A 57,429-nucleotide genomic window follows, 5' to 3' on the forward strand; every position below is an offset into this window, starting at 1 on the left:
CAAAGCAGCGGGAGATAAACTACTGCTGCGTTTTGTTTGATAAAGTTGTAATCTTTATTTTTTTCGTTGTAAGAGGATCTTATAAAAAGATCAACTTTTCTTTCAGTTTGAACTTGTAATCGATAAATGGTGTAACAGGTTTTGAAAACAATGGAAAAGGCAACTTTTGACACAAACACTACGATGTTGAATACGTAGGCTTTGTCGTTATTTCTTCTTGTGTTATGTTTTCACTTGAAACACTGAAGGAAAAGTCAGAAGTACCAGAGGTGTAGTATTAACTTGGTATGAATTTTTATTTTGAGTGCAATTCAGAAATTTTCTTCATTATCACTAGGATAATTTCAGAAAACTTTTAATCCGCTGGGGATTTATAATGAAAACTTGCTATTCTTATTAAAAAAGGATTAATAAGTTCATTGGGGGTTTGACTGTTAGAGGTGTGATGTTAAACTAATAGTATTTTATAGGCCTATCGCTCTATTAAAGAAAGTCGATAAGTTGATTTGGTCGTCAGAGGTGTGATATTAACTTGACGGGTATATAGACTTATCGTTCTATTGAAGAGAGTCGATAAGTTAATTGTCAGAGGTGTTTTCTTAACGTGATAAGATTGTGGACCTATTGCTTTATTAAAGAGAGTCGATATGTTGATCGGGTCATCAGAGGTGTTTTGTTAACGTGATAAGATTGTGGACCTATCGATCTATTGAAGAGAGATGATAACTTAATTGTCAGAGGTTTGGTGTTAACATGATGGGAGTTTATTACGATCGGAGCAACTTTGTGGACTTATCATCCTATTGAAGAGGTTTGATAAGTTGTGCGATATTAACATGACAGGAATTTATTAGGATCGGAGCAACTTTGTGGACTTATCATCCTATTGAAGATGATTGACAAGTTAATTTGTCAGAGGTGTAATATTAACGTGACAGGAATTTTGTACTTATGATTTCAACAAGATTTTGAAGACTTATCGTCTATCTAGGGAAGATTGCGATTTGAGCAATTTTGAGGACCTATCATCCTATTGATAAGGATTGATAAGTTGATTATTAGAGGTAAATTGTTAACGTGACAAATTAGGAGTGATGCAAGACGAATTCGTACTCCATGGGGATGTTAATCATCAGAAGTATAATGTTAACTCGACGACTTTTTGTGAATTTTGTAGTTGACAGAGGTATTCTATTGAACATGACAACTCAGAAACTTTATTACTCATAACCCAGTGGACTACAAATAAGCCAACCCCTAGTCTTGAACAAGTGCAAGGGGAAAAAAGGGTAAACAGAGTACATCGCCTAGTGGGCCACTATCTGTCAAGTCGTTCAGTGACATTAGAGTATAACGACTATGTTTAGAATAGAGGCACTATATACGGCAGGCCGCTATCTGAAGAGTTTGGCTATCAGAGGTAACTGTTAACGTGATAATTTTGATGGACCCGGCATCCTATTAAAGAGGATTGGTAGGGAAAAATTTAGAGAAAATTGACTATCAGAGGTAATCATTAATGTTATAGTTTTGGTGGAACCTCTATCCTATTAAAGAGGATTGATTTTAGTGGTCGTAGTATCTTCCCCTTCTGATTGTGAAGATTGGGCTTGGCCCAATTGCTCAAGTTGATCTTGCTCATTTTGTTCTTCAGCTTTGACCCTGGCAATAATTTTTTGAGCCTGTTCGTCTTGATAGATTAGTTATCTCCAAGAATGGTATTCTGCAACTCCCATTCAGGCCAGGAGTTTGGTTTGCAAGTTATGTCGACAGGTCTCCACTAAGGTAGACTATGTCATACCTGACGAACATCGGAGAGCCATGTTTTGGAACCTCTTGACGAAGAGGGCTTTGATGGGCTCCCTCTTCTTCTGCTTAATGGTGAGAAGGGTATGAATGGAGACTTTTGTGTCCTCTTTAAAAAATATTAACAAGAAGAGTCTCTCTATATCCGCCCACTTTTGGATACATCTGGCATGTAGTTTTCTGAACCATTTAAAGGCAACTCCTTTAAGGGTGCTAATGAATAATCGAGCCAGTATAGCATCGTTTGATATCACATTCCCAGTCTGTAACTTGAAATGATAGATGTGATGGTTCGGTGATCCTATACCGTCAAAGTTTGCAGTGTCAGGACCTCAAACTTTAGAGGATAAGGGGCTGCATCCTAATTAACAGGATAAGGCTATAGGCGTATAAAACTGCCTGAAGGTCCCATAACACAGCTCGGCACGGTGATTCGACAAACCAACGAACCATCGAGCGATATATCCAAGCATGTTTGTTAAACCACAACACTAAAGCCAAGTGAGACGCGACGAAGCGGATTAACGAGGCGACGAGGCTAACGAACCGCACGTAAACAATGGAATACATCCAATCGCGTGTCCAATCAAGCTAACGGGTCGATGAATCAACGAGTCATCCAACCATAGAGTCCACCACATCAAACAAGATCGGGAGCGGACTCGAACGAATCAAGATCAAATCAAGATCGAATCCGGACTCAAACTCGAACACCGAAGCGGATTTACTGCCAAATCAGGATCCGGACTGTCAAATCAGAGTCCAGATCAACAATGAAGTTCGGATAAACCGCGAAACCAGAAAACGGGTGCAAAACCAAACACCTGGAGGGCTAGGCCGAAACCGAGCCACCTCTAGGTGGCTCGGTGGCCGAGCCATCACTTGGTGGCTCGGCCAAAACCGAGCCACCACTTGGGGGCTCGGCCAAAGCCGAGCCACCTTTTGGGTGGCTCGATGGCCGAGCCACCTAGGTGGCCGAGCCACCTGGCCGAGCTACCCAGATCTGGGCCCAGATCTGAGCCCCGATCTGGATTGAGATGCCTATAAATAGAGAAGGAGGGCTTATTTTTGAGAGGCTGGCCGAGCCACCTTTTGGGTGGCTCGATGGCCGAGCCACCTAGGTGGCCGAGCCACCTGGCCGAGCTACCCAGATCTGGGCCCAGATCTGAGCCCAGATCTGGATTGAGATGCCTATAAATAGAGAAGGAGGGCTTATTTTTGAGAGGTTGGACTTTTGAGAGGTTGAAGGCTAAAGAGAGGAGAACTTTTGAGGGGGAACTCTGCTGGGTTAAAGGCTCAAGACTAAAAAAAGGTTGGAGCTTTGAAGACTCGGACTTTTCAGATCTGGTTCTTGGCGATCATCCACGCCAAATAAGGCAGGAGTTCGAGAGAGATCAGATCTAAGATCTACACGGTCATCCTCCGGATCAAAACTTGGTTTTTGATCCCGAGAAGAGTATCGATTTCGCTTGGTCGATTTCGATTAATTAGGGCTATTATTTCCTTGGTGAAATAATCCCCTCAGCTGTTATTTCCTTTGTGAAATAACACCCGTCATACCGTGTAGATCCGACCGGATCAAGATCGCGCGGTGGTCCACGGATTAACCCCGGCGCAGGCAAAGAACCCACACAAGCGAGAGACCGCAAAACAGGATCTTGCGATTTGTTCCAAAAAAGGAAAGTTGTAATCTTTTAAGATTTTTTGATTTTGTTGTAACCGGATCTTATAAAAAGACCGGATCTTTTGTAACCGATAAACTGTTGCTCAAGGAAACAATGACTTTAACAAAAACAATTTTTCCCACGAACAATCTGGCGACCACAGTGGGAGCCACCGATCTCACTGCCGAGATCGTTGCGTCGCAGCCGCGGATCTCGATCCCGGTCGGGGAGGAGGTCGAGTATGAATTCGACCAACAAAAGTTCGAGGAGTATCTGTCATCTTCGTCCGGATCCACCTCCCCCCTTAAGTCCAAGAAGTTCTCCTCCAGGAGAAAAGTCCGTTGGTATAGAGAAGTGCAGAATACCAACGAAGATCTCACCCTAATTGATGCCAAAGTTGCATTGGGTGAAGCTCCACCGACCTCCAACCAGGTCAAATCTGTTCTCGCCAATTCCTCCGCCGCTGAGGGCGTAGTGACTCTCTCAAAGAGAGCCCGCCAGAGACGACGTCAACGCCTGGCGCGGCAATTCGCAAAGGCAATGGAGTCCACTGATGGAATCCGCTATAACGCGGATCTGAAGAACAGGAGAGGTAAACAGCCTCAACAACCAATAAACGGAATCGTTCGACACTTGAGGAGCGCATTCGCAAGCGCCGCGCACTGTCAGCGCAGGCACGGGCTAAAGTTCAAGAAGCTCGCAGAAGACTGCAGAAGGAAGTGGCCAAAAAGCCGCCACCAACCCGCCAAGTATGGAGGCCGAAGTCTGAAGCGGCGATCCAGGCTAAAGAGCAACCATTGCAGCCTTCAGCAAAAGTTCAACCTCCAGTGAACCAACCTAAATCGTCGATAATTCCCATAACTGCTCTGGGAGATCGCGCAGGACCATCTCGAAGAAGGAGGTCAGTTTTGGAGCGCCTCGGTCCACTTTTCGATGAGCGATGCAAAACTCCAGTTCAAGAACGTTTGGGCCCGATAAAGAAGCCCCGAACGACTCAACATGCTGGGGGTCACCGCCACCCTCAACATGACAAAGAGATCATGGCAGCTAGGCGCACCAATTTGCACATTGAAGTCCAGGAGCCAACTGAGAATTCACGCCCACAAAGGCATGTTTCGAGGCGCGTGACTCTTGAAAGCCCAAGGAAGGCAGTTCGCCCTCAGAAGGAAACATTGTCGTCTAATGACGATAGCGTTATACCTGAGAAGTCGTGCCAACACACGATTGGTTACTCCGACCTTCAAACCGACGAGTTGTACTATCGTGTTGGGGGTACAAGTAAAACCATGAAAAGGAGTCCTCGAGAACTAAAGACTCAATGCCCCTGTTCCAAACTCATTCGGGCAGTATTGTCAGAGTGCAACTGCATCAAGACAGTCCCCGAAAGAATTTCGATTTTCGAAAGGCTCAGTACCAAAACGCCAAAACCAAGGCCTAGGCATTTCCTACAAAGAAGAACGGTAGTTGAAGATGGAGAATTTCTGAGGGTCATCACTAATATGACCAGCAAAGGGACATCGACACAGGATAATCCTGAGTTGATTCCGGAAGCACCCCGGCGTGTAACCCGTCTGCAGTCTGGAGCCATCATACGAGGAACTTATGGTAGGATTCGGACAAGATTACCTTCAGAAGATGAAGAATCAGATGCCTGCTCTGCAGTCGCATCAGATAATACAGTATCCAGCGAAGGACAACCCCGCGAGTCACTTATGATAAGCGCAGAACAAGTAGCCAAGATGCTCGAAGAAGCCATGGCTAAACAACAGGAGAGCTTCAGGTTCGAAATGCAGATGGCCATGCAGAATATGAGAGAAATGCATGACCAACAAATCCAAGCGCTGACAAACCAGCAAGGCGAACCAAATAATCGTAACCAGGTCAATCAAGAAGATGAGGACACGGGTGCAGATGAAGCTCATAATGCCAATAATCCTCCCGTCAATGCAGGCGGTGGTATCGAGAATGCTAGTCATAACGCCACACTTCCACCTCAGAATCGTGCTAACGAAAATACAGGTGAAAGTTTAAAGATTAAAAACCTCGAGAGCAAAATCAATACGTTGATTTCCGCTCAAGAGAGGAAGAAGACGGGCATTCCTTGTCCATACCCAAGAGAATGGGAATCAATCCCGTATCCGGCGAAGTTCAATCTAATTAACTTCACGCCGTTTGATGGGGAGGGTTCACCCACTCAGCATTTGATTTACTTCAAATCACACCTAGGGGTTATCTCTGGTAATGAGCCTCTGATGGTACGGTCATTCGTTGGCACTCTTCGTGGAGCCGCCTTCGATTGGTATCGCCGCCTTAAGCCAGGAAGTGTGAATAGCTGGGACGACATGGAGACTAAATTCCTCACCAACTTCTTCGACGATGACACTGAGATATCCATCGGGTCATTGCTTGACGAGAAACAGAAAGACGGAGAATTAGTTGATACCTTCATCAAAAGGTTCCGGAACAAGGCGATGAACTGTCGGGACCCGATCACTGAGGAGTTCATTCTCTAGACTTGCCACAATAACCTCGCATTGGACGTGTTGGAAGCAATGGGGACAGTACCGTCCAAAACATGGAAGGATTTGAAGGTCCGAGGAGAGCAAGCCGAGCAATTCCTCAAAAGGAAGAAGGCCGAAAGGAGCCAACCGATGGCTAATCCTCCGAACTCGAACTTCGCCTCTCGTGGTAGGGGCAAGGCACTTGCAGCGGCTGTTGATCAAACGTCGCAACAGCAGCCCCGGAGACAGCAGAAGACTTCGGATCAGAGTCTCCAAAAAGATTACTCATTCAAGGACGAAGATGTTCCAGCCATCTTCGAGACCCTTCTCGAAAGCAACAAGATCAAGCTGCCACCCATCACAAATCAGGAGGAAGCTGACAATACTGCGGATCCGAAGTACTGCGCGTACCACAGGAGGATCCTTCATCCCACCAAGGCGTGCTTTACTTTAAAGAACAGCATCTAAACCTTGGTTGAAGCCGGTGTTATAACGCTAGGGTAAGCCAATTGAGAACGTCAAGACTCCGACAAGTATAAGAGTATAAACTGCTTCTCAATCCTCCGACCGGTATAAGAGGTTAAACTGCTCCCTGATACTCCAACATGTATATGAGTCTAAACTGTTTCATTTCTTTCACGGGAAGTTCCTGGAAAATTTTTATATGTAATATTCTTAAGGATAACCCGGTCATGTAACTGAGTACAATGTCGGACCCAGTTCCACAAGGGAAGCTAGGGGTGGATTATTCATGTATCAGGAAGTTCCCGAAAGAATACCACGGGTGATATTCTTAGGGATAACCCAATCACTATAAAAGTGATAAGTAAAACATCCACATTTAAACTCTAAATGTTAGAATGTTTTCCATTATTGTTATCAAATTCACTAATTCTCATGAGTTATCTTGTTGAGACGAGATTCGATCCTTTTGACAGATTAATCTTTCCTCACAAAAATCCCCCACTGATCAAGTCAATTGACGGTGGGTCCACTAAATTTTCTGTCCGCCAATTCATGGCAATTTCCAAAGCTTGACGTGTTAAGTCCTGATTACTTAACGTCAAAACCCTTCATCGAGTGGCCAGTACAAACCAGTATTTCTACTGCTACTTGTATTCCACTCCCTTTGCTTTCAGGTCAAACCTATAAAAGTTAGGGCCACAACCAAAATCCCCTCTCGATTCCTTCAATGAACGAGAGGCCCATAAATTGAGCAATCAAACCTTCCTACAGTTAGGATCGTCTTAAACCTCCCATTCGGTCAAACCTTCCTACAGTTAGGACCAAAACCAAAATCCCCTCTCGGGTCCTCCAATGAACGAGAGGTCCACTTTTAAATCGAGTGATCAAACCTTCCTATAGTTAGGATCACCTCAAACTCCCGCTTGGTCAAACCTTCCTACAGCAAACCTTCCTACAGTTAGGGCCAAAACCACAATTCACTCTCGATAAACGAGGAATTCACCTTTAATTCAGTAATCCAACCTTCCGACAGGCCAAAACCACAATTCACTCTCGATAAACGAGGAATTCACCTTTAATTCAGTAATCCAACCTTCCGACGGTTAGGATTATCTGAATCTGTCCGATTCTTGGAGTGGAGATCCCACTTCTAGTTTCTTTTGCGCTGGAAATAGGATATAAAATTCTTTCTTTTCAGAATCAAGGAATAAAATATAAAATTCTTCCTTTCTTGTATCCGGGTTCACCTTCACCCTAATAGAAGACCGGAAAATAGAATATAAAATTCTTCCTTTCCCACACCAACTTTTTTCAAGAATTTATCAATCTAGGATTCATCATAGGAAGTTTATCTCGAATCCTAAGCAGGGATAAGCCTGCGCCTAACACGCGCTGCCGGTTTAGTCTTTCTCCGTAGAAAAAGACACCAGAGTTCGATTCTGGGGTATCCTATCCTGAAGCCTAAACAGGGATAAGTCTGCGCCTAACCCGCTCTGCCGGTTAGTTCTTAACCGTTAAAAAGAACACCCGCCCACATATTCAATATTGTGGCAGGTTGTTATTAATAACACCAAAATCCATGCCTTACACGCATGGGGAATTTTATCCTGAATCCTAAGAAAGGATATGCCGACGCCTAACACGCGTCGTCGGTTTAGTCTTTCTCCGTAGAAGAAGTCACCAGAGTTCGATTCTGGGGTATCCTATCCTAAAACCTAAGTAGGGATAAGTCAGCGTCTAATATACGTTGCCGGGTAGCCTATTCTCGTAACAATGGTGAAGTCTACGTATTCGAAGTCGTAGCAGCGAGTCTAAGGGAGTTCATTCCGTTAGCACAACGTTACATGCGGAACGGATTTAGACAATCCGCATGCTAGCCCGACTCAAACGGTAGTCGGTAAAGGCTAATCAAATCCGTTGAAGGCTGGGGGTTAGCCAAAAATCCTAAAGTCAACGCCTAACACGCGTTGCCGGGTAGCCTATTCCCGTAACAAATGGTAAAGCCTATGTATTCGACATCATAGCACAAAGTCTCAGAGAATTCACTCTCTTAGCACAACGTTACATGCGCATGCTAGCCTGACTCAAACGGTAGTCGGTAAAGGCTTATCAAACCCGTTGATGACTGAGAATTCGCCAAAAATTCTATAAATGCGAGTCATTGACGCATCAACTTTATGAGTTGGTCTCGTGACTTTGGCATCCAACAACTTCGGGATAATATCCATATATGCAGACGAAACAACTGTAATAGTTGGTCCTGCAGCCCCAAATTTGAAACCGCCAAGCTCCAATTCCTTAAGAGCTTAAACTGTGTAGACTCCAGTAGACGTACGAGTATAAACGGTGTCAAAACACCGGACAACGCGTTGCAAATGAAGACTCAACGCCAACAATGGATAGTCAGTTCCGTGTTGAAACAACAAACACGAGCTAAAGACCAGAAAATCAGGAATTGACTTCAAGTTCAAAATTCTGACAACGGTCAGATAATAAATGCAGCACCGGAACCCTTGCAGACATTCGACAAAGCACTAAATAGCCTGGAGGATTGAAGGAATCAAGAATAGAAGCCATTCCAAAGTCCCGTCATACCGATTGAAGGTTGGGACAATCATATCCAAAGTGTTCCAGACTCTTCCATAAAGGAACAAGGCTGAAATACTTTGGAGGGGGTATCTGTAGGCGTATAAAACTGCCTGAAGGTCCCTTAACACAGCTCGGCGCGGTGATTCGACAAACCAACGAACCATCGAGCGATATATCCAAGCATGTTCGTTAGACCACAACACTGAAGCCAAGTGAGATGCGACGAAGCGGATTAACGAGGCGACGAGGTTAACGAACCGCACGCAAATAATGGAATACATCCAATCGCGTGTCCAATCAAGCTAATGGGTCGATGAATCAACGAGTCATCCAACCATAGAGTCCACCACATCAAACAAGATTGGGAGCGGACTCGAACGAATCAAGATCAAATCAAGATCGAATCCGGACTCAAACTCGAACACCGAAGCGGATTTACTGCCAAATCAGGATCCAAACTGTCAAATCAGAGTCCAGATCAATAATGAAGTTCGGATAAACCGCGAAACCGGAAAACGGGCGCAAAACCAAACACCTGGAGGGCTAGGCCGAAACCGAGCCACCTCTAGGTGGCCGAGCCACCTCTAGGTGGCCGAGCCACCACTTGGTGGCTCAGCCACCAAGGTGGCCGGCCGAGCCACCAAGGTGGCCGGCCGAGCCACCAAGGTGGCCGGCCGAGCCACCAAGGTGGCCGGCCGAGCCACCTTTTGGTGGCTCGGTGGCCGAGCCACCCAGGTGGCCGAGCCACCCAGGTGGCCGAGCCACCCAGATCTGGGCCCAGATCTGAATTGAGATGCCTATAAATAGAGAAGGAGGGCTTATTTTTGAGGGGTTAGACTTTTGAGAGGTTGAAGGCTAAAGAGAGGAGAACTTTTGAGGGGAAACTCTGCTGGGTTAAAGGCTTAAGACTAAAAAAAGGTTGGAGCTTTGGAGCTTTGAAGACTCGGACTTTTTAGATCTGGTTCTTGGAGATCATCCACGCTAAATAAGGCAGGAGTTTGAGAGAGATCAGATCTAAGATCTACACGGTCATCCTCCGGATCAAAACTTGGTTTTTGATCCCGAGAAGAGTATCAATTTCGCTTGGTCGATTTCGATTAATTAGGGCTATTATTTCCTTGGTGAAATAATCCCCTCGGCTGTTATTTCCTTTGTGAAATAACACTCGTCATACCGTGTAGATCTGACCGGATCAAGATCGCACGGTGGTCCACGGATTAACCCCGGCGCAGGCAAAGAACCCACACAAGTGAGAGACCGCAAAACAGGATCTTGCGATTTGTTCCAGAAAAGGAAAGTTATAATCTTTTAAGATTTTTTGATTTTGTTGTAACCGGATCTTATAAAAAATCCAGATCTTTTGTAACCGATAAACTGTTGCTCAAGGAAACAATGACTTCAACAAAAACATTTTTTCCCACGAACAAAGGCTGCATTACTCCCTCATCTTGGAGCTTGCTTCTGTGGGCTATAGCATTGAGGCGGGCTTCTAATTCCTCGATTTTAGCCAACTAAGGATTTTGCTCATTCTCAGCTTCTTCTTCAGAGGATGATTCTTCGTGATGAGTTTCTTCCTTAGCAGTCTTATTCACTCTTTGTCTCCCCTTTGATATAGATGATCCTCCTTTCCGGGAGGATTGCAGCCAAGGTTGTGACTTAGCTTTCTAGAAATTGGCTCTATTTGTAATGATCTGAGCCATCATATCCCGAAGTTGATTGATGATTTCCTGTTGTGCTTGGAGCATGACCTACTGTTCAGCAACCCTCTTTGAAAGGTCTTCAGAATTTTCTGCCATATAGGTGAAGTTCTCATGCTCAATAAAAGAACTTGATGATTGGGACTCTGTAATAGCTGAGTGTTCATCCTCGAAATAGGTTCCTCTGGCTAATCTTCGATAATCGGCAGGGGGAATGGCTCCTATTTGCATGAACGAACGACTCTTTGCATTGGTGTTTTTCTCGACAGTAATTCCCACAAGTTAGAGACTTAGGATGAACCTCTCACAGAGGGTGAGGATAGAGATGGAACCCCCTGTCCGTCAGTGGATGCGACTAGTTCTTGGCAAACATGAGTTTTAAATCCATGTTGATCTTTTTGAACACGACGAATCACATCACGTTCCGAAGAAGGAACACGAGGGTAGTGTTTAGCTTGATTAACACAAGACCAAAGTTTGTGTTTTGGTGATAAAATGCAGTCCTATGATCTGTGTTTTTCCGATGAAACGTAGTCTTGGAGTCTGCGTTTTGGTTCTGAAATGCATGCCTGAGAGTTGCGTTCCATTTTGAAAACGCTTCCTTGAGGGTTGCGTTTTGGCTCGGTAACGTTCCCTTGAGATATGCGTTTTGACTGAATAACGTGCTCCTGAGAGCAACGTTTTGGCTAAATAATGCGCCCCTGAGTGCTGTGTTCTGCTTGAATAACACACTTTTGAGAGCTATGTTTTGTTTGAATAGCATGCTCTTGAGAGCTGCGTTTAATTTGGTTCATGTGAAGCTCTTGTTTGGGCTCATGAACACATGTCTCACATTTCATAGTAGAAACACAGAGCTTAGAGTTTCATTTTTAGCTCACAAGCATGAAGCTTGCGTTGGTTGAGAGATGGCTTTCTTGGAGTTGTGCTCATCATCGAGATCTTCTCCTTCATCGAGTGGCGTTCTTCTTGGCATGTTTTTAAGGTTTTTTTAGTGACGTCATGGCGTTGACGGAGTTGGTCGTCGCGATGGGCTATTCGTGACCCGATACCCGTTGCTTTGGCATGGATGCATAACCTTTAACTCGGTGGATGAGTTTGGAAGAATCTGAGCCCACTCCTTCGGAGGAGGGGCTGTTCGAGCACTCTTGGCTAAAGGAGAAGGCTTCCTTTAGCATAGGAGCAATAGTTGGAGCTTTAGTCTCCTTGAAGACTTTGCGGATCTTGCGCATAACCCTGGGGCTATGGGATCCGAAGGAGAGTAACTCATCATACTTGTCTTAATCAAACTCGATGATTAGAGTTTCAACGGACGTTCCAGCAAGCTTAATGTCGGATTGTGCCACCACTTCTTCCTTGGTGAAAAAGCTAGTCCTCGGCAGAGTCGTCATATTTTATTTGTTGGAAAATTTGTAATAAAAAAATAAAAGAATTAAATTTGATTTATTCTTTCTAATTGCTTAGAAATAGAATGTTTACAACTCTCTCAATCTCAATTACAATTTGAATTTCCTGATTACAAAAGAAAAGAGAATTGATGTGAATTCTCTCCTTTGTTTAAATTTGGATTCTTCATGGTGGCGATGGAGTACCTCCCTCGAATATTCGCGTTGAGATTGCTCTCTGTTGACATCCGAACGTCTTGTTTCACTGGAACATGGTTGATTCCTCTTGATTGATGTTGAGGATAAGTTGTGTGGCAAGTTTGAAAATAACTCTTAATGAGTTTAAGAACTCAGGGCGAGTTTAATCTCTTTAACAAAGTTAATTTGAACTGAAAATCAGTTTATAAGCCAAGTAGGAAAGCTCCATGAATGGCTCATGATGATGCTCCAGGCCTTACAAGATCAAAAGATGCTCCAAGAGATAATTGACGATCTCAATTCTTCTGTAATTCCCCAAAAAGCCTGCCCCGAACTCAATTGAGTTTACCCATATTTATAGGGGGTTAAGGGGTGTAACTGCCCCTTAATCTGCTCCTAAGTGGGGCAAAAATCCCTCTAATCATAGGGGAAAATGATTTCTAGAATCGTTCAGCTCGAGCTTGAACGAGTCAAATGCCGAAAATGGCATTCTGGGCCCGAACTTTATGTTTTAGACTTGAAACACAGAATTAGGCCTGTTTTAGGCTGAAAACACTGTGTTCGCACAGTGTTGTAAATCTAAAACATAGAGTTAGGACAGAGACGAACTCTGTGTTTTGGGTCCACAAACTATGCGTTTTCAACTGGAACGCTGGGGATGAATCCTGCGTTTTAAATCTGAAACGTGGGTATAACCTCTACGTTTTGATATTGCAACACAGGACCGATCGACCTCCGCATTTTGATATTGCAACGTAGGAAGGACCTCTGCATTTTGTTGCTAACACACGGTGAGAACCTCTGCATTTTATTCTGGGAACACGGCCACGAGCTCTGCGTCTGGACTTGAATGCTAGGGATGAACCCTGTGTTTTGAACTTGAACGTTGGGGATGAACCCTGTGTTTTGCATCTGGAACGTGGGCATGAGCTCTGTGTTTTGACATTAGAACATAGAGGTGAGCCTCAGGGGAGCTTGGTGAGCTTCAGGCTAAGTTCAATGTTTAGGCGAAGTCCAGTCTTGCAGACGGACTTTGGAAGATAACTTGCTGTGAAGAAACAGGTTATAACTTTCAAACCGTAAGTCAGAATTGGAAAAATTATATATAAAAATTGACTATCTTGACGAGATGGAGCCAACCAACTCCACTCTATAGGGTTCGGTTTGCTTCTATCCATTTCGCCAAATTCCTTACGGTTTGAGAGATATTTGTGTTTTGATTTGAAGAGACCGTCAATTTGTAGTCTCTTTTGCTAGAGTGTTACAAAGATCGTCATCTTGTAACCTTCATCTTGGCTCCTTGAAAATGTGAGAGTTGTCAGATTGTAACTTCCACCATCGGTGTTTGATGGGGATCAACTATCTGTAGTAATTTTTAGGCAGCCTACACAAGGATTGATAAGTTGATTATCAGAGGTGTATTGTTAACATGACAAATTAGGAGTGATACAAGTTGAATTCATACTCCGTAGGGATGCTAATCGTCAGAAGAGTAACTCGATGATGTTTGTAGATCTGTCATCCAGTGGATTCCAAGCAATCAACCCCCAGTCTTGATTAAGACTTAGCAGGGGAGGAATTTTATAGTTGACAGAGGTATTCTAAACAACTCAAAAAACTTATTACTTATAATCCAGTGGACTATAAATAAACCAACCCCCAGTCTTGAACAAGTGCAGGGGGAAGGGGTAGATAGGGCACATCACCTATTGGGCCATTATTCATCAAGTCGTTCAGTAACATTGGACTATAACGACTATAATTAGAATAGAGACACGTCACACAATAGGCCGCTATCTGAAGAGTTTGGCTATCAGAGGTAACTATTAACGTGATAGCTTTGGTGGACCCGCCATCCTATTGAAGAGAATTGGCAAGTTAATGGACTATCAGAGGTAACTATTAACGTGATAGTTTTGTGGACCTATAATCCTATTGAAGAGCATTGGCAAGTTGATAGACTATGAGAGGTAAATGTTAACGTGATAGTTTTGTGGACCTGCAATCCTATTAAAGAGGATTGGCAAGTTAATGTAAGAGGTAACTGTTTACGTGATAGTTTTGTGGACCTACAATCCTATTGAAGAGGATTGATTTCAGTGATCATAGTATCTTCCCCTTCTGATTGGGAAGATTGTGCTTGGTCCCATTGCTCAGGTTGATCCTGCTTATTTTGTTCTTCAGCTTTGACCCTGGCAATAATTTTTTGAGCCTGTTCGTCTTGATAGATTAGTTATCTCCAAGAACAATATTCTGCAACCCTCATTTGTGCTAGAAGGTCGGTCTGTAAGTTGTGTCGATAAGTCTCCACTAAGGTAGACTATGTCATACCTGACGAACATCTAAGAGCCATGCTTTGAAACCTCTTGACGAAGGCTTTGACGGGCTCCCTCTTCGTTTGCTTAATGGTGAGAAGGGTATGGATAGAGACTTCTGTGTCCTCTTTAAAAAATCTTGACAGGAAGAGTCTCTCTAGATCCGTCCACTTTTGGATAAATCCGACAGACAGTTTTCTGAACCATTCAAAGGCAACTCCTTTGAGGGTGTTAGTGAACAATCGAGCCAGTATAGCGTTGTTTGATATCACATTCCCAGTCTGTAACTTAAAATGATAGATATGTTGATTTGGTGATCCTGTGTCATCAAAAGTTTATAGCGTCGGGACCTCAAACTTTGGAGGATAAGAGGCTGCATCCTATTCGGTATGATAGGGTCTAGTAACTCCCTCATCTTGGAGCTCACTTCTGTTAGCAAAGACATTGAGGTGGACTTCTAATTCTTCCATTTTGACAGACTGAAGATTTTGCTCATCCTTAGTCTCTCTTCCTTCATCAGAGAAAGATTCCAGGTTGTGGGCTTCTTAGTCAGAAGAAGCACAATCAACCACTTTTCCCTTCCCTTTACTTATGTGAGGTCGGGATGAAGATGTTCTTCCTCTTCGGGAAGATTCTTGCATTGATGGCGAATTTGTCTTCTAAGATTTGGCCATGTCTATGACATATTGAGTCATCAGGATGCAGAGTTCATTGATGGTCTCCTACTATGCTTTGAGCATGGCTTGCTACTCATCAAGTCTCTTCACGAGATCTTCATGATTTCCCATCATATAGGTGAAGCTTTCATATTCTACGAAAGAGCTAGAGGATTGAGATTCTGCAATAGCTAAATGCTCACTATCGGAAGTACCTCTAGCCAAAAAATCTTCGATAATCGATAGGAGGTATGACTCTCCTTCAAGTTTAGGTATGTTGGTAGATTCCCTCGAACTCATTCCAGATCTCTTTGAAGTTTGGAGACCGGTTCGTCTCTGACTCATCAGAACTAGGATTGATGATTTCACTCTACCGATCGTGTTGGAAGTAACTCCAAGGTATTCATCCTCTAAATTCTTCTTCCTATGCAAACGTCGTTATTGGTTGGGCAAAGCAACCTTCGTTAATTGGTCGAACACCAACTGTTTGGCCTTATATGAGCAGCATTAACATCACGAGAGGACCATAGGAATCAGTCGTTTACATTAGAATGAACGAATAACTTGTTGCATCGGTCTTTCTCTTGATATGAACACTCTCAAAGCTGTTACAAAGACTCGAGAAGAATTACTCACTGATCTTGATGTTTGAATTGGGACCCCCTGCCTATGATTGGACAGAATTGGCTCTTGGTGAACATGGATCTGGTTAAGATGCCTTGAATTACTAGACTTCTTATATCTGCCCCTTAATCTAGTCACGCTATGCAGAGTATTCAGGGGTTCACTTTTTGCTAGTGAAACGCAGTCTTGAAGTCTGCGTTTTGGTTTTCAAATGCATTCCTAAGAGTTGTGTTTAGTTTGTGGAACATACTTCTGAGAGTTACATTTTAGTTCTGAAATGCACTACTGAGAGCTGCGTTTTGGCTGAATAACACCCCCTTGAGTGTTACGTTCTACTTGAATAACGCACTCCTGAGAGCTGCTTTTTGTTTGAACAACGCACTCTTGAGAGCTGCGTTTAATTTAGTTCATGCGAAGCTCTTGTTTGGGCTCGTGAATGCGTGCCTCACGTTTCATAGTAGAAACGAAGAGCTTAGAGTTGCGTTTTAGCTCACAAACATGAAGCTCACGTTGATCAAAAGATCGGCTTTCTTAGAGTTGTGCCCGTCATCGGGATCTTCTCATTCGTTGAGCGACGTTCTTGATAGCCTGTTTTAAGGTCTTTGCAGCGATGTCGTCAGTGTTGATAGAGTTGGTCATCACGATAGGCTTTTTGTGACCCGATATCCGTCGCTTTGGTGCGGGTGCATAACCTTCAACTCGGTGGACGAGTTTGGCCGAAGCTAAGTTTTCTCCTTCAAATAGGGGACATATGAACAGTGCAACCCCTAGGGGAGATAGTTCTTTGATGAGTCGACCACAACTAAAGCTTTTGTCTCCTTAGAGACTTTACGGATCTTACGCATAGCCTTGGGGCTAAGAAATCCGGAGGAGAGTACCTCCTCATACTTGGCTTGATCGAACTCGATGATCAGAGTTACAACGATCATTCCAGCGAGCTTGATGTTGGATTGCGCCACCACTTCTTCCTTGGTGAAAAAGCTAGTCCACAGAGGAGTTGTCATCTTTTGTTTGGTGGGAAATTTGTAAGAAAACAATTGAGAATATAATTTATTGTATTATCTCTCTAACTAGCTTAGACAAAAAATGAATACAATTCTCTCTATATAATTTCTCTCTAACTAACTTAGAAAAAAATGAAATTATAATTTTCTTGTATCGGAATCCCGATTTACAAAAGAGAAGAAGATCGACGGAGATCCTCCCCTTTATTTAAAACTGGGTTCTTACGTGGCAAGTTTAAAAATAACTCTTAATGAGTTTAAGAACTCTGTATGAGTTTAAACTCCATAGAAGAGTTGATTTGAAACGAAATTCGATTAATAAGCCAAGTGCCGAGACTCTAAAGAGTTCTATTGCCGAGGAATGCTTCCAGATCGGATGATGGAAGAAGCCCTTTGCTGATCTCTAGATTCAAAAATGCTCAAAAGATCTAAAGATCCGAACTAAGCTAGTCTTTCAGTTATTTATAGGTGATTAGGGGGTATAACCGCCCCTAAATTCGCTCCTTTGTGGGGCTTATAGGATGCAACCGCCCCTTAAATCACTCCTGAGTGGAGTTGTGATCCCCTCAAATTATGGGAAACAGTTTTCAAACCGTTCAGCTTGTGTTTGAACGAGTCAAACGCAAGAATTGTATTTTGGTATGAATTCTGCATTCAAACGCAGCATTTGGAAACTCGAACTAGCGTCTAGAAGCTCAGACGTAGTGTCTAGAAGCTGCGTTTGCAGTGGTTTGGAAGCTACATTTGCAGCTTGGAAGCTACGTTTGGTAGTGCTTGGAAACTACGTTGGTAGCTTGGAAGTTGTGTTGGCAGCTTAGAAGCTGCGTTTGGTAGAGCTTAGAAGCTGCGTTGGTAGCTGAATCTGAGCTACGTCTGTAGCGTTCGGAGGCTGCATTTGCTTAAATAGTAATTTTGACTTAGATGATAATTTGATAGGTTATGCTTTCCTTAAATGGTTTGATAGTCTATGCTTAATAAATCTATGTTGAAATATGTTAAAAAGAGAATAGTTTGTATTTTGTAATTGAGATTAGCTAGTGGATTAAATTCTAGATTTCTCATATCTTAATTGAATCATCCATCTTGACTTTCTTAAACTTTCTTTTCATTCTTGATTTCTCTCTATCTCTCCACAATCACATTCACTTATCACTCCTACTTGTCACACACACAACATAAGAACCGATTTTATATTTTCTCCTACAAAACACCTTCCTCGTGGATTGATATCTTTATACTATAACTTGACATGGTTGTGTACTTGCAATGTTTTTGGTACATGTTTATGCCGCATTAAGTTTATGGCGCCGTTGCCTGGGAGGGTGCTAAAATAGGATTTTATTATTTTGGTTCTTTAACTTGTGTGTTTTTCTTGTGAAGGAACCGCTTGGAGCTTTAAAATCTTGGATATAAGATCAAGAATTTGGAGAATTGCTTTCGGGTAAGTCTTCTTTCTAGCGTTTTCAATTCCACCCTCTTTAGTTAGATTCACAATTAGAGACAATTAGGATTAAAAAAAAGATTTTATTTTATTAACCATAATAAAATCCATCGTTCACTTGGACATTAACTAACAAGATAATAAACTCAAACAATGTTTCCCCTTCTCATAGTTGTTTGATTGTTAACCCTAATAAAAAATATAAAGATTTTTTTTATCATCCTTTTTAGTCGCTTTTAATTTCTAGGGTTGCATTTCATATAGTGTAGGAATTCACCAAGTGATTGTAGCACTTGATTTGGCACATACTTAAAACATTCTTAAGGGCAAAACCCCTAATCAAGATAAGATAAGGGATTTCATCACCTTTCCCTTAGCCCACAAATCACTAATTCCTCACTTAACAAACCCAAGCCTTCTAAAACTCATTAGACGTTGGCCCCTAAGGATTCGAGCTCAATAAGGAACAAGAAATCCTTAAGTGAACCGGTTTAAGTTTTCTCAGATTAGTTGGTGTCTAAGACAAGGTTTAGGGGTTGCGTAAAGCGCTCCGTAAGGAACGAGGTACTTAATTGATCTCTGATCACCCTCTAGTACTATCCTTACCTGGCTAACTACCTGGGTAAAACTTTAATCTTTTCACTGTAGGAGTTTTTGGTTAGGAGCTGGTCTAGTTGGGTTAGGCTAAACCCTAGAATTAGAATGATTAAAAAGTGATTGCTTTGATTTATTTTAGTTAGGTTTTCTCTATCCTTTTCTTCTCATAAAAAAAAACTAATTTTCTTTCTTTCCTTAAAAAAATTGTTTTGGTGTATGCAAGCTTGGGTTAGGGATAATTCTCATCGTTTAATCCGTGTTGAACCAATCCAAGAAATAACAAATCAACCCGTTCTCCAGAATATGTGTTACCCTACTAGAAATGCAATTCCGTCTTGCATAAGGCTCCCTGAAGCAAATGGAATAAATTTCGAGCTTAGACCGCATTACATAAACATGCTTCCCAAATTCCTAGGAAATAAAACAGAAGGTGGATATATTTTTATCTCAGAATTTGAGGAAGTGTGTATTATGATTAAAATAAGAGAATTAACCGAAGATGCGATTAAGCTTAGATTTATTCCATTTGCTCTTAAGGACAAAGCTAAAAAATGATTGTACAGCTTACCGATAAATTCCATCTCAACTTGGGAGGAATTTATCACCGTTTTTCTCAAAAAAAATTTCCCTATTCATAAACCGGTAAAGCTTAGGAACAATATTCAAAACTTTAAAATTGTCTCAGGGGAGCCATTCTGGAAATATTTTGACCGATTCAAAGATCATTTAATCTAATGTCCTCATCATGGTCTAGAAAAATGGTGATTGTGCCAAGTCATATATGAAGGATTGGACTATTCTTCAAAAACATCTTTAGAATCGATGTGTCTGGGAGATTTTATGAGGAAAAATGAAGGATTGGACTATTCTTCAAAAACATCTTTAGAATCGATGTGTCTGGGAGATTTTATGAGGAAAAACGCCGATGAAGCTTGGGAATTCCTAGAGAGTCTATCCGAAAAAACAATGCAGTGGGAATACAGTGATGACAGAGTTTCATCAGTTCCCCAATCTATGTCTAGTGGTCTTTCCCTGGAGTCAAACATTGCGTCTGAAGCAAAAATGGCGACGATTATGCGGAGGTTAGAAGCCTTAGAAGTTAAGGAACGAGCTCCAGCTCAAATCAATCATGTGTCTGCCCCGAGTTGTCATAACTGTCAGTCTCCTACCCACGTTTCAGAGGAATGGCCTCTCCTAGAAAACAACCATGTATTAGAACAGATGAACGCTGCATTCTAGCCCCTAGAAATGATTTATTTTCTCTAACCTACAATCCAGGTTGGAGAAAGCATCCCAACTTTGCATGGAACCAAGGAAATTCTCCTGGAAATTAAAACTTCATTCCCGCGTCAAACCAACATTTCCCTAGGGAAAACACTGTCCCGTTCAACTCACCAAACAATTTCCAACAAGCTAACCTAGTTTTTCCAACCCAACATCCTCATCCTCACCAGCCTACAAATCCTTCAAATTCTGATCATGACAAACGTTTGAGTGTCTTAGAAAAGGGTTTAGAAGCTATGATCAAAGCTTCTACACAAACGACCAACATGTTGACCCAGTCATCCACCACTCTAAATTCTTTCATGTGAACAACCAGCCAAGTACTCAACTCGAACACTCAAGCCATAGCCCGGTTAGAAACCCAACTTGGGTAACTAGCCACCACCGTGAGTGAGAGAGAAAAAGGAAAATTCCCAAGTCAACCTGTTGCAAACCCTAAAGACAATGGATCCAGTTCATCCCATCCAGCTCATGTGAATGCAGTTCACACTCTAAGATCAGGGAAACAAATAGACAACCAAGTTAGAATACCACCGGATCAAACCCCTTCTCCCATCTAACACACTCCTTCCGATGACCAAAATGCTGAACTTGAGATTGAGCCTGATCTAGATAGGTATAGGCCCGTTGCCCCCTTTCTAGATAGACTCAAATCTAGAAAAAACTCCCCGCAGGTTGATAAAATCCTAGAAACATTTAAACAGGTCAAGATCAACATCCCTCTCCTAGATGTAATCGAACACATCTCCTCTTATGCAAAGTTCTTGAAGGACTTATGCACTAAGAAAAGAACCACCAATGTTCCCAAGAAAGTCTTCTTAGCTACCAACCTCAGTGAAATTTTTTCAAAATCAATGCTGTTAAAATATAAGGACCCTGGTTGTCCCACAATTCCATGCGTCATAGGTAACACTCACATTGATAAGGCACTTCTAGACTTAGGAGCCAGCGTCAACCTCCTTCCTTATTCAGTCTATCAACAGCTAGGTGTAGGAGAACTTAAACCGACAAGATGCACTCTACAGTTAGCTGATAGATCTGTAAAAATTCCCAAAGGAGAGGTAGAGGATGTTCTGATCAAAGTTGGAGAGTTTATTTTCCCTGTTGATTTTATTGTCTTGGAAACACAGCCCGTTTCCAATCTCAAAAGTTAAATCCCCGTCATTCTAGGAAGACCATTCTTAGCCACCTCAAATGCTTTGATAAATTGTAGAACCGGTCAGATGAAACTATCTTTTGGGAATATGGTTGTTGACCTCAATATCTTCAACCTAGGAAGACAACCTAGTGATCCATCTAATGAACCTATGAAAGTGAATTTCATTCAAGGAATATCTAGTGAACAACAAGAGGGAGAGTGTGAGTCTGATTCAAATGCATCTGATTTAATGATTGAGGAGCTTTCTGATGACGAACTAGAGATAGAACCGCTGGTAAATCATGTTTTTACTGTTGGCTGGTAACGAGAACCTTTAGAGATAGAACCCTGAGTCCAGCTTCGCCCATCTGTGGAGGAACCCCCTAAGTTAGAGCTCAAACCTCTGCCTGAAAATCTAGAGTATGCCTACTTAGGGGAGAACGAGTCTTTACCAGTTATCATTTCTTCTGATTTGACTACCGATCAAAAGGAAGCTCTCTTAGATGTTTTAAGAGAGAATAGGGAAGCCATTGGATGGACCATAGCTGATATCAAAGGGATTAGTCCAACCATTGTTCAACACCGAATCCATTTGATACAATGGACCATAGCTGATATCAAAGGGATTAGTCCAACCATTGTTCAACACCGAATCCATTTGATAAATGACGCCAAATCTACTAGAGATCCTCAATGTAGGTTAAACCCAGTAATGAAAGAAGCTGTTAGAAAAGACATTCTGAAATGTCTCGATCATGGGATCATTTATCCCATTTCTGATAGTTCATGGGTGAGTTCGGTCCTAGTTGTTCCAAAGAAATCTGGGATCACCGTGATCCAAATGAGGCTAATGAGCTGATTCCCACTCGAATCCAAACTGGATTGTGAGTTTGTATTGACTACCGAAAACTCAACTTAGCCACTTGGAAAGATCACTTTCTTCTTCCTTTCATTGACCAAATATTAGAGCGTTTAGCAGGACACGAGTCCTACTGTTTCCTGGATGGATATTCAGGTTACAATCAAATCCCTATCGCTCCCGAAGTTCAGGAGAAAAACACCTTCACTTGCCCGTATGGAACATTCGCATACCGATGCATGCCCTTTGGACTGTGTAACGCACCAGCCATATTCCAACGTTGCATGATCAGTATTTTTTCTGACATGATAGAGAGATTTCTCAAAATTTTCATGGATGACTTTTTTATTTTTGGTGACACATTTTCCTAATGTTTGCATCATCTTAAACTGGTCCTAGAACGGTGTAGGGAGAAAAATCTAACTCTCAATTAGGAGAAATGTCATTTCATGGTCAAACAAGGCATTGTCTTAGGACATGTAGTTTCCAATAGGGGAATTGAAGTGGACAAAGCTAAGGTAGATCTCATTTCCAATCTCCCTCCTCCCAAAACTATCAAAGATGTCAGATCATTTCTTGGCCATGCTGGTTTTTACCGACGTTTCATCAAGGATTTCAGTAAAATTGCTAGACCCTTGACCAATCTCTTAGCCAAGGATACATCATTTGTCTTCTCTCCCGACTGCCTCAAAGCTTTTGAATATCTAAAAAAGGAGCTAACCACAACTCCAATCATTCAAGCACCGGACTGGACCTTACCCTTTGAACTGATGTGTGATGCATCTGATTCTGCGATTGGAGTTGTTTTAGGACAACGGTTTGATGGAAAACCGCATGTGATCTACTACGCCAGTAGGACTCTGAATGATGCCCAGCAAAACTACTCTGTCACAGAGAAAGAGTTTTTAGCTGTAGTCTTTGCCTTAGAAAAATTCAGGTCCTACCTCATCGGTTCCTTAACCAAAGTTTTCACTGATCATGCCGCACTAAAGTATCTTTTGACCAAAAAGGATGCTAAAGCACGGCTCATTAGATGGATTCTCCTTCTTCAAGAGTTTGACATTCAAATTCTTGACAGAAGGGGAACAGAGAACCCCGTAGCAGATCACCTCTCTCAACTCCCAAATGCACCAACATCAACCGTCCCAATCAATAAACATTTTTCAGATGAACAACTCCTAGAAATCCAATCTGTTCCATGGTTCGCCGACATTGTGAACTACATAGTCATGAACCAGATCCCTTCTCATTGGTCCAAACAGGATAGATCCCGTTTTCTCTCCCAAGTAAAATACTTTTACTGGGATGATCCATATCTATTCAAATACTATCCTGATCAGATCTTTAGGAGGTGTGTTCCCACTGAAGAAACTAGGAGTGTTCTATCCTTTTGTCATGAGCAAGCATGTAGGGGCCACTTTGATCCAAGAAAAACAGCTAAAAAAATTCTCCAATCTGGGCTATACTGGCCAACTCTTTTTAAGGATTCATATGAGTTTTGCAAAACTTGTAACCACTGTCAGCTTTTAGGGAAGGTCACTAGGAGAAATATGATGCCTTTATAACCCATCTTATCTGTTGAACTTTTTGATTTGTGGGGTATCGATTTCATGGGACCATTTCCAAATTCCTTTGGAAATGTTTACATTCTAGTAGCCGTTGAATACATGTCAAAATGGGTTGAGGCGGTAGCTTGAAAAACTAATAACAACAAGGTCGTTATTAAGTTTTTAAAAGAGAATATTTTTGCACGGTTTGGAGTACCCCGAGCGATCATCAGTGACAACGGTACACATTTCTGTAACCGTTCTTTTGAGGCTTTGATGAGGAAATATTCAATCACACACAAATTGTCAATTCCTTATCACCCCTAAACCAGTGGACAAGTAGAGGTCACAAACAGACAGATCAAATAAATCTTAAAAAAAACAGTTAATCATAACAGAAAAGATTGGTCTATAAAATTATGTGATGCTCTGTGGGCATATAGAACAGCTTTCAAGGCCAATTTAGGGATGTCACCAAACAGATTAGTGTTTGAGAACGCTTTCCACCTACCAGTGGAGTTGGAGCATCGAGCAATGTTGACGATAAAACAATTGAATTTTGACTCAGACTCGGCAGGTAAGAACAGATTGCTCCAAATAAATGAGTTGGAAGAAATTCGAAATGATGCATACATAAACTCAAAAATTTACAAAGAGAAAACCAAGATTTTTCATGACAAATCAATTTTACAAAAAATTTCTCTCCAAGACAGAAAGTTTTATTGTACAATTTAAAATTACATATTTTTCCTAGAAAATTGAGATCAAGATGGACAGGTCCATTTTTTATGAAACAAGTTTTTTTTCCGCATGGGGCTGTCGAGATAGAAAATCCTAAAAATGGTAACATTTTTAAAATAAATGATCAACGTCTGAAACCATTTTTAGAATTTTCTACGCTCGAAGAGGAAGAGGTGTTGATTCTTCATGAACCTCATTATCTATAAAAAATACTAATAATAAATAAATAAAATAAAATAAAATAAAATAATTACAATTTTTTCTCTTATACCGGTTTAGTCTTTCACCCATTGAAAAATATACTAGAATCCAAATCTGGAGACTTTTATCCCGAAGCCTAAGTAGGGATAAGTCTGTGCCTAACACGTATTGCCGGATAGTCTATTCCCGTGAAAAAGACGAAGTCTACGTATTCAATATCATAGCACTAAGAGAGTTAACTCTCTTAGCATAACGTTTCATGCGGAACGGACTTAAACAAATCGCATGCTAGCCCAACTCAAACGGTAGTCGGTAAAATCTCATCAAACCCGTTAATGGCTGAGAGTTTGCCAAAAATCCTATGAGAACCCCGCAAGGGATGAGTAAGTCTATGTATTCAAAAATCATAGCGCTAAGTCTAAAAGAATTTATTCTTTTAGCATAACGTCACATGCAGAATGGATTTAAAATTCACTGATGTTTACTATAAATAAGGGTAGAGAGTGAGGGGTTAGAGGTGTGAAAATTTTTGTAACTCCTTTTGGAGAGGAGGGCTACTCTTAATTGAGAAGGCCTTCCAAATTTGTAACATTTTGTTACAATTAATAAAATAATTTTTTTACCACTTTAAATTTTTCTATTCTTCTCTTTGTTGGATGATGAAGATGAAGATGAAGATGGAGATTAATTTGAAGGTTTGTTTTTCTTATTTCTTTTTTATTGCTTATTAGTTTAGATTTATTTTTATGCTTGTAATTAGATTTTATTTTCTTGTTTAAATAGCCAAGAGGCTAGAACCCTCTTGCCTTAGATTTATTTCATCCTTATAGATTAGATTTATTTCATGCTTATAGAGTAGAGAACCCTCTAGGGAATCACTTTTTTCTAAGAAGTGGATTCAATTCTAGATTACCCATATCTTTAATTGAATCCGCTATCTTTACATTCTTGATTTTTATTTGTTCTTGATTTTTCCTTCTTGCCTTGTTGATCACATTTATATTATCACTTCCACTCTCAAATATATTCATTTACACAATCATTTTCATTCTCTCCATCTCTTCACAATCACATTCACTCATCACTCCTATTTGTCACGCACACAACATAAGAACCGATTTCATATTTTCTCCTACAAAACACCTTCCTCGTGGATCGATATCTTTATACTATAACTTGACACGGTTGTGCACTTGCAACATTTTTGCTACATGTTTATGCCGCATCAAGTTTTTGACGTCGTTGCCGGGGAAGGTGCTTAAGTAGGTTTTAATTATTTTGGTTCTTTAACTTGTGTGTTTATTGTGAAGGAAACGCTTGGAGCTTGAAGATCACGGATTGGAGAACTAGGATTTGAAGATTTGCTTTCGGGTAAGTCTTCTTTCTAGTGTTTTTAATTCCATCCTTTTTAGTTAGCTTCACAATTAGAGACAATTAGGATTAAAAAAAAAGATTTTATTTTTGTTGACCATAATAAAATTCATCTTTCACTTTGACATTTACTAACAAGATAATAAATTCAAATAATTCTCCCTTCTCATTTGTTTGATTGTTAACCCTAATTAATAAAAAAAAGATTTTTTCTTTTTCATCCTTTTTAGTTGCTTTTAATTCATAGGGTTGCATTTCATATTGTTAGTAGGAATTCACCAAGTGATTTGAGCATCTTGATTTGGCACACACTTAAAAATATTTTTAAGGGTAAAACCCCATAATCAAGATAAGGTGAGGGATTTCATCACCCTTTCCTTAGCCCAAAAATCACTTATTCCACACTACACCACCCAAGCCTAATAAAACTCATTAGACGTTGGCCTTAAGGATTCGAGCTCAATAAGGAACAAAGAATCCTTAAGTGAACCGGTTTAAGTTTTCTTGGATTAGTTGGTGTCTAAGGCAAGGTTTAAGGGTTGCATAAAGCGCTCCGTAAGAAACGAGGTACTTAATTGGTCTCTTAATTATAGAGTCAATACCAAAGAACCCCTTAATTATAGAGTCCAATTTGGATTACAATCTACTTGGCTTATAGTCCACAAAGGAATTATAAGCTGATGAATAATAAGCTAAAGTGTTTGGTATATCCAGTGGATTATATGTCATTCTCAATAATAAAATGTTTGGTAAGTTAGTGGCTTATAATCCACGTTTATTGTCAAAATGACCAAAAATAATTTTGAAGATAGAGAACTAGGATTTAAGAATTTTCTTAAATGCTAAGAGATAAAAATAATCTTTTACTTGGTCAAACTACGTTGTTTATGAGCCATCTTGGTCGGTGGCCAAACATTCTATTCTATAAATTATAGATAGCGGACTTGACATCGGAACAATTTTGGGCTACAGTCTAGCCTCACTACTTTTCGCCTAGCTCAAACTTAACACCACTCCGACCATAAAATTAAAGATTCGTAACGGCCCGCGGCCTGTCGAAATGCTACGAGTATCAAAACCAAGATTCGAACCCTCGCATTCGGTGACCTTACCGTCCTCGAACCAAATTCAAAATCCCGCTTATCTATTCTCCCCCTCTCTCTTTATTTAAAAAAAAGAAAAAGAAAAAGAAAAAGAAAGGTAATGGAGAAAATCTCAGTCGCCGTGAGATTTCGGCCATCGTCAGGCCAAGAGGCCGCCGAAGATCGGCAATGGAGGATCGAGGACAACCGGATCTCCCTCCACAGACCCCTCGGGACTCCTATCTCCGGCGTCTCCTTCGCCTTCGGTACTTCTTTCAACTCTTTCGCCCGAAAACCTAACCCTAGTCCCATTATCAAAAGTTCATTTTTTGATTTGTTTCTTAGATCACGTATTCGATCAGACGACGGGAAATGCTGAGGTATATGATCGACTCTCAAAGCCTATCATCCAGGCTGCTGTTGGTGGATTCAACGGTGAGAATGGGAATTTCCCCCGATTATTTATGATAAAAGGGATCAGATTTGTTATTTGTATTCCCGTTTAGCCCTAGGTTCTGAAATTAGTAAGTTTAAAATTTACGGTAATTTTTTTTTTCTTTTTGGTTGCTGAAATCTTAGTAAAGTTTGGAAGAGAAATTACGGATTTCTCTCTCAAAGTTAGTAAAACTAGTCAATATCTCAATTTATAACTTTTTACTATAGTAATGGTTGAAAATTTCAAAATCTAGCAACTTGTTGTGCTCTGATACCACTTGCTATGCTCTGATATCACTTGTTGTGCTTTGAGGAACCAAAAAAAACACCGAGAGAGAAGGCCAAAAAATCCAAAATAACGGCACGAACACAAACAAACGAATTTTACATGGTTCAGCAAGTTGTCTACGTCCACGGGGCAAGAAGGGGATGAGTTTTCACTAATAGAGAAGTAGAGTACAAATAGCTATTACAAATCCAAAAACTAATCTCTCACACAAAGCTCTCAATCTCTCAAACAAAACCCTAACCAATAGCTCCAGAAAAGGCTTTTTTCTATGCTCCAAATATCCCCAATACTGCTCTCCCCAAAACCCTAAATCGTGTTTGTTATTTATACCAAACTCAAATCTCAAACAGACCAGGAAACCCAAACCAGGCCCAAAATCCCGATCCGGTCGACCGACATATAGCCCCGGTCGACCGGCCAGAAACACGAAATCTCAACAAAATCAGTTACAGGGTTCTGGTCGACTGACAATGTGGTCCGGTTGACCGGACAGGGTTCGCGGTCGACCGACCTATCCTCGCGGTCGTCCGAACAAAAGACCAAAAGAATACCCTGTAGTGTGCATGTTTGTTTCCGGTCGACCGGACTTGCTCCGCGGTCGACCGAATTGCATCCAAAATCCTTCCTGCTTCGTTTTTCCTGAACTTCTCAACTATTTTTGCCGTTTCTACACAACTGATATTAGATAAAATTTTGCTAGTGAATTATGATGCAAGTCTTGGAGTATTTAAAATAGAACTTGGTGATATTACGACGAAAGCCTTAGCCTTAGTTAGGAGAATTGTTCGGCCTGAAGTTTGATGTATTTCTTTTAGGAACTGCATTTGCTTATGGCCAGACCAGCAGTGGCAAAACCTTCACGATGAATGGTTCTGAAGATGACCCCGGTATCATTCACCTTGCTGTCAGAGACATTTTTCATTCTGCTGAAAGGGTATTCACACTCATTGAGGATCTCCTATTCTATGCATATAACTATTATACTCTCACCAGAAATATATATGTTCTTATTTGATTTTCGATGCTTTAACAGATTGTGGACCGCGAATTCTTGATTAGAGTCTCCTACATGGAGATTTATAACGAAGAGATTAACGATCTCCTATCATTGGGAAACCAGAAGCTTCCCATCCATGAGAGCTTAGATGTAAGGTGTAAATGAACCTACTGACAATTTTCTTTTAGAGTACTTTTAAGGAGTTTTTCCTTTATTTATCTTTGTAGCGAGGCATTTATGTGGCGGGCCTTCGAGAGGAGATTGTGAATAGCGCTGAGCAGGTGCTTGAACTAATTAAACTTGGCGAAGGTGGGATTTCACATTAATATGAATGCACTTTGCTATGTGCTTATTAAGATTAATAATATAAGCAAAATACTATCTTTTTTTTTGTAGCCAATCGACATTTTGGAGAAACAAACATGAATGCTCGTAGCAGTAGATCACATACAATTTTTAGGATGGTAAACACATTGCAGCCCTATGCTGTTGCATTTGCTATTGGTTTTTCCTATTTATATAACTTGGAATCATGCTTTAGGTTATCGAAAGTAGTGCAAAGGATCCAACATTTTCTGGTGATGTTTCTGATGCGGATGCTATCCGGGTTTCCGTTCTGGTTTGTGCCTTCTTATTTCACCTTGAAATTAAATTATACTGTTTTTTAAAATTTACATTTTATAACATAAGTTTGTTTTCTTGATGTAGAATTTGGTGGATTTAGCGGGGTCAGAAAGAATTGCAAAGACTGGGGCTGGTGGAGTACGTCTGAAGGAAGGAAAGCACATAAATAAAAGCTTAATGATTCTTGGGAATGTGATCAATAAGCTGAGTGAAAATGGAAAACAAAGGTATCTTGGGAACCTATTACTACTTTGTGTTTACTCCCTTTCTTTTTAATCATACAATTTTTAACCTATTAAGACTTTTAGTAGGAGATCTTATTCATCTACTAATTAAAAAAAAAATCATTGTTTACCTTGTCCCTTTTACCTTTCATGCTGGTTGTTGAGGATCTGCGTTGTCGTTTAGCTCAGAGGTCTGCTGAAATCAGTCATGTTCTTCTCTCACAGTGCACCACCAAGAACACAAAGGGAGAGTTCACTGATCTCCTCCAAAGTGCACCACCAAGAACACAAAGGGAGAGTTCACTGATCTCCTCCAACCGTCACTCACAAAAGGGGATCGCACAAAGGGGTTGAGAGCACAAAGCCCACAGGAGCACAAAACTCACAGAAAGAGAGAGATCACACAAATCAGAGAAGAGCTCAAGCTCAGATCTTCACCTCACTATCTCTTTTTCCTCTTCATCCCTCTACAGAGCTACTGCCAACCCATTATCCATATATAGGGAAGGGGGCAGCCGACACGGGAGAGGAGCTAGGGAAGAAAACGAAGGAGGAAGCCGACCTACGGATGGGAGCTCACAAGTGGCGGCCATCAGATCACGAAGACTGGGAGGTGAGAACCATCGGGTAGGAGAAGAAAATAGAGGGGCTAGGGCACATCAGATAAAGGCTAGGGCACATCAAATAAACAAAAGGGAAATGAGCCTTTTGGTAACGGGCCAGAAGCTTTGGGCCAACAAATAGCAACAATCTTCACCTTTCGCCCAAGGTAGTGCACAGAGAAAAAACACGGAACTGCAGGACTCATCATCGCCAAATTATTACCTGTATAATCACAAATAAGATACAAGCAATGGAAGAGAATACACTAAGTAAACTCAGATCACAAAGATCGGGGTAAAATCACCAAGAAGAGAATACACTAAGTAAACTCAGATCACAAAGATCGGGGTAAAATCACCAAGCATACCAAGTCCACAAAGGACCGAACTCAAGATCGGGGTAAAATCACCAAGCATACCAAGTCCACAAAGGACCGAACTCTACCAAACGGTCATCGAGGTCAAAGGGGAAAAAATCACAAAGCTAATAACAAGCACAAAGCAAGTTAATAGGCCACAAAGGCAACACACAAAGCAAAAGAAAATTACCCAAAATCAAAATTCAAGATTCTTTGACACGAGATAAATTTTTCAACAGGCAAATACTTAGTACCCATGTCAGCAAGATTAAATTCTGAGGGAATTTTCTCTAACTTGACAATACCCTTTTTAATTATATCCCGAATGTAATGAAATCTAACATCAATATGTTTAGTTCTATCATGAAAAACAGGATTTTTACAAAGTTGAATAGCAGATTGACTATCAGAAAATACAACCACATTTTTATCAAGAAAACCAATTTCAGATATAAGGCCCCTAAGCCAAATAGCTTCTTTAAAAGCTTCAGTGGCAGCAACATACTCAGATTCAGTAGTAGATAAAGCAACAATGGGTTGTAATTGGGATTTCCAGCTTATGCAAGAGCCACACAAAGTAAACACATAGGAAGTGGTAGATTTTCTATTATCTCTATCATTGGCATAATTGGAATCTACATAGCCAGCAAGTTTAACACCTTCAGAACACTTAGAAAAGGTTAATCCTATATCCACAGAGGATTTTAAATATCTTAAAAGCCACTTCAAGGCATTCCAATGAGGCATACCAGAGTTTGACATATATCTACTCAAACAACTAACCGCATATGCAATGTCAGGCCTAGTACTAACCATGAGATACATGACAGATCCTATAGCATTCGAATATGGCACATTCTTCATATCATTTATTTTAGTTTCAGTATTGGGAGATTGATTCTTACTTAACACAAAATGAGAAGCAAGAGGCACATTCACAGATTTGGCATTAGACATAGCAAATTTACTCAAAATTTTTTCAACATATGAACTTTGGTTTAAAATTAGAGTAGATTTGTTTTTGTCCCTAATAATATTCATGCCTAGGATTCTTTTAGCATCACCTAAGTCTTTCATGTCAAAATTTTCACAAAGACATTTTTGAACATGCTCAATAGACTTCAAACAAGGACTAACAATAGAACTAATAATCAACATGTCATCCACATAAATTAAAAGAAATACAGGCACAAAGTCTATATTCTTATAATACAGGCAATGATCAGCAGAACTCCTTTTAAACTTTAAAGATTACATGCATTTATCAAATCTAATATTCCATTGCCTAGGTGATTGTTTTAAACCATACAAAACTTTTTTTAACAAACACACATGATCAGGCAATTTAGGGTCCACAAAACCCTCAGGTTGGTGCCTATAAATATTTTTATCAAGATCACCATGCAAGAAAGCAGTAGTTACATCCATTTGTTTTAATTCCCAATTAAAATGAGCAACTAAAGCAAGCATAATTCTAACAGTAGTGAATTTGACAACATGAGCAAAAATTTCAGCATAATCAATTTCCTCCTTTTGAGTAAATCCCTTAGCTACTAACCTAGTCTTAAACCTAACACTTTCAGATTCTTGTTTTACCTTAAACAGCCACTTACAGTCCACTACAGAACAACTAACAGGTTTAGGAACAAGTTTCCATGTTTGGTTAATTTTTAGGGATTCCATCCCACTCTTCATAGCACTAATCAATTCTTCAGAATATTTTGACCTTAATGCTTCTTTATAAGTCTTAGGTTCATTGCACTCAAGGGATTCAAACACATTAAAGGCAAACTCAGACATATTACAATCAATCAAATTGCAATCTCTATATCTTTCAGGTTTCCTAATGGTTCTTTTATTTCTATCCCTAGTCAGTTGATAATCATTCTAATCATGCATGTTATCTATTTCCTGCATTTCATGCTCCACCTCATTTGGAATAATCTCATCTTGATTTTTAATAATTATATCATTCAATTTTTCTTCAAGGGGTGATTTAGGTTGATTAATAATAGGCATTTGCTCCACCTCATTTGGAGCATCATTTTCAGGAATAGGGACAGGTAAAGGTAAACAAGGAAATTCATTTTTATTAAAAATAACATCTCTACTTATTACTACCTTAAACCCCAGTTCACTCTTATTCCAAAGCCTATAACCTTTTACCCCTTCAGGATATCCTAAGAAAACACATTTCTTAGATCTAGGTTCTAACTTATCAATCTTTTGATGCACATAGCCAGCACTCCCGAAAATTATCAAATTATTTAAATCAAGAGGTTTGCCTGTGAACACAAATTCAGGGCATTTCCCTCCTAAGGGAACAGAATGAGACCTGTTAATCAAATAGGCCGCAGTACAAACAGCTTCTCCCAAGAACTTCTTGGAGAGCCCAGATGTGGCCAACATAGCCCTCACCCTCTCTAAGAGAGTTCTATTCATCCTTTCAGCAATCCCATTCTGCTGGGGTGTGTAGGGAACAGATTTATGCCGTTTAATACGGGAACAGATTTATGCCTTTTAATACCCCAAGTAGTACACAAATCATTCAATTGTTTGTTACAAAACTCAAGACCATTGTCTGTCCTAAGAGTTTTAATTTTTTTTCCCGTTTGGTTGTCAATCATAATTTTCCAGTTTTTAAATTTATCAAAAACTTCAGATTTTTGTTTCATGAGTAAAACCCAAACTTTCCTAGAATAATCATCAATTATGGAAAGAAAATATTGGTTCCCTCCATGCGTAGGCACACTAGAGGGACCCCACACATCAGCATGCAAATATTCAAGTACACTAGTGCACTTAGACTGATTAGGAAAAAAAGAAGTAGGAAAAGTAACCATATGTTGTTTTCCTAGCACACAAGATTCACAGAAATCATCAATTATGAAAAGAAAATATTGGTTCCCTCCATGCGTAGGCACACTAGAGGGACCCCACACATCAGCATGCAAATATTCAAGTACACTAGTGCACTTAGACTGATTAGGAAAAGAAGTAGGAAACGTAACCCTATGTTGTTTTCCTAGCACACAAGATTCACAGAAAGGGATAGGGGGTATTTTATCACTACCAAAGTGACCTCCTTTATGCAAAATTTCTAATCCTTTATTACTCATGTGACCTAATCTATTATGCCATAAAACAGATTTATCACCTATCACAGAGTTAACAGAATCAAGCACAGGTTCAGCATGACAAATATACAAATTATTTTGTTTTTCAGCAGTAAAAACAACAAGAGACCCTTTCAGAATTTTCATAACCCCTTTACCCCATTTTCCCTCCAAACCATCATTTTCTAGAGATGCACAAGAAATCAAGTTATAACGTAAATCAGGAACATGCCTAACTGAAGAAAAACAGATCTGAATTTTATTAATTCTGTATTTTCCATTTACAATTCATTCTAGTATATATATACAATTTCTGTTACAATAAACAAGGAAAGTTTACAGCTAATTCCCTTAATCTTAGGAAATAATCTGACCTTGATTTCCTCCACTAACTTTCCTGAAATATCCTTAAGATTACTCATCCGAGATTTCCTACAAATCTGTCCCTGATTTTCCTCCACTTATTTTCCTGAAATATCCCCTAAGATTACTCATCTGAGATTTTCTACACTCCCCCTCAAGCTGGTGAATATAGATCATTCATTCCCAGCTTGCTAACATTCTCATGAAACATGTTGTTACACAGCCCCTTTGTCATCACATCTGCAAGTTGAAGTCCTGTCGGGACAAATGGAGTACAAATTAGTCCACTGTCTAGCTTTTCTTTAATAAAGTGTCTGTCTATCTTTCGTCCGGTCATGTTGCACTGGGTTGTGGGCTATACTTATAGCTGATTTGTTATCACAATATAGCTTCATAGGTTTGCTCCATTGAATTTTCAGGTCCTCTAGGATAATTTTGACCCACAATAATTCACATATTCCTGCTGCCATAGCTCTGAACTCTGCTTCAGCACTTGACCTTGCCACTACACTCTGTTTCTTGCTTCTCCAAGATATCAAGTTTCCTCCAAGAAAGGTACAATAGCCTGAAGTTGATCGCCTGTCCACTGGTGACCCTGCAAAATCTGCATCTGTGTAAACTGCCAGATCAATTGTAGATCTCTTTGTGAACAAAATTCCCTTCCCTGGATGTGCCTTTATGTAATGAAGCACTCGGTAAACTGCCTGTAGGTGAACTTCTTTAGGATCATGCATAAACTGACTGATAACACTGACTGAGTAAGCTATATCTGGCCTAGTATGTGTGAGATAGATAAGCTTCCCAACAAGTCTTTGGTACATATCTCTATCCACTGCCTTATCTCCAAGAGCCTCACTTAATCTGTGATTTTGTTCAATGGGAGTTCCAACCGGTTTGTTCGCTGCCATGCCTGTTTCCTTGAGTAGGTCTATAACATACTTTTGTTGAGAAATAAAAATTCTCCGTCTTGATCGAGCCACCTCAATTCCAAGAAAATACTTCAATCTTCCTAAATCTTTTATTTCAAATTCCTTGGTTAGACACCGCTTCAAGGCCTCCTTCTCTACTTTATCATTTCCTGTCATTATAATGTCATCCACGTACACAATTAAAACAGTGACTCCCCCTGAGGCTGAATGCTTGATGAAAAGCGTGTGATCTCCTTGACTTTGCTTGTAGCCACTAGCTATCATCACCTTAGCAAACCGTCCAAACCAAGCACGTGGGGATTGTTTCAGCCCATATAATGCTTTTTTTAATCGACAAACCTATTTTGGTCAACCCCACTAAATCCCGGTGGAATGCTCATATAAATCTCCTCTTCTAATTCACTATGAAGGAAGGCATTCTTCACATCGTATTGCTGCAATTCCCAATCAAAAATAACAGCCAAGGACAGCAAAATCCTCACTGTATTCATCTTTGCTACTGGAGCAAATGTTTCTTGATAATCTACTCCATATGTCTGTGTATATCCTTTCGCGACTAACCTCGCCTTGTAGCGTTCTAGAGACCCATCTGCCTTAAATTTTACTGCATATACCCACTTACAGCCCACTATTTTCTTACCTTTCGGTAAATCAACCAATTCCCAAGTCTCATTCTTCTCTAATGCATCCATTTCTACTTCCATAGCAAGTCTCCATTCTTTTTTTGATAATGCTTCAGACAATGAGCTAGGAATAGAAACTGTATTTAAGGTGGAAAGGAAACTTTGATGGCTTGGGGAAAACTTCTCAAAAGACACAAAGTGGGACAATGGGTATAGGGGTCTTTTTGTGCATTCTCGGGTCTTTTTTCTTACAGCAATAGGCAAGTGTAAGTCCTGGTCAAGGCAAAGTGCCTCAGGACAAGGTAATGTAGGGTTGCTAGAAGGATGGTTTGTTGGTGGTGTAGAATTCAGATTTGGTTCACTCATTGTTACCTCATTTCTGGAGCTTGGTTCAGAGGATTGTTCTTGCCTTGGAGTCACAATGGGATCTCCTTTCCTTGCATACACTTGGTCAAACCGAAACCTGTCAAAGATTTTACCATCCCCTTCTCTTTTTTCTTCCAACTCATCAGATCGTGGAATTAATTTTTGAGATGTTTGAGATTCAGATTTGGACGACTCAGATTTGGATGATTCTAGGGGTGGAAAGTTTGACTCCTTATCTTCAAGTGTATGTAACTCCCCCTGAAGATAAGGAGTGGTGAAATAGGGCTTATTTTTAACAAATGCAACATCGGCTGAGACATAGAGTTTTCTAGTAGGTGGATGGTAACATTTGTAACCCTTTTGAGTAGATGAGTACCCCACGAAGACACACTTAAGAGCACGAGGATCTAACTTCCCACGGTTATGACTGTGAACATGGACAAAGGAAGTACACCCAAAAACCCGAGGAGTGGGATTGAAAGATGATCGAATATTAGGGTAGAATTTGGATAGGTTTTCTAGTGGACTTTGAAATCCCAAGACCCTGGAAGGAATTCTGTTTATGACATAAGCGGATGTGAGTACAGCTTCTCCCCAATATGTTTTTGGCACATTTTGTTGAAACAATAAGGCTCTAGTGCATTCAAGAAGATGTCGGTTTTTTCTTTCTGCCACTCCATTTTGTTGTGGAGTGGTGACACAGGATGACTCATGTATGATTCCTTCCTTTTGGAAATAGAGACTCAATGTTTGATTGAAATAATCACGAGCATTATCCGAACGGAAGTGCTTTATCTTGGTGCCAAATTGATTTTGAATCATTGCATGAAAGATAGGAAGAATATGACTCACATCAGACTTATTTTTGAGTAAATAGATCCAAGAGACTCTTGTGCAATCGTCTATAAATGTGACAAACCACTTAAACCCTGAGATGTTTGGAACAGTTGATGGCCCCCAAATATCGCTATGGATCAAAAAGAAAGGGAAAGAAGATCTTTTATTACTAATGGGAAATGGTATACGAGTGTGTTTCGCATACTCACAAACATCACAATGAAAAGACTGAACATCAAATCCCTTGAACAAAGAGGGAAACATTAACTTCAATGCAGGAAAAGACACATGACCTAGGCGTCTATGATGTAGCCAGATGACATCTTTATTGGAAGAAGAAAACAACGTGGATAGCATAGATTTATTGAATTCCGATTGACTTGATGTATCCAAGTAATAGAGTCCATTATGCTCCTTAGCAAGTCCAATCCTCTTCTCCGAACCCTGGTCCTAAAATTCACAATAGGAATCATGGAATATAACACAGCCAGTTAGATCTTTGGTGAGCTTTTGTATTGAAATAAGATTCGTAGATAAGTGGGGAACATGAAGGACATTTTTAAGCACTAGTTTTGGGGTAACTTGGACATCTCCTCTTCCTGCTACTGTGGTTGTAGAACCATCAGCAACAACAATCTTTCTATTGCTAGGACAGAGGGTATAAGTTTTGAATTTGTTTGAAGTATGGGTCATATGATCCGTAGCACCAGAATCAAGGATCCAAGCATTCCTAAGCTCATTATCTAAAGTATTTAACCCAAAAGAGATTAGAGTCTCACCTGAAAGTGTCAATGAACACATACCCTGATTCGTTGTTTGAAAATTGTTAGTTGCTGGTTTTTCAACAGTCCCCAACATATTTCTAATCTTCTCGATTTCCTCCATACTAAATCCTCCAAACACCTGAGTTGAGTCTTGAACTGACACGTGAGCCTGCTTTTGCTGACCACCTTTTTGTCCCCATTCACGACTGTTTGTGGATGGTTTCCCATGTAGTTTCCAGCATCGTTCTTTGGAATGTCTTGGTTTCTTGCAGTACGTGCACCACAACTCTTCGCGATCTTTTTGCACACTTGACCGATTGGTCTTTTCCACAGCAACTTTGTCCAGTACTAGCCTCTGAGGTTTTGAGCTTAGAAGAGCAGAATTTTCAGTTGAAGGCGACTCTAACATAATGCCCCTGCGGCTCTCTTCTGCACGAACCAGAGATATTGCTTCAGTTAGAGAGGGAAACTCAAGTTTGCCCAGAATTTGAATCCGTGCAAGATCAAATTCAGAATTTAGGCCAGTCAAAAAATCATAAACTCGGTCCCTTTCTATAAATTTTTTTTATGACCACTGCACATTTGCTACAGTTCAAATCAATTGTCCTATAATAATCCAGTTCCTGCCACTGGTTTTGCAGAAAATTAGCATACTCCTTCACTGTTTTCGTCCCCTGTTTTGCTCCAGTTGTCTTCGTCTTGACATCATATATAAGAGCTGCATCATTGACCTTGGAATACGTCTGATGAAGGGCATCCCAAATCGCCTTTGCTGTTGGAAGAAACATACACGTGTCACTGATTTCAGGGGTCATGGAATTCCATAACCACGACATAATCATTGAATCCGCTTCTTCCCATGCTTCAAATTCTGTTGTTCCGCTCTTAGGTACTATCTCCAGCAGATGACTCAACTTTCCTTTGCCTTTCAAGAATGTTCGAACCAGTTGAGACCATTTCAGATAATTTTTTCCATTTAGTCTATATGCTGCCTGGATGTTCTGAAGCTTTGTTGTGCTTCGTGTAATCTGTTCTTCCTCCACAGTTGAAGACAATTGCGGCGATGGCGTTGAAGATGTAGTGTTCGTCATGATTGAATAGGATCAAATAGTAGGTGGAATAATAAACAGAATAAATAGGAAAAGAAAAACAGTGATGAAGGCTGGAGAAAATAAGAAACGAACCAGCAATTAAGGCTGAGATTAACAAGAAGCAAATGTGGTGTTTTCCCAGAAACCCTAGATGGGCTCTGATACCATGAAGAAAAACAGATCTGAATTTTATTAATTCCGTATTTTTCATTTACAATTCATTCTAGTATATATATACAATTTCTGTTACAATAAACAAGGAAAGTTTACAGCTAATTCCCTTAATCTTAGGAACAAATTATTGACCTTGATTTCCTCCACTAACTTTCCTGAAATATCCCTAAGATTACTCATCCGAGATTTCCTACAAATCTGTCCCTGATTTTCCTCCACTTACTTTCCTGAAATATCCCCTAAGATTACTCATATGAGATTTTCTACACTAACATCCTTCAAAGTAAACACAGAACCAAGGAAAACCTAAGGCATACATCACCAGTTCCTAAAACATTGCATTTCTTTTCATTTGCCATTGACACTAAGCCATTCTCTATTTTTCTTGTAGTTTGAAAACAAGGTTTTAAAAGGAGTCATATGAAAAGTACAACCAGAGTCTACCAACCATTGAAAACAAGGTTTTAAAAGGAGTCATATGAAAAGTACAACCAGAGTCTACCAACCAATCTGATTTACACAAAGGATCAGATAACACAGAGTTCAAATATGCATAATCACACATATTATTAATCATGAAAATCTCACCCATTTTGCCCTCACAGACAGCCATATTAGCATGTTCATTTTGTTGATTTTTCTTAGGCTTAGGACAATCTTTAATAAAGTGACCAGTTTCATGACAATTATAGCATTTTTTAGCTTTAAACCTGGACTTAGATCTACCCCTTCCATTTTTAAATTTTTTCTTACTTGATTCCCTATTACTAGCATTCTTTTGGTTATTAGACCTATTCTGAGACCTACCCCTCACATGCATAACCTCACCAGAATTTTTATTTCCTCCAGAATGTTTTAAATCTAATTCCTTACTCTTAAGACCATTAACCACAATGTCAAGGGTAATATCATCTCTACCATATTTAATAGCAGATTTTACATCATTATATGAGTCAGGAATAGCATTTAGAAGAGCAATAGGAGTATAGTCGTCTATATGTTTATCACCAGTTAACTTAATATCTGAAATAAGTTTTGTGAAAACATCTAGGTTCTCCTCAATGTCCTTAGACATATCCAATCTAAATTTGAAAAATTTTTCAAGCAAAAACATTTTACTGGGCAAAGAGGTTTCAGTATAGAATTCTTCAAGTTTATCCCAAAGGGTTTTAGTACATTCCAAAATTCTAACTTTTCTAATCACAGAGTCAGATAAGTTCAAATAAATTGTGGAACAAACATTTTCGCTCATTTCCGCCCGTTTATTTTCAGTGTCAGAAGTTAAATAAGTCTGACCAACAGCCCTAAAGGACTTCTGTTGAATTAAGATGCATTTTATTTTTTGTTTCCAAATGCTAAAATCAGATTTTCCGTTGAACGGAGCCATACCATATTGAATCATACTATATTGATTAGCAGCGGACATTTTTCACACAGAAAAAACAAACAGCAAATAGCACGATTTCGGTAATTATCCGGCTCGAAACGTGTGAAGCAACTAGCACGAACAAATGAGAAGAACGATGAACACAAAGTTCTTGTTTTAATCTCTTTGATCTTTCACACGAGCACACCCAAAAAAAACAGTCTTTTAATTTCTGAAAAAATTTAACAGACCCAAAGATTGAACTGTAATTATTCAATCGAATTGAAAGCAGAGGAACTGCAGAAATGGCGATGCAGACAAGATCAAGCCAAGAACTACAGAAACAGATTTCCGTCACCTCACCTGAGCGAAACCCTAGGGGACGGTTTCGACCTTACCTACGCGGTGGCGGTCCGACGAGGTCCAGGGCGGCGACCGGCGATGGTCCAGTGGCGATCCAGCGGCGATCGGTGGCGGTTTTGAAGCACAGCGACACTAACCTCGCTCTGATACCACTATTGAGGATCTGCGTTGTCGTTTGGTTCAGAGGTCTGCTGAAATCAGTCCTGTTCTTCTCTCACAGTGCACCACCAAGAACACAAAGGGAGAGTTCACTGATCTCCTCCAACCGTCACTCACAAAAGGGGATCGCACAAAGGGGTTGAGAGCACAAAGCCCACAGGAGCACAAAACTCACAGAAAGAGAGATCACACAAATCAGAGGAGAGCTCAAGCTCAGATCTTCACCTCACTATCTCTTCTTCTTCTTCATCCCTCTACAGAGCTACTACCAACCCATTACCCATATATAGGGAAGGGGACAGCCGACACGGGAGAGGAGCTAGGGAAGAAAACGAATGAGGGAGCCGACCTACGGATGGGAGCTCACAAGCGGCGGCCATCAGATCACGAAGACTGGGAGGTGAGAACCATCGGGTAGGAGAAGAAAATAGAGGGGCTAGGGCACATCAGATAAAGGCTAGGGCACATCAAATAAACAAAAGGGCAGTTTTATCGAGGCGCAAAGCGCAATGCGAGGCGCAAAGGTCCCTTACGCGCACCATGCGCAAAGCGCACAACGAGGCGCGCGCCTCACTAATTGAGGCGCATAACTCATACTAATATTTGCCAACATCATAAGACAGAAACATATAAGCAACATATTAGTTACCTACATCTAAAATTATGAGAATATCAACTTAAATCATCAAATTATGCTAACTGAATTTTTAAAGTAATAAAAAAGATACAAGAAACATGTATTTAAATCATCAAATTAGGTGATTAACAATTATGAGCATATGTTTATAAATTGTCACATAAAAGACTAAGAAATATAATTAACAAACATGATTGTTCATAATTTTCTAGTTAGTATTCTTAATTGATATTTGCTACTTAGCATGAAAAGATGAAGAATGAATGTAACAATTGCATATTTACATGTTCATAATTTGCTAGTTAGCATGCTAATTAGAGAAGGAAGTTACAATTAGCAAACAAGTATACTAAATTACTAATTATTATTTCCTTTTTATAGGTTAAACATGAAAAGATGAAAATAGATTAGCAACTAGTAAGAAATAGTAAATTACATGATATAAATATGTAATTATGTAAATTATTTTAAAAAAATAGAAGAAAGAGTATGTTACGTTACGCATGTGCGAGGCGCAGGTGAGGCGCGCGCGAGGCGCACGCGAGGCGCGAGCGAGGCGCACGTGAGGCGCACGCGAGGCGCGCGCCTCGCTGCGTGCAGCGCCCCACCTCGCGTGCGGGGCGCATTTCCCCCAGGCCGAAGCGCCCCGCGCCCGGGGCGCGCCCGAGGCGCGCGCCTCGATAAGCCTGCAAAAGGGAAATGGGCCTTTTGGTAACGGGCCAGAAGCTTTGGGCCAACAAATAGCAACACTGGTAACTACTTCATCTTTTCATATTTTGTCCCCAGAAAAATGTATTTGCATGTTTTTGTAGCTGTTTCAACTTTCAATATGATCATACCTAGTCAGGGAGTACTCAAGTTTGAATATAATCATATACCAAGTCAAGGAGGACTTCTTGAGTTTTGATATAATCATGCCTAATCAGGGAGGACTCCTTGAAATTCAAGTGGTCAGATAATCCTCTGTTATCAAAGTCCCAATGTCATAACAAGTGTATTTTATCTAAAATGTTGAGAATTTTGTTTCAGGGCACATATTCCATATCGTGATAGTAAGCTGACACGCATACTTCAACCAGCTCTTGGTGGCAATGCTAAGACTTCAATAATATGTACTGTAGCACCCGAAGAGGTATTTCCTTCTTCAACTTTTTCTTTCACTTCTTTTTTACTTGCGAAAGTTCATTCCTTGCTAAATTTTATTTGCTATTTCTAGATTCACATAGAGGAAACCAGAGGCACTCTTCAGTTTGCAAGCAGAGCCAAACGTGTTACAAATTGTGCACAAGTGAATGAGGTAGATAACATTAACAAGTGCAATATGATTAGTCGGAAACTTGTTGTTTTCTTATCTTGATATAGTTTTATTTAGTGTGTAAAACGATTACAGTAGCAATGTATATATCCCTGCTAGAAATAGCTGGCTATGGATTATCATTTACCCATATGGTTGAATTAAGACAATCAAGTTTCTGATGTCTTCACTCTTGGTACCAGTTAGTACAATATAGGATATCTGAATTAGCTTGTATGAATAAAAATTCCTGAATGTACTGTGTTGGTTGTTACCTTAGCGCCCTAAGTTCTTGTCATCTCACTATTTATTAGAAGAGTCTAAATGCTTATATTAGGAAGAAGCTAATATTATACCTTTTTCTTGGTTGTTCTTTTGCATGGTTTTATTGTCTTCAATATAGAAAATTTTGGTTTTCTGCATCTACATTTCTCTACGTGTAATAATTATTGATGATTATGCTATAGATTTTGACTGATGCTGCACTGCTGAAAAGGCAAAAGCTAGAAATTGAAGAACTGCGCAGGAAACTTCAGGTGGTCGTCATCTTTTTCTCAACTAAAATTTAAAGTTCTGAATTGACTGCTAACATGCTCGCCATGGGCAGGGGCAACATTCTGAGGTCCTTGAACAAGTTATATTAAAACAGAGAAATGACATGCACAAGGTTGGTGCTGCCTTGCTCTTATTTGTTTGTATTATATGTGAAGTAAACTTTCAAATGTGCCCTTTTATCTTTAATAGCTGACATCCCTTTCTTTTCATTCAGTCTGAGCTGGAGCGCGAAAAGCTTGCAATGGAACTTGAGGAAGAAAGGAAATCTCGTGAAGCTTTAGAGCGATGCTTGAAAGAACAACAAATGAAGATAGAAAGCTTCAGCACACTTTCACTGTCTACGGATCAAGTTAACGGCACGACTCAAGTAAGTTTGGTGTTGTACATAGTTTCCATACATGTATAGGACTTAAGGTAGCACTAATATCAGTATTGAATATAGTTTTCAAATACCACAGTCACAAAAATTGTTAGGATATGATCTTTATTTTCTCAAAAAGCAGTGAATGTTTTTCAGTAGGCAAAACACTCTTTAACCTATGTCCAGTCAGTTGGTGTCATAGTCAACTATATCAAGCATATCCATAAAAATTAATGGAGAAGGAACAATACAACAACAACAACAACAACAACAACAACAACAAAGCCTCTATCCCCAATGTTGGGGTTAGATACATGGAATCCTATTCTTCCGGTCTGTTCTATTATGGGCCATCTCCTATGTTAAGCTAACAATAACCATATCCCTCTTAATTACCTACTAACAATAACCATATCATTCTTAATTGCCTCCAACCAAGTCCTTTTAGGTCTACCTCTAGATCTCTTTACTCCATTAACTATAATATTATCATTTCTCGTAATTGGTGCACTAAGAAGGAATAATATCATCTTGAAATGCTTCTCTTGGGAGTTAGTATTCCTAAGCATTTGTATTCACATGACTTTCTAGAAGGTATCCTGCTTTTGCTCCTTAAGTTATTTGTGAATGCTAGTATAATATGAAGATATAGTCTTAAATAGGTATTTTGATTTCTTCGATTTGCATCAGCTACTTTTAAATTCTCGTCCTCAAGATAATGCTGTGGGTGTATTACTAATGAGCATATTGTTGATGTGTTGACCAATGTTCTGACTTCATTTTTGACACTTTTTACTATAGGGAAATGAAAATATCATTTTCTGAAGTTTGCATAATTAAAGGAAGCCATTTCTTTGAGCATTTTCTCCTGTAAGATTGTTGTAGGTTAAGCTTTAAATTGAATACATGAATACATGATTACGCTACCTTACCATCTTTGACTATTACCTTTGCTTCACATACGCTTTAAATATCTAGAGAAGAAGTTGATGTTCTTTCTGCAAGTTATTTGGCTTAATGCTAGTTTCATGTTGCAGACTTCTTGGAGAGTTTGCATTTCTCATGGATTAATGTCCATATTCTCCTATTGTTCTCCAAATGATCCTAATGTCAACATTATCTAGGATTTCAACTTTAAAAACATTTTGTTTAAATTCAACAACCCATGTCTCTACAACTAGCAGCTTTCATCCAATTCAGCCTACCCAACCTCTAAAATCAATTAATCATTGTTTGTCCTGGAGCAGGTTTGAGAAGCAGCAGTTTAAGTACTGCCAAAAAAAAACCCAAAAAGGATAAGTCACAAGTTCAACTTTTGACGACCATACCCGCTGTAAGGCGAAATAAAATGCCCATAAGCTTGAACTCCTAATAACTCCTAGGTTTTTCTCGCCTTAGCTTTCAAGCATAAGCTTGGACTTTGATTCCTATTTCTTCGTTTCAGTTTGTAGAAGTACTAGGTAGAAGCTTAATGGCTATTCCATATTCAAATATAAACAATGCAAATGAACCTCAAATTTTCTTCTGGCTATAAGAGAAATCACTTGCAACTGCACCAGGTGATGTTTAACTTCATTCCATGTTTAAAGCAGGAAAAAGCAAATTTAAAGTTTCCCAAAGATTTTTTTTTATTGAACGAGTTTCAGTTTCTAGACCTGAAAGTCTCCTGAGGAGTTATTTTGTTCCAATGAAAAAAAGTTTACAAAATATTTGAACCGTTAACTTTCAAAAGTCATGATAGAATTGAATATGGCTGCTTAATAACGACTTTATGAAAAAAATATTATTTCATGAATAGAAATGCATGTATTTAAGTGTTGGTCAAACTTTCACGCACCGAAAGGTGCAATAAAACAGTTGCTTGTCAAGCCAACAAGCCAAGAATTTTTTGCGTGACGGTGCATCCTTTGTTGAAAATGAAGGAAAGCCAATTAATAAGGGAGGGACTTCTGCACCTATAAATAGAGCACCCCAATAGATCCTTAAAAACCATCTAAGCAAGAGAGAAAAAGAAAAGCTTAGAGAAAAAGCTTTAGTGAGAGAAAATTGAGTAGTTTTTAGAGTGAAATTTAGGTTGTGAACACTTATAAAGTTTTTTCCATTTCAGTAAAAAATCTGCAATAGCCCGGAGACGTAGGCATAATTGGTCGAACTTCGTTATCAATTTTGTGTCTTATTATTCCGCATTTATTTCGCATTATCATAAATCTGATTATAGGGAAATTTGTGTAATTTCCCAACAATTGGTATCAGAGCATCCTGTGGTGATTTCTGTTAATTTTTTGCAAGGTCACTATTCATGTGAATAGTGAATTTCGTGAATAATGATGTTTTTTCGGCGGTACTGATTTGTCGGTAGAGGTGTCTTAATACATGTTGGTTCGTAAAATAATCAGAAACGATCTAGAGGAAGTCCGATTCGAGTGGGAGTAATGGCCGCAGATGAAGGAAAGGTGAAACTAGACAAATTCGATGGCATGAATTTTGGATTTTGGAAAATGCAGATAGAGAATTATCTGTATCAAAAAAATCTGTATCAACCTCTCTCCGGGAAGAAGTCGGAGGCTATGAAGGAAGAAGATTGAAATCTTTTAGACAGACAAGCCCTCAGAGTTATTCGATTGACGCTATCCTGCAATGTTACTTTCAACATAGCAAAGGAAAAGACCATGACGGGTCTTATGACGACTCTCTCTAGTATGTATGAGAAGCCGTTAGCCTCAAATAAAGTTCACTTGATGAGGCGTTTGTTCAATTTGCGAATGACGGAAGGCGCATTGGTAGCTTAACATCTCAATGAACTCAACACAGTCACAACCCAGTTGAGTTCAGTTGGAATTGAATTTAATGAAGAAATATGAGCATTGATACTTTTGTCTTCTCGACCAGAAAACTGGAATGCTACTGTCACGGCTATGAGTAGCTTATCAGGAAGAAATAAGTTAAAATTTGACGATGTTCGTGATTTGGTTCTTAGTGAAGAGATCCGACGGAGAGAGTCAGGTGAACTATGAACTTCTTCAATTTTGCATACAGAGTCAAGAGGAAGAAATTCAACCTGAGGGAATGGACGTGGCAGATCAAACTGCCGAGGTAGATCAAAGGACAGGAAGTCCAAATCCAGGAATCCTAGTAATTCCCATAGCTCGAAGACCATCGAGTGTTGGAATTATGAGAAAACCGGGCACTACAAAAATCAATGCAAGAGTGCATCGAAGGATCAAGAGGCAAAGACAGAGGCAAATGTTACTTCCACCTCAGGAGGAGATGATGCATTGATATGCTTTTAGAGAGCAAGGAGCAATCTTGGGTGTTAGACTCTGGAGCATCGTTTCATGCTACTGCACAAAATTTTTTTTTAAGAGGTATGCCCTCGGAAACCTTGAAAAAGTATATCTTGGTGATGATCAACCGTGTGCTATTGTTAGCACAGGTGTAGTGAAGATTAAGCTGAATGGGTCAGTTTGGGAGCTGAAGGGTGTCAGACATATTCCCGACCTGAGAAAAACTTAATCTCAGTAAGGTAGCTGGCTAGCGAATGCTACACTACGATCTTCCATGGTGATGATTGGAAAATTTTAAAAGACGCAATGATGATTGCTCGAGGCAAGAAAAGTGACACCCTTTAAATGACAACAAGTGCACATTGTTCGATCACAGTTGTAGTAGGCAATGAGACTCTAAATTTATGGTACCAGAGACTTGGCCACATTAGTGAGAAGAGGATGCAAATTATGCACTCAAAGGGAAAATTTCAGGTGTACAGTGAATGAAGATAGACATGTGCGAAGATTGCATATTTAGAAAGCAGAAGAGGGTTAGCTTTCATCAGATAAGTGGCAGAACCCCAAAGAAGAAAAGGCTAGAGCTCATTCACTCTGATGTTTGGGGACCAACAACCATCTCATCCATTAGTAGGAAACACTACTTCGTGACTTTCATCGATGATCACTCTCGGAAGGTATGAGTTTACTTTCTAAAGCATAAGTCTGATGTGTTTGAGGCTTTCAGGAAATGAAAAGCTATGGTTGAAAATGAGACATGTCTGAAGATAAAAATGCTCAAAACCGATAATGGTAATGAATATGAAGACACCAGATTCAAGAAGTTTTGCTATGAACACGAAATCAAAATAGAGAAAATCGTATCTGACACGCCTAAACACAATGGTGTAGCTGAGCGTATGAACCGAACGTTGACAGAAAGAGTCAGAAGCATTCTATACAGTCAGGTCTACCAAAGCAGTTCTGGACAAAAGCAGTCAACATAACAGCTTACTTGATCAACCGAGACCCATCGATTCTATTGGAGCATAGAATACCAGAGAAAGTATGATGCGAAAAAGAGCTAAAACTATCATATCTAAAAGTTTTCGGTTGTGTAGCTTATGTGCATATCAGTGATCAAGGCAGGAATAAACTTGATCCCAAATCCAAGAAATACACCTTCATCGGCTATGGCGAGGATGAGTTTGGCTACCATATTTGGGATGACGAAAACAAGAAAGCGATCCATATCAGAGATGTGATTTTCAATGAAAAGATGATGTATAAGGACATGCATAAAACATATGTCAGTGACTCAGAGCAGAATGAGCTAATATTTGCAGATGTAGATGATGTCCCAAATAGCCCCGTAAAGGAACCAATTGTAGCAAGTCCTTAGCCAGAGGAACTCGTTGGACAAAGTAGTGCGCAGCAGTCTGACACACCACAGTCTCCTACTCCAGCTCCTATATTGAGAAGGTCTTCTCGGCCTCATGTGCCTAATAAGAGATACATGAATTATCTATTGCTGATTGATGAAGGAGAGCCTGAATGCTATGATGAAGCTCGTTAGACTGGAGATGCTAGCAAGTAGGAACTTACTATGAAAGAAGAGATGAAGTCTCTGATCTCTAACCAGACATGAGAACTAGCTGAGTGACCCATGGGGAAGAAGGCACTTCACAACAGATGGGTGTAACAGGTGAAAGAGGAGCATGATGGTTCCAAAAGATACAAAGTCCGACTAGTTGTCAAAGGATTCCAGCAGAAAGAAGAAGTTAACTACACCGACATTTTTACTCCCGTTGTGAAGCTCAATACTATCAGATCAGCGTTGAGTATTGTAGCTATTGAAAAATTTCATCTTGAGCAGTTAGATGTGAAGACCGTATTTCTTTACGGACACTTGGATGAAGAGATATACATGCACCAGCTAGAAGTTTTTTTAAAAAAAGGAAAGAAGAACATGGTGTGCAGACTTAAGAAGAGTTTGTATGGCCTGAAACAAGCCCTAACACAGTGGAACAGAAAGTTCGACGGCTTCATGCACAAGAAAGGTTTTCAGAAGTGCAACGCCGACCACTGTTGCTACTTCAAGAGATATAGGTACAATTATATCATTTTACTGTTTTATGTCGATGATATGTTAGTTGCAGGTTTAGATATGGATGATATCAGAAGGTTGAAGCAGCAATTGTCAAAGGAATTTGACATGAAAGACTTGGGTACAGCAAAGAAGATTCTTGGAATACAAATCACAAGAGATAAGTAGAGAGGATTCTTACAGTTATCTCAGGCAGAGTACATCAATCGTGTTTTGCAGAGATTCAACATGGGCGACGCGAAGCCAGTCAACACACCCTTGGCTACTCACTTTCGCCTATCAAAGGATTAATCCCCTCAAATAGAGGAAGAGAATGATTTCATGGCTAAGGTTCCTTACACCTCAGCCATTGGGAGTTTGATGTACGCCATGGTCTATACGAGACTAGATATTGGTTATGTAGTGGGAGTTGTTAGCAGGTTTATGTCAAATCTAGGAAAAGCTCATTAGGAAGCAGTCAAGTGGATTTTGAGGTATCTACGAGGCACCGCAGAGAAGTGTTTGTACAAGGTTACGTAGACACAGACTTTGGAGGTGAAGTCGATCACCAAAGAAGCACCTCCAGTTATATATTTACTGTTGGAATTACAGATGTTAGTTGGATGTCACAGATATAGAAGATTGTCACTTTATCCACTACAGAGGCTGAGTATGTAGCAATGATTGAAGCTAGTAAAGAGATGATATGGCTTTAAGGTTTGTTAACTGAGTTGGGATTCAAATAGGAGAAGAACGTTTTGCATAGTGATAGTCAGAATGTGATACACTTGGCGAAGAATTCAGCATTTCATTCCAGAACCAAGCATATTGGGCTTCGTTATCACTTCATCAGATCTTTATTGGAAGATGATGTGTTAGTACTGGAGAAGATCCAAGAAAGTAAGAATCTAGAGGATATGTTGACAAATGTGGTGACTATTGACAAACTGAAGTTATGTTCGACTTCAGTTGGCCTGCTAGAGTAACAAGACCGAAAAGAGCTGCTGCATTAATCGAGGTATGAAGACAGATTGAAATCAGTTTTCAAGTGGGAGATTGTTGGTCAAACTTTCACGCATCGAAAGGCACAATAAAACAAAAAAGGGGAAAAAGATGCTTGTCAAGCCAACAATTCAAGAATTTTTTGCTTGGCGGTGCATCCTTTGTTGAAAATGAAGGAAAGCCAATTAAGAAGGGAGGGGCTTCTTCACCTATAAATAGAGCACCACTATAGATGCTTAAAAACCATCTAAGCAAGAGAGAAAAAGAAAAGCTTAGAGAAAAAGCTTTAGTGAGAGAAAATTAAGAGTAATTTTTAGAGTGAAATTTAGGTTGTGAACACTTGTAAAGTTTTTTCATTTCAGTAAAAAATCTGCAAACAGTCCGGAGACGTAGGCATAATTGGCCGAACTTCATTATCAATTTTGTGTGTCTTATTATTCCGCATTTATTTTGCTTTCTCATAAATCTGATTATAGAGGAATTTGTGTAATTTCCCAACATTAAGGCAAAGGGGAATATAAGCTCTATTATAGTCCATCTCTTTTCCTAGTTGCCCAAGAAAAATACTGACCATGTCTCTGATGGGGTTTCTGTTCCATTGATTACTCAAATGATGATATTAATTTTTCAATATATTTTATGTCATAATGAGAAAGTTCCATGTATGCTTTGCAGGAAAGAGCTGATTTAGGGAGTATATCTGGGGAGCTATCCAGTGGTAATATACCACATGAGAATGCATTCAAAACTCCCAATTTCAGATCTATATCAAATGGTTTTGTCGCCAAACGAACTTCCTGTTCAAGGGCACTTGATTTGAGTCCTATTCCTGATAATTTCGCCAGTGTAGCAGATGAAGACTTGTGGTTACAATTGAACAAGGGATGCACAACTAATCTTGATATGCTTCAGATGACACCCAACATAAAGCAGCAGTCTGTGTCCTCAGCTGATATATCTCTTGTAAGTTCACTGTCACCACTTTTCACAATGATATTTTGCTTTTATACTCTGTGAGAATTCTTTAATTTCCACTTAAAACCTTGTTAATTATATGGGTACAATTTCACAAAAATTACCATGAACTATTAGGGTTTTGCACAAACCACCTTAAACTGTTTTTATTAGAGAAAATGCTGTAAACATTCAAAGATACAGAAAAATATCCAATAGCAACATTTATGTTGTTTTCACAATTTATAAACTTAACAATATGCCTTATTAGCAATACATGTATACTGATACAATTGTTTATATTTTGTAAAGCATTGGACATCAACTATTATATGTGGAACAATGGAAACTGGAAAGAACTCCTGTTGTTTGTGGACAAATTATTTCCATCAATGATGCACAGGCGTCAGAAAACACCTCTAAAAGGTAGTTGTAGATACCAAATGCTAATAGACAGGTGTCTATTTTGGGAGCATGGCATGATCAACTTTGGCTCGTTGGTGGCAGTTTCTCTGGGGGTGCTCAAGCTGGACAGCTATTGTCTTTTTGAAATCTTGACTTAATCCAACATAACATGTTTTGGACTTTTGTGTAGGGACTTTTGTGTAGTTTCTGATCCAGGTTCATGCGTATATCCTCTGAGTGCAGGAATAAGAAAATTTTCATCCCTTTTTTCCCTTGATGCTTTATTTGGACCCAATAGATATGAAAAGAATATACTCATTTTCTCATGTTCAAATTTCCGTTAGTGATTATTTTCATACAGGAATAAAGAATATAATGCCTTTTCACTTCTCTTCAAAATGGGCTTCTATAGTTCCTGTTAGGTCTATAATATCTATCACATTAACACACGAAAAACAATGAAAGAAGCCTATCAGCCTTGATTTGAAGAAAGAAGGGGTGCAAGAGAGGGAGGGACTCAAGGAGGGAGAGATATCTCCCAATACTATTTGTCATAGAAAACTTTGAATACAATATTAAAGCCATTATCTGCTACATTAACAATTCTATAACTTCTTTTCTATATTAAAACCGTAGAAACCTCCCAGAGTGCAATGCATGCACTGTGACGTTGCCTGTTCATGTCATAATGTTTTTCTTTCTAAGGGTTTGTATTGATTATATCTACTTGTAGCTTTAAACAGTACAAACTTCGTTTTCTGTCATAACATTTAAGAGACTTTGTTGATTAACCTCCCCCCCTCTTTTCCAAGTACTTATTAATTTATTTTGGTCTGAAGGAACCACCCACTGGGGATGGAGTTTCCAAAGAAAGATCTCATAGCTCGGAATCTGACTTCAGTAGGCACGAACTGCAGCTAACTGAAGTAAAGGAGCAGTGTGCTGCTCTGGAAAAGGAGTGCAACCAATTGAAGGAGGAAAAGGCATCTGTTGTTCAAGCTCTCTCAATGTCCGAACAAGACATTGAGCTTCTCAGAACTGAGAAGGAAGGACTACTGAAGGAGTTGAACATTGAAAAGCAGAAGATGAAGGATCTCAAAGAAGATATCAGAGTATTCAGTTTGGCATTTTCACAACGTGAGGGTTTACTCACATCCCTTTATAGCAAGTCTAAAGCTATGATGGAAAACCTTAAAGCGCATCGACCTCCAATGGCGATACCTAAACCGTGTGATTTCTGATCCGAGTCGATTAATGTTTGTTGAGTAAGAGGTTAGTTTTAGTCCTTTATGTTTCAGCATCGTTCCTTCGGTTGTTGTATGTATTGGATATTACATGTTGTCTTCTTAATAGTTGTATGTGTATCACAAACAATTCTAGCATAATTTATCATATACACACTTTAGACTTGTAGATGGTGCTTAATTATGCTCTTCATCTATTGCCTTATATTATATTATCTGCCTTGCTATTGTATGGAAGAGTTTGACAGCTATACAATTCTTTTGGGTCTTGAAATGTGGGTACTTGTTAATTACTTCCGCACATTATTAACTTGATCCTAGATGTCATTCTCTAATATCTCAATATCTGTAGATGGATTGGTACCACTAAAAGACAAAGCACGGACGCAGGTGGTGATCCAGATGCATTCAGACATACCTCACAATACATTTTCCTGATACATAGGCGTAATAATTTGGAAGACCACATTTGTTCAGTGTCTTGCTGTCTTTTCAGGTAGAAGGTGAGAGGGGATTAGAATATTAGAGGAAGGATGTTATGCGTCTATTATTGAAGTAGCGCAAGGTGATTCCTGGTCTTATGAAACATGCACACATGCTTTGCATTCTGAACAAGAGGAGGGAGCGAGGCATCCAGTCTCCATGGGGGGAGAAAAAAAAACATCCAGACTCGTACATAATCACATAGGCAGGAAGGAGCAAGTGACACGTTATCTAACAATTCTAAATTAGTCAATCGATACGTAGTTTCATTGCGATCATTATTAATGCCATGAAAACATTGAAGTTGCGTAATCACCAGGACTGGGCAATACCCGGGAAAACTTTTGTAGAGGGTCCTCTGTAAAAGTTAAGATAAGGAGTAACAAGATTGCGTGACAAATGTACAATGCATATCTTAAAGTTAGGGCTAAATGGCACTTAAATACTTTATTGTTTTACCACATTTACACTTATAAATAGTACTAGTATGCACCCGGTGCAAGACACGACCTTCATTTTTTTTTATTTCCGTTATAGTAAGTATGTATTTAAACACAATTTTGTAAGTGCTACTTCTTAAGTGCTGCATTATCCTACCTGAGCTATAGTAGTAAACGCTACAGTAATATCTTTAAGCGATGCAGTAATTTATTGTAACATGAATAGTGAATCTTGGATCCTAATGCTTGGGCTGCAGTAATAATACAGTAATTTACTGTAGCATGAATAGTAAATCTTGGATCCTCCCATTATTATAGAGGAATACATTACTTTGATACTCTAAGTTGTAAATCAGTAGCACTTTAATAACCTAATTTTTAAAAAACCAGCACTTAAATACTCCATTGTTTAACCACATTTATACTTAAATATTCTAAGTTGTAAAAATAACACTTTAATACTCGAAGTTGTAAGAAAGTGACACTTCAATACCCCATGTTGTAAGAAAGTAGCACTTTAATACCCTTTGTTAGTTGTCAGGATATACTCCTAAGAATATTTTCATGACAACTACTAAAAGATGCTAATGTATTAATTTTTCACGACTTAGGGTATTTAAATGTAAAGATGATGAAGTACTATGATATTTAAGTGCCATTTAGCCTAAAGTAAGTGACAGAAGTTGTAATAATCCTAATTTCTATTGGCTATATATGTTATGTTGGATTAAGTAAATCATCTAAACAAGACTCAATGTGTTTCTATGAGGTTTTAATTTTGTGCTAAGAGCCCAAGTTTGGGTCTCACCATCCCGACCACGTGCTGTATAATAGTGGGGTTTGCTAAGTCAACCAGAGTATCGAAGTGTTGACCGCATTGAGACGTGATATGCTTATTTCATTGCATGAGTATATTTTAAAAAAATATCACATTATGATTTTCTACTATTTTAATGTTTTGCTTACCAAGTGAAATTATTTTAGTTTTATAAAACCAGTGTTTAATATATGAATTTATCCACTTATTGAGTTGTGAACTCATTGTGTTATATTCATCCTTTCCAGAGACTCAGGATTAGATGGAGTTGATGGTTCCTAAATTATTAAAAGGTAGCTAGAAATAAAATTTGCAGATTGCTAAGGTTGAATGAAGTATTCGATATGTAGTTTATAAGTGGAATCTTTGTAATAATGGAATATTTACCTTTAGGTTGAGTTTTATTCCAAGTTGAGAAATATTTGTTTATCTCAAGTTAATTAGATTATATTGACTTTTGGTTTATGGAGAATACTTTGTTGTTGGTATAATTCAATGGTGAGATTGTTTTGGTGGTCTTTTGATGAATGTAGATTTTTTGGAGGACTTTTTCTAGATTTAGTCCAACTTCGGTATTACTTTTAGGTTTGGAAATTGGGGTCGTGACAGTAATGATATTACTTTGATTGCATTGATACAATATTCTAATTGTATTTGTTGTAATTGTGTTGGTCTTGTATATTAACTACACTGCTTTAGATTCAATAATTAAATAAATGTTATTATCTTCTTCTTCTCTATATGATTTTCTATACATAATTTTTTCTTCAATTTAATCTCGAACAAACTTATACTCAGGTTTGAGGGGAAATAGGTCCCTATATAGAATATTATACATGAAGGAAGAAAAGAGTTTCACTTAACTATCATTGCAATCACATGTCAATGGCCACAGCCTCTATTGATTCAGCCTTAGCTGTTGTTTTTTTCTTTTTCTTTCTTTATTTTTTTCTTATTTTATGTTTCGCTTTCATTTTATTTATTTTATGGGGAAATTGCTTCCAGCTCCCAATTTCATTACAAGTGTTCCAACCCCTCCCAAGACTTTTTCAACGCTCCCAAAACCCCTAAAAACAAAGCGATAATTCCCTAAGCCTCCAAAATACAAAACCCAAGTGATTAAAATATATGAAGATCATAATACCCTTTATCTTCTTCAAACTCCCCTTCCTCAGGAACCTCCTATTCGAGTACGACATCAATACAGTGCAGCAAATACCTCGCCGGTGGAACAGAGACGATCCTTTCCCATTGGAAACACTTCCATCCGCAGTGATCAATGACAGAAACGAGGAGTTACCGGAGATCGGCGGTGAGATGCTGAAAGAATCGTTAGTAATTTGTCCTTTCCCAGTGATCTTACCGGCGGGTGGCGGGTTCGGGTTGGTGAAGTCAAGGGTGAGCCCTTGAGGCGGGGAACTCACCGCTGGAGGAGGAATCAGAGCTGGCCGACCTACAGTCATCGGAGAACGCGGTGGAGATGAGGATTCGGTCGAAGTCTGGACTAGGCTGCGCCTGAACCGAGCATAGCCCTTTCGATCGAGGGCATTGATGAACTTATTGAACTTGGAGACGGTGTTGTCGGTGATGGCCGAGCAGTCAAAGGAAGAAGACGACGAAGATTGATGGCTGAGGGTGAGGACGAGGGCTTGCATGCTCTGGAGGTTGGCGATGGCTGCTTCCTTGATCGCGAGCTGATCGTCCATTTTTGAGAAGTTCATCAGATCAACGACCATTGATGGGGGTGAAGGAGAGAAGATTGGGTTTGGGGAGGAAAGGGGTTATTTATATTGGATGAATGAGTTGGTTGTGAAGGATACAATTGGTTGTGAAGGTGTTATGGGTTGGTTGTGAATGATATGTGTTGGTTGTTAATGTTACGTGTTGGTTGTGAATGTTACGGGTTGGTTGTTAAGGTTACAGGTTGGTTGTTAAGGTTACACATTAGTTGTAAATGTTGCTGATTGGTTGTTAAGGTTACGCGTTGGTTGTGAATGTTACGGGTTGGTTGTTAAGGATAAGTGTTGATGTTTTCCGTACTCAATTGAATACATAAGCCATTGCTACTTATATAGGATAATTTCTCTCATGCTACAATTGACGATTATGAACCATTATAATGTATAATAATGTGAATATGAACGTGAATGTAAAAGATTACTAACTAATTTGGAATTACATTCACATTGATATTCTTTATCTAAAGGATTACTTATTTATTCATTGAGATATATATGTATATATATTTTGAGTGACATGAATATTTTGGGCCACTTGGCCTAGTGGTAAAATTTGGGAGGTTGGACATGAGGTTAGGAGTTCAAACCCCTATAACCATAATATATATTTAAAGGTCTTTGACTGGGCCTTGGGCCTCTTGTGCTCTTTGAATTCTAAAAATATTTTTAGAATATTCATTATGAAGGTTACAGATTGGTTGTGAAGGTTACACGTTGGTTGTTAAGGTTACGAATTGATTGTCAAGGTTAATTTCACAACCAACGCAATATTCGTTGTGAAGGTTACGGATTGGTTGTGGAGGTTACGAGTTGGTTGTTAATATTACAGGTTGATTGTCAAGGTTAATTTCACAACCAATGCGTAACCTTCACAACCAATGCTTATCCTTAACAACAAATTCGTAACCTTAACAATCAACCCGTAACCTTCATAACCAATGTGTAACCTTAACAAGCAACCTATAACCTTAACAACCAACGTGTAACCTTCACAACCAACTCGTAACCTTAACAATCAACCCGTAACATTAACAATCAACCTGTAACCTCCACAACCAACCCGTAATCTTAACAATCAACCCGTAACTACGTGTCATGAGAAAAATTAGTACGCACATAGAGGCGTAAAGAACTCAGATAAGTAATCCAACTAAACAAGCAAATAATTTCCATTTAAAAAAAAACTCGAACGCGTTGTGCTACTGCAAGGCACAGTCGACCAAGTTTTGCAAAAACCCCCCTCATTTTCCTTCGCATTGCTAGCGACTGCGGAGTAAAACTCTCGAGCATCATCAATAGTGGTGAT

General features: G+C 39.5%; 2 protein-coding genes across 2 annotated transcripts; one reads left to right on the top strand and one right to left on the bottom strand.

Moving 5' to 3' along the window:
* On the top strand, window positions 27,174–52,813 carry LOC109819963 (kinesin-like protein KIN-7L). Its single transcript, XM_020385979.1, has 15 exons — window positions 27,174–27,428; window positions 27,508–27,597; window positions 28,702–28,820; window positions 28,920–29,033; window positions 29,111–29,192; window positions 29,280–29,347; window positions 29,425–29,502; window positions 29,592–29,734; window positions 42,510–42,612; window positions 42,697–42,777; window positions 43,242–43,310; window positions 43,382–43,441; window positions 43,544–43,696; window positions 50,717–51,004; window positions 52,240–52,813. The coding sequence occupies exons 1-15, from the start codon at window positions 27,284–27,286 to the stop codon at window positions 52,639–52,641; spliced, it is 1,995 nt and encodes a 664-aa protein (XP_020241568.1). The 5' UTR covers window positions 27,174–27,283; the 3' UTR covers window positions 52,642–52,813.
* LOC109821245 (probable WRKY transcription factor 17) lies at window positions 55,452–56,120 on the bottom strand. Its single transcript, XM_020387426.1, has one exon. It carries the CDS (start codon window positions 56,118–56,120, stop codon window positions 55,452–55,454), a length of 669 nt encoding a protein of 222 aa, XP_020243015.1.

This window comes from Asparagus officinalis, chromosome 8 (genome assembly GCF_001876935.1).
Source record: "Asparagus officinalis chromosome 8, Aspof.V1, whole genome shotgun sequence".
Lineage (NCBI taxonomy): Eukaryota > Viridiplantae > Streptophyta > Magnoliopsida > Asparagales > Asparagaceae > Asparagus > Asparagus officinalis.

Excerpts from the sequence above, each read along its gene's own strand:
- LOC109819963 (XM_020385979.1), top strand. The coding sequence starts at position 27,284 with ATGGAGAAAATCTCAGTCGCCGTGAGATTTCGGCCATCGTCAGGCCAA. Across the intron at positions 29,193-29,279 it reads ACTAATTAAACTTGGCGAAG|CCAATCGACATTTTGGAGAA; the intron begins GTGGGATTTCAC and ends TTTTTTTTGTAG. Across the intron at positions 29,503-29,591 it reads CTATCCGGGTTTCCGTTCTG|AATTTGGTGGATTTAGCGGG; the intron begins GTTTGTGCCTTC and ends TTCTTGATGTAG.
- LOC109821245 (XM_020387426.1), bottom strand. The coding sequence starts at position 56,120 with ATGGTCGTTGATCTGATGAACTTCTCAAAAATGGACGATCAGCTCGCG.